This window comes from Euprymna scolopes, chromosome 16, assembly GCF_053919585.1.
Source record: "Euprymna scolopes isolate OS-2025 chromosome 16, ASM5391958v1, whole genome shotgun sequence".
Taxonomy (NCBI): Eukaryota; Metazoa; Mollusca; class Cephalopoda; order Sepiida; family Sepiolidae; genus Euprymna; species Euprymna scolopes.
Window position 1 is genome coordinate 61,439,280 of NC_136497.1, and position 72,089 is coordinate 61,511,368.

Genomic DNA, 72,089 nt, shown 5'->3' on the forward strand with positions numbered 1-72,089 from the left:
ACAGGGTAACATGTTCTCGTTTTGTCAGCTATAAATAGGTGGAAGTCTTAAATAATAAGCAATTGTATTCTTAGTATGCATTGCACTTAGGATTTAACTTTCAACTTCCAGAAAAAAAGTTAATTGTAACTAAACGTTTACTTAACACTTTATCGCGTCAGGGGTCTTTGCGAACGATTGTAAATTATATACGTAATATTTTCCATCTACCATTCCATTCACTTACATGTTCTAAATATTTTGATTATCTAATGCAAATAATATTTTTAGCAATGGCTGCATTTTATTGATTTAAAATAAGTTAGTAAATGTGGAATATTATTTTAAACACTAAAAGAAATGTATCTGTACACACAATTTCATTTCACGAAATTAATATTAACTCACAGTATGATATAATTATGTTCATCAGTTTTTATGCATATGTGCATAATATTTACTATACTCTATATCAACTGGTTGGTTGTTTCATTTTTACGGCATATCAACCCTTTTCAGGTTATTTAATGCCGAATCTAGTGATCTGAAGAATTTGTTAATAGAATATATGTGTGTGTGTTTTTTTAAGTCGGTTTCTATTTAACCCATAGTTGAGACCCTAACAGGTACTACCACTCTTGTCAAAGTGGACCTGAAAGCAATAGTAATTAAAGGGTGGCTCCACACTCTGCAAAGCCCGCAAGTTGGGATCTCACAATCGAATAAAGTTTAAGGTCATATCCAGGACCATTTACTACTATATATATATATATATATATATATATATATATATATATATATATATATATATATATATATATATATATGTGTTCAGGCAAACATTATTAAAAACAACAGAGATACCTTTCTTAATGATTCTTTTTTTTCATTTTTTCGATCTTTCGTAAGTTTTTTTAAAAAAATCTTACGAAAGATCAAAAAAATGAAAAAAAGAATCATTAAGCACGGTATCTCTGTTGTTTTTAATAATGTTTGCCTGAATGAAGGGATGCTGCCTAACTACACTAATATATATATATATATATATATGTGTGTGTGTATATATATATATATATATATATATAATACATCTGATAAATGCTAATTGCGAAGCAAAAAAAAAAAAACTTACACGCGTTTTGTAGAACATTTATGCCATTTTCTTTTTCAGAAAATTTACAGTCGATTGTTTCACAGTAGTCTGCCTCCTCAACAAGATCCTAAAAAGCGACTGCATTCTCAGCAATATCTGCACATGAATATTGGCAATGATATATACTTTTGCTACAAATGTATCACCCATTGAGCTCCACCAGTTATAGTCCATGACAAATAGGGGCAAGATAAATAGTAACTGTATTAGCCGCAGGTGTGGATATCATGTCACTAACACTAGATGAGTTGCCAGCCAAGATTTAGAGAAGCTCTTCTACTCTCACCAAGAAAAGTCTATCGCGCGTCAAATTTCAATCTGTTATTCGACCTCGTATTTCTAGTTCCCCCTGTACGGTTACATTTAGAAAATCAAAGGGAGGCTAACAGATGGTGTACCTTGAACAAAATAACCAGAAAATGTGCGGGCAGAGGTGATCTTCTCCATGAGATATTACGCATACATGCAAGCCCATATATGTACACACATATGCACGTAGACTGGTATAAATTGCTTGTTATCCGCCGCATTTTCAAGTAAAAAAACACACCCTGCTCACATACAAATTTTTCTAACTGAAAATGCGACAAAATCCACGACTGTACCGATTTGTTGCTTATTTGTTTATATTTACATGAATAGTTTGGATTGTTTTTTTTACTGTGGTATTTTCAAAGTAATTAAAAAACCTGTCATACTCACATAAGAATTTCTCTCAATTGAAAAACAACGCAAGCTACGGCTGGACCGATTTAAAAATATAATGTTTTTTGTTTGTTTTAATTTTCAAGAATTATTTTGGAATTTTTCTCTGCGACATTTTCAAAGTAATTGCGAGTCAAAAATACTACTAGTACTACATTTGCACACCAGGCAGTGCTCTCGCCAAGCGCAATGGATAAAGAAAAACAAACCGACGCGTTTACTTATATTCTGGCGACCTCATGAGATAACGAAACTATGCGTATAAAAGACAGACAGTTTCATTAAAAAGCCTGTTGATTAGAGTAAAGTATTCCTTTTGGCAGAACTGAGATTTGTTAGACGTGTATTGAATTTTGAGACTGGGAATTGTGAAAAGGAGAAGAATACTTTGCATGAATTGTTGAGAAACTGCAGACTATTTTTACAGGACTAATGAAATGAACATATGTTACTTATATAAGCTTCCTCTCAACACACACACACACACACACACACACACACACACACACACACACACACACACATATATATATATATATATATATATATATATATATTCCCGAAAGGATGAAACACTAGTGTCTGTAGGTATTTAATTATTACAGTAAAAAAATAATTATGACAGCCCCTTTAAGAAATTCGTTTCTTATCGTTGAGCACTTTCAGTTGAATTAAAGTCGGTCAATTTAGCGCTTATGCATAGATCATCGTATAGCGATTAGATAACTGTCTGACTGACCTAAATGAACATGTAAAATTGAAATGTTTAAATTCAACGTTATTTCACGCGGTTAATTGTAGCCGAATTGATACGGTCTCCGCTAATCGAGCCAGAGATGTCTCGTGTTGCGGGGTTCGAATCGTTCGACTGGCGTTGATCGTGACACCCTGCACTGAAGATTCACGAAAGGATGAAACACTAGTGTCTGTAGGTATTTAATTATTATAGTAAAAAAATTATTATATATATATATATATATATATTATAATTATAAAACTCAAATGACCTTGTAACGAGTGTTGTAACCCAACATCCGGTTTACGACTTCCGGTTGCGCATGTGTACATAAACCTATAACAGCGTAAACAAATAAACAAAAATCGCTACTTTTGCAGAATTTGACCCGCGCACTGAAATATTAACGTTATTATTTAAAAATTATTATTTAATATGGGAAGGGTGAGGATGTTTTGCAACTATTCTGTATTACAACTATACTGTTGCAATTTTCTTACAAATAAATCAAATTTGACCCGTTGACAATGTATTGTTTTACTGTGTACGTTTTCACCGTCCCAATTGTTTTTTCGCGTTTAAATTAAACGATATATAAAAATTTAAATAGTGCAGATTTACCTATAAGTATGGCAAACCACGTATAATTCAATGGCTGTAAGTTTTTTTTCAAAAATAAACAATTATAAACAGAACGACTCATAAAAATCTATCTATATTCTTTTTTTCATTTTTAATATACTTTCATAGAAATATATCTGTTATGTCACAAAAACTATTTTCTTTACGTCACAAGTGTCACGCTCATACATTAATTCCATAGATGATATAACATACTGACCCAACGGGTCACTGGTAGTCAAATATATATATATATATATAAAATAGACACATTCATAGATATTTTTACATAGGCATCACCACTTATCAAGGCCCAGAGGCCATTCGAGAATAAGGGTATATATATATATATATATATATATGTATATATATATATATATATATATATATATATATATAATAGACATTTATCGGATTATTTGCGGGCACAACTCCCGTGGGTTGATGTGTAGAACTGTCAACGCGATGGTTCTAGGTTCAATCCTCGGCTTGGGAGAGGTTCTCGTCTAGCAGCACTGATGAGTTGTGATACAACGAAACAGTACTGTATGTCGATGACTACAAATATATTTTAAGCCCCCTTCTTTAGGTAGAGAACTGTCGTAAATAATCTCACCCGCTACTTAATTGGCTGAAAAATGCGATGCTCGCTATTTGTTTGTAACGGTTTGAGCACTATATATATATATATATATATATATATATATATATATATATAGAGAGAGAGAGAGAGAGAGAGAAAGAGAGAGATTTTAGAAAAACAAATTTATGTAGTCATAAATACTTGGATGTGTCAGAGTGTGGTATACTTTTAGAATTGGCTAGCTAAGATGTATTGTGAGCACATCCTTGCTATATAATATTCGTTATTGTTTGAAATAGAAATAAATAAACAGTCTTCTCCCAGAAATGTGTGCCTTTTGCTTACCGAATATTAGTAAATGACCACATTTGTTTATCTAGGTAAGTAAGTTAAGCGTTTGTCTACATTGTCTAGAAATTTAACATTTATTGAAGAATATATGCGTATCTCACATCGAAAATGGCAGCCTGGAAGCTTTCATATAGAAAAGTGCAACATTAAAATTATTAGCCAACAGTTCGTAAAGTAATTTCAAGAGACCAATATACTAATAGGTGTATGTAAGAAAAGAAATATTTTCATTTGACAGTGAAAATAGATTGAAAAATGGCGAAACAGTGTGTGTCATCAGAAAAGACATTAATTTCATAAAATATTTTCTTCTTATGTTTATTTAGAAATATGTACATATTAACAACATAGAAGCCAAAACCGCCGTACAACAAGAACAATAAAAAACTATCTAATCTGAACCTGTTTTATTTTGAGGTTTCTAAAAATCCGAGCGACTATGCGTAATTTAATATATACGTTTTTCTTTCTCTCTCTCTCTATCTTTATCGCTCTCTCTCAAACACACACCCACACTCTTTCTGTATATATATATATATATATATATATATATATATATATATATATATATATATATATATATATATACTAGCTGTACTCGGCCACGCGTTGCTGTGTCTCAGTTTGTTTAAATGGAACACAAAAACGAAAATGACAAAATATATGTCTTATGTTTATGTTTTCAATATTTTTGGATACAGAATGCTTTGAGGTGTCCCTATTTCTGTGCAGGTGTAGAGATTGTCTTATTTTTCGACTGTAGTGTATGTAAAATATACTTGGCCATGTGAGAAGTGATCATGGTGTACATGTAAGTCACACAAATATAAAAATTGTCCCTGAACCGTGTTAATAGTTATTGCAAACGCCAAGCGAATTGTGAAGCGCAATATTTTGAATTAAAATGGTATATCCGTTTTAATCATAAAATGTACGTTCACTGCCTGTTCTTCTTTACGATTGACAGAAGGGAAAATAGGTGCGTTTAATATTACTATAGACATGTGTGAGAACACGTACTGGAAAATCTCGAAATGTATAAAAATTTAGCCGATTTTGTTTTTGGATGTAAATACAGTGTTTTATCAAAGATAAACCGATGGAAAAATTGAAAGGAAAACTGTTTAAAAAATAAACCAACAAAGTGGGAGACCATTGATAATTCAGAATAAAGAAAGAAAAATGAAAAGAATGTAAAAATGTTGTAGGATAAGTTTTCAAAGAAAATGAATAGTTTGGTAAACCGTTATTTTTACTTTATTCAAAGGAAATCTAATATATTGCTTTCAAGTATAATTAATGATTGATGCGTAAACATTTTGGTGCTATTTCTTTTATGTTGCTAATTGACAAATCGAAAAATTGATTTTTAAGTGAAACCAATATTATCTCCTGAATTGCCATGTCACAGTAATGAAAATAGCCAAAACTTACGAAAAACGATGAGGGGGAAATTAATGATTAAATGGAATAGTTTTACGTCACAGGTCACGTGACCAAACAAACAGAGCCGCAATCATTTGTTCGTGTAATAAGATCGAAATAATTGTGACACGACAATTAGATATATTACATTGGTTATTGTTGTGATTGACAATGTTAGGAGTTATCATGTTTTTTTTTTGTTTTTTTAAATTAAATATCAACTTTTCAATCCTCGGCATTTTTCGTCAATTATGATTCGGGCGTGACTGCCAGTCACCAGAGAAACCGAGCAAAGTAACAAATTCAGACGAATTTCAAAACAAACAAAACTGGAAAAAATAGAAATACAATTATTATAAAATAACAAAAACATACTTCTAAATTTATTGAATATATATTTTTTCCAGAAATGTCGCATTTTGTATTGTTTACTTACATTTTTTTCGCAATTGTTTTATAAACAAATTGAGTTTTTGTATCCTTAAATTGTTAGATGAAAGTTTTTCGTAGAAAACTTAAATTTTTTATAGAAAATTGTCATAAAGGTTTCTCTTTGCAAATATAATTTTTATTATAAGAAAAGATGAATGCTTTTTATAAAAACTGTACATTGTTAGGTGAAAGTACAGTTTTTTTTTTATTCTCAAGAAAATGTACACATTATTTTTTGTCACACCCCCTTTAATTCTACAAAAAAAAATGCCGATTTAGTATTTCAACATTTGAAGAACGCTCGGCTTAATCCGGTAATTGCTGATCTGGCCCTTACCATAAATGGACCCGAGGATTCAGGTCAAATTCTGGAAGAGTAGCATTCTTCCTAATTTCGTCTTTTTTTTACAATTTTTTGAGTAGATTATCAGCGATTGCAAACTAGCAAAGTTAACCTAAATGCAAAAACTTCAATAATTAAATATTTTTTTAGGAATGCTCAGTTTCTAATACAAAGTTCTAGTAAATCTATTCCCTTTATTGGAAGCACGAAATCGAATTATTACCCGTGTGGTTGAGAGAGGTTCATTTCGATTATTTGGGGGGGGGGCGTTGGCGAGATCCGCCCCCCTAAATTCCACAGTTTTCACGTTTTTTAACTTTTCTTTCCTGTTGTTACAGACTTAAGTTACAGATCATCAAAAAATCTGAAAGAACATTCTTTATAACTTCACGTGAGGGTTCAGTATTTAATAAATTTCCTATTCAAATTAGTACAATGTTATAATTGAAAAATGAACCTCCACGTGAAAAGTTATAAAAATGTTTTTCGATTTTTTTTTCTTATAGTCTAAAACTTTAGTATGTAATCGATTATATTAACGGGAAAAAAAGTTTAAAAAGTGAAACTTGTGGAATTTAGCAGAGGTGCAATCTCGCTAACGTCCGCCTTTTTTTTTTCGTTCAGTTTTGATGTTGTTTTTTTTTAAATTGTACCCCTAAAAAAGGAATTTGATCCAAAGAATAACACTCAACAATCGTGCTTTATTTTTATTCATAAAATAAGAGTGTATTAACAAAAGTGAAATAATTTAATTTTAAATGAAAAAATCAATTTTGTATATCTTTTTAGTATTTTTTTTTTTACATAAGTCAAACTCACCGTTCACATTGCATATGTCGACATTTTCGATGAATATTTGACAGGAAAGCGACCACATTTGGTTAATTTAAATCAAATTTTAATCACATTATTACGTTTGCAATAATCACATGATTAAATGATATCCATTTAAAATTTACCCATATTGTAAACACATTAAGAAGCGAGACGAAAAGTTCGTTTTAGTGATGTCACGTAACGGTGGGCGGTGATGTGATTTTTTCCCCCAAATAAACAAATGGCCAGATCGTAACAAATAAAACTAATTTATTAAATAAAAATTAAGTATAATGTTATAATTAAAAAGAAATATATAAAAACACGCATGAGTAAACTGAAAATACTATACCAAAAAGTCGAAGCAATCGGTTAGGTGGTTTTTTAATTGTTCGAAAAGTAACAAACCTGACGTTTCATTTAAATTAGTACAACGTTGTAATTGAAAAATGAACCTCCACGTGAAAAGTTATAAAAAATGTTTTTCGATTTTTTTTCTTATAGTCTAAAACTTTAGTATGTAATCGATGATATTAACAGGAAAAAAAGTTAAAAAAAGTGAAACTTGTGGAATTTAGCAGAGGGGCAATCTCGCTAACGTCCGCCTTTTTTTTCGTTCAGTTTTGATGTTGTTTTTTTTAAATTGTACCCCTAAAAAAGGAATTTGATCCAAAGAATAACACTCAACAATCGTGCTTTATTTTTATTCATAAAATAAAAGTGTATTAACAAAAGTGAAATAATTTAATTTTAAATGAAAAAATCAATTTTGTATATCTTTTTAGTATTTCTTTTTTTTACATAAGTCAAACTCACCGTTCACATTGCATATGTCGACATTTTCGATGAATATTTGACAGGAAAACGACCACATTTGGTTAATTTAAATCAAATTTTAATCATATATATATATATATATATACATTTTTTTTTATAACTTTTCACGTGGAGGTTCATTTTTCAATTATAACGTTGTACTAATTTGAATAGGAAATTTATTGAATACTGAACCCTCACGTGAAGTTATAAAGAATGTTCTTTCAGATTTTTTGATGATCTGTAACTTAAGTCTGTAACAACAGGAAAGAAAAGTTTAAAAAAAAAACGTGAAATTGAAATAGTATTCTGACAAAATAGAGATATAAAAAAGGAGCAAACCGAGTTGTGTGTTCAGTAATGTTTCGTCTTTATTTAATCCAGGGAGAGTTTCGAAATAAAGACGAAACGTTGATGAATACATAACTCGGTTTGTTCCTATTTATCTCTCTCTCTCTCTCTCTCTCTCTCTCACTATATATATATATATATATATATATATATATCTTTCTGTGTATATATATATATATATATCTTTCTGTATATATATATATATATATATATATATATATATATATATATATATCTTTCTGTATATATATATATATATATATATATGTATATATATATATATATTTATGATTAGTATTTTTGGAAAAAGAAATCCAGTAGAGTGCTCAATTAAAAGGAAAATCCGAAATATAAGAACCTATTTATATTTTGTGTACAGAAAGTTGTTAAATCAGACAAGTCATTGGTACCATCGGTTTCAAGCCCGATAATTAGGACCGTTTAAGATATCCTTATCAAGCTCTCTTCAGTCAATATTCGTCTATTTTATAACCGAAAGTGTGAAATATATATACCTCGCGAGTTCACGTTTAACTCTCGTTTTCTTAAATCCCCCCCCCCGTATTTTTATCGGATGGTGATGATTTCATTAACTTTAAAATTTGAATTATTTAAATTTAAAATCTAATTTCGATTGAAATTTTTTTTATATATATATAAAAAAAATTCCAATATATACATCGATTTTAATTTGAAACCAATTTAATTAAAAAATCTATTTTTTTAAATATATAAAAACCTTAAAATTTATAATGAAATCTGTTAAAAACTTACATTTCGTTTAATTATATCGAATTACGTTTAAAAATGTCGAAAATATGTTTAAAGATTTTTTATTTTAATTTCAAATCTTTCGTAATTAAACGTTCGAATAACGTTTAAAAATTTCGAAATACGTTTTAAAATTTATTTAAAAAATTCCCGAATCTTTCAAGGTTTGGGGAAGTGAACTAGACTGGAAAACAGTTAAAATATATATAAGGATATATAAGGTCTTAGCTCTTATTTGAAGTCTTTTACTATAAATGTCTGTAAATATGTTAGGAGAGTTATACTTGTTGACTACATTTGCTCACCCATTTTCTGCCAAAACACAGATCCAGGGGAAGAAAGGAGTTCTATGTAAATTTGTGCTCCTCTCGTTTTTATTTCGTAGGTTTTTTTGGTGTGTGTCCTCTTTTCTAAAATAATAAACTTTGGGGAAAAAACTGTAGTGTTCAAAGGGATGAAATTGGACGATTGGAAATTCTTTGTGATCTAATATTGAATCAGCATTCCAGGCGACCAGCTCACGAAGTAACACAGACGTAATTTCTGAAACTGATTTACTATGCATGTTCCATTTCGCACCTTTTCTAACACGAAATGTACCTACTATTGACAAAGCAGCTAAAAAGTAATACGTCGTAGAAACTCATTTTTTCTACCCGTCCGCTATTTAACCTTCATGGATCCTATAGACATTAAATCAATCTTTTTTTGTGTTAAAAGTGATTTCTATACTGACCCTTTTAGTCATCCCTTCCTTTGTCAATAACTGCGGGCATACTGTGCGATTTAAGGCTTCGACAACACTCTGGATCACCACGTCAGTAATTGGTGACTACTTGCTTGCTAATCAGACAAAGAAAACCTCACCAGATGTCGATTATCTCTTGAATACCCTAAAGCATCCCCAATTATCAACCAGTTAGAAGCATTAATTGAATTGATGATAAAACTAATAAACTTGTTACTGAAGAATAAACATAGGTATACTAAACATTACATATGGAAAAACAATTTCAATATATTTTTTACTTGAAAATGATTTTAGTTATCAAGTAAATATAGAAGAACAATAAAAATTGTATATTTTTCAGTACTCGAATATTCTTTTATGCCACAAAACCTTTAGATCGTGCTGTGCAATCGTTGTTAAGGGAGAGAATAAATTAAGGCAAAGAATGAATCTAAAATTTCATTTGAAAAAAAAAACAAAGTCGCATGTGTATATTAGAAGTAAACGTTCATCACTGCAAGACAAAAAGAAAACAATGGAAATACAATGGAAATAAAAAATATAGACATAAAACAATGAAGATTTCGCGAGTCTCTAAAGAAAATACAACCATTCCTTAATACAGAAAAGCGTCATAAGACAATAAAAATATAGTGTACGGTTCAAAATTAATGGCGCAAATAAGAAACCCATTACACAAGCCTTAATCTGTTATAACAAAATCCATCCATTCAGAAACTAATGCACACAGTTTAAAATAATTCCACTGTTTATCATATACTATCGTTTATAAGTACACACAAAATAAGGACGAAAATACCGACGCCTGCCGAACGCCAGAAGCTATATTGTGTGATTTAGAGTAATTGTCACTAAATTTTACAGTCATTTGGTTTTCATGTATGCATGTATAAACAATTCTATTCATGTACATTCAACGGTATATCTGACTGTCGAGTTCAATCAGGCATTTATTTCCCACCCACCTGCCATCGTATATACGGACCATTTCTCAGGATTCACTAACGCTTGATCGGCACTTCTAGATTTAACGAAATACTGAGATTTGTTGTGATCGCATTGGTTGTGCCGTCAGGTCCTGTTTGATTGTTATCTAAAGGAAACGGCCAGCTCGACAAGAAATACGGGTCCTTATATTCCATAGACCTGCCCGCGTCACCAGTGGAGCGATGGCCTATTGTCAATCGTGCAGCCAATAGAGAATGCGATGTTTAAACAATGCTGAATGTGTGAAGCAATAAAGAATGAAGGAGGAAAGCCATAAAATCTAAACGTTTGTCATTTACAGAGAGCTTTACTGAATGAAACTTGCGACAGCCATTATTCATTTCTCTATTTACTTCCTTATCTTCCGCGTAGTACTGCAAATATCAAATATATTCTACTAGTTGGAATTAATGTATCACGACAGGGTCATAATGAGATTTACTTTGAGCAGTTAAGAGATTTACTTAAGTAGTTAACGAATACAAAAATCAGAATTCAATCTAACAAAAAAAAGTGAGTCACTACTTATCAAGGCCTAGAATGCACTCGAGAATAACGGGTAATACGTGTTAGGTGGTTATTACATACGGTATAATCCGACAATCACGTTGACCTGAAAGGTGCGTCATACAAGGTGCGAAAATATTGAGTTATTTCCTTTGAACTAAACTACTAATACTAGACAGGATTAGATTTACACACACACTTTATTTATACATTTATATTTATTTTAGCCCAACACACGTACGTTCCAATTAGGCAAGCGGTTCAATTAAAATGAGCAAATTTGATAGTATTAGTCAAGAAAAAGCTCAGGTAACTGTTATTAATCGTGATGAACATTTCATTAATACGTTCCTTTAAATGCGTGTTTTACGGTTTCTATATGACTTCGATCAATTTATTCTCCAAATATTTTATCATTCCATATATTAAACTTTCTAGTAGTATTAATGGATATCCTTCGTCTCTAATGAATTTGATGTGGACCGAAGGTTGGGACCACGGAAGTAAAACACAGAACACGGATTAGGTTTAAGGAGTATATATTAACGAAAGGTTACAAGAATAGGATAAAAGGTAAGGGGAGCTTACTATCCGGCGTATCTAATATAGATAGTCGTACACACAGCTCCCTACTATAGTAGTACTCCTGCTTATTTTACGGTATTGCGATAGTGATCCTCGAGAATTTTATCTTATATCGTACTATAGTACGGGAAGTGCCCAGGATGCAGATAAGTTTCGGTCATACAACACCTTCGTCCCAAGAGAGAAAAAAATAAGACCGTTAATACTTCTTCGTGAGATTTACGTCGAGTTGTTCCTTAAATTTTCTTTTGTTTTCCCCGTGCGTCGCACTTCCGGAGAGACTTGGGGCGTGTCAAGATTGAAGTAATCGAATATTACGTCGGCCAGCTCTTTGCATGTATTTTGTGATGACCTCTTATTCATTCAAACGACATTTCCTGAGCTGGTTCATATGATGCTTGTGGCTCTTTTTCGGTCCCTGGACGATCAAAACCAGTTTGCCAATTCTTTGCTTGATGGTGCCTACTTTCCAGAATGTAATGTTGTTTTTATAGGCCCTGATAAGGACTTATCACTAAGACAGATATATTTCTTATATGCCGAGACGGTTTTCTTGAACTTCGCTTGCCGTAGAATAAATTTCTCGAACACAGACTTGATTTTTCTTGTGAGCATTGTTTCTGCAGGCGAGCATCCCATAGGCAACTTCGGGTTTAGGGCTATATTATACACCTGCAAAAACTGCGCAATGCTCTTTCCGTCGGTATAATTAGTTCTTTTTAAAGCTTTTTTAAAAGTATCCAGGAACCTCTCGGCCTGACTATTACGTCAAGGATGATGCCGAGGATTTGTAATGTAGTCCACTTGATGCGAATTGTCTCTGAACTCACTTGATGTGAATTGAGTTCTGTTATATCTCACTACACAATCTACGACGCCAAAAAGAACGCGCGGATAGTTTGTGTAAAGATCCGATCGTACAGTTGGTGGTCAGTATTACAGTCTAGGACCTAAGGTCATTTTAAGTGGCTATCCACAACAATGAAATAGTACATTTTGTCTAAGATTATTGCTAAATTCACATAAATTCTTTGCTATGACTGATCTGTGTTTTGCCATATTTTGCACTATATTTTGCTGCAATCACTCATCCCTTGCATAATTCTGTCATGTCTGCTGGCTGTGTTTTTCTATCATGTCTGCTAGCTGTGTTTATATTTAGCCAATAAACATAGTAGATCATGAGGCTTTTCGTACAGTTCTTTCCTAGATTCTCGTGTGAAAATCTTTTACGATTTATTTTTTAGGCTGTTTGGATTCACTACGCATTCATGATACAAAGGGAAAATCATCAGGTTCATTCGAGTTTCTATTGTGAATTTTGTTTTTAATAGATCGTATGAATTCGTTCTTTCTAAACTTCCTTTCAATGTCGGCCAAAGCCACAGGGAGCTCTTTGTATTATCGATCATGTTTTTGATTTCGCAATTCGTCCTTAGTGTAGCAATGATGGAGTCTTCAAAAACGTCCGTATTTTGGGGAATGAGTTGCGATGAATATTTTTAGATGTTAGGAACTTTAAGAAAACCGTTCCTCAGCGAGTTAATCTGTTTGCAGTATAGACTGATAGATCTTTCTTGGATCCAAACGTTGTGTTTTGGTGTTTATAGTCTATTTATAGTATCAGCCGTTTTCAAAGTAGGTATCTGTGGAACTTCGTAAAAGCGAATATTATTCATAGAACATCTTTAATTTAGGATATTGCTTCGCAGCTCGTAGTAGGGATGTAGAAGCCGGTGTTACAGATTTTCGCGAACTATCTGGCAGTTTATGGAGAATACAAGCACCGATGCCGTATGAGTTTGCATCACTTCGACTATCGGGAATAGTATCGTAGAATGTGACGAAGAAATTAAAAGTAAAAGCTTAGCATATAGAGGACAATAAGCATGTTTGTCCTTTGCTAAAGACTCGTTGACAAACCTCAAATTCTTCCTGTTCTGCATGAACCCTTAGTACAAGTTTGTTTAGCCGAGAATTCTTTCCAAGGCATTATCTGAGGTTAACATGTTTCTTATCGCGTTGGCTTTTTTTCTGGGTCCGGCCAACGCACGTCCCTATTAATGATGTTACTTGATTTGATATCTGGTAAGAAATGACACTTTGCCTCTGTAACCATAAAATATTATCTTTTAAGTTCTCGAATAAGTTTATTATATAATTCTTTTTATAATTTGTAGTATTACTGGTCACCAGTACATTATCCAAATGTTGCTTTATGAAAGTCGCACAACGTGGTATCCATGATTTGTTGGAAAATGTCAGGTATAACCATGACCCTAAAAGCCAATATGTTAAAAAAATTAACAAAACTTGTCAAATACGAGAATAAAATAATTTTTTCTTTATTTTCATCTCCAATATTTCGTTGATAAATAGCCTCATTACGGTAAGAAATCCGATCCGTAAGTGTTTTTTCCTTGTTCTCTTTTCTTCATTTTGGTGTGTCGGCGAGGGCAATGCATACGAGGAGAAGAGATGAGTCTATTCGTTAGCGAAATATTAGACAAAATTAAAAATAATAATGATTTTATCATTATATTCAACACGTAAAGGTTTTTCAATTTTTTTCATTTAAATTTTATTTAAAAATATGTGTCTTCAAAAGTGTGTGACTTTCTCTCTCTCTCTCACTCTCTCTCTCTCTCTCTATATATATATATATATATATATATATATGTGGTGTGTGTGTGTGTGTGTTTAGTGGCGCTGGAAAGACAGTCCGCACTTGTCATTGTTTTAAAAACCGCAAATTTGAGGTAAATTGAATGTAACTGTTTAAAAAACCTAAATCGCATTTGATCTGTCTTTTGTTCCTCTATAATCTTACCCGTTCACATATATAATATAATGCTGTTCTTATATATATATATATATATATATATATATATATATATATATATATATATCGAGAGTTCAATAAATCTTTCGTAGACATATTTAAATAGCAATCCGTCTAACAATGTAATACTTCGTTCAAAATAGCCTAAGCTTTTGTTTCTATGTTATTGATACGAATAAATTTTTATTTCATTCCGATTTGTTCTAAAAAGAATAATCTCCATGTTGAGAATCTTTTTATCACAGGATATTTTTACAGCAGAATTATTTTTCCATAACTATCAAAATAGAAGTATGAGCATTGCTCCGTCTAATACTAGAAGATTTATTTTAATTAAGTTGTCATAATACTAGGAAAATACTTTCCGTCTTAAATGTCGCTTTCACGTATGGCTAAAATATTGTTAAAGATATAGGAACAAACAATATTTTACACATGGCTACGATATAACTCACGCAATATTAATACTTTATAAACACGAACCGGCAAGTTTAATCTTGTAATCTACATTTATTCACTGTATTCGTTGCATCTCATGGTGCTTCGTATTCATTGATTTGAAGTGTGTGTGTGTGTGTGTGTGTGTGTGTACGGATATATATATATATATATGCATTTACATATATATATTCATATATAAATATATATATATATAGAGAGATTAGGAAAAAAATTTTTTTCTCCTTTACCTGCTTTTTGAAGCGTTGTGTTAGTTGAAAATTAAAAATAATTACGTATATAAATGAATACGTTTTGAAAACAACGTATTTTATTAATACATAAACGAATTTATATCAAATATGTTGCATTGATAAGGATGTTTAGCATCGGAATATATCTGATATAAGCCAATAAATTCGTTTATAAATTTAAAAATGCGTTGTTTTCAGCTTTCAAAACGTATTCATGTACATACGTAATTATTTTCAATTTTTAACTTACACAACGCTTCAACAGCAGGTAAAAAAAAAAAAATATTTCCAAATTTCAATTTTGCGCGGCTGGCGCTCACCCTGCTGATGACTGTTTTTATTTTTATTCAAATATCGAGCCGTTACCAAGACCATCGGGCTACTACCATTACCTTCGCACGCAGAATTCCGCCATGCGGTCAAGTAAAAGAAAAAGAAGCAGACTCTACATTCATAAGGATGTATAGCATAGAAATATATCTGATATAAGCAAATAAATTTGTTTATATATTAAAAAAAATGCGTTGTTTTCAGCTTTCAAAACGTATTCATTTATATACGTAATTAAATATATATATATATATATATATATATATATATATATATATTTATGACATTTTCACCCCAAACAAGGCAAATTGCCACATTGGTGTAGGGGGCTACTATCAGGGGCAACAGCTACTGGGGTACTATCTAGGGATTTGGGCAGAAAGATGTCGGTTCACGTTATACTTGAACTTCTGCACGCCAGTATTGTTGGGGAAGCAGGGACCTGGAATGGAATTCCAAAGTCTAGCGGTTCTGGGGAAGAAACTATTGGAGTAGAAAGATCTTTTACATCTAGGGATCTCTACAGTGTAGGGGTGGGATTTAGCAGCCTGTCGGGTTTGTCGAGAGTACTCACGTTGTGGGGGTACAAGTGATTGCAGTTCGTCAGAGCATTCACCACTAAAATACTTGTAGAGCAGACAGAGGGATGCAACATTTCGTCGATGGGACAGAGGCTGAAGCTTAGATTCCTGTTCAGGGCCTATTAGGTTTTCGACTCTCTTTTGAACCTTGTCAAGGAGCGAGAGACTAGTAGCAGATAAACCAGCCCAAATGTGACAGCAATACTCCATATATGGGCTAATGGTGGCCTTATAGAGGTACAGGATACTTTCGGGTGTAAGTAGTTGTCTCGCACGGAAGAGAGAGCCTACCTTTCTTGCAGCGGCCCTGGCAATGCCTTCAATGTAATTGTTCCAACTCATGTTTCCTGTGAACGTTAGGCCAAGGAGTTTGAAAGATGTACTCTCAGATAAAGAGTCGTTGGCTATTGCTATAGGTGGTAGAGAGGGTTTCTTGTAATTATTGAATGAAACCAGTTTAGTCTTGGCGGCATTGAACGTGACCAACCATTTTTGTCCCCATTCCACTACATATTGAAGGTTTTCCTCTAGTGTTTCTGCCATTTCTTTAAAAATGTGTTCATTCGTCTTCCTGTCGTGCCTGCCATAGTGTCATCAGCATATTTACATAGTGTCATCAGCATATTTACCCATCTCAGAGGGAATTTTGTCGGGGAGGTCATTTATGAATATCAGGAACAATAGAGGTCCAAGGATAGACCCCTGGGACACTCCCGCATTTATATCATGTTGTTTAGATGTACGACTGTCGAGGACAACCTGGATTTTTCTCTTATCTAAGAAGGATCTAATTATATTAAGTATTCTACTAGTGATACCGTATGATCTAATTTTCCTGAGGAGACCCTCATGCCATACCCTGTCCAAAGCCTTAGATATATCCAGAGCTACCGCTCTGCCCTCACCCGCTTTGTCCAGTGAATGGTATATACGTTCAGAGATTACAGTGAGGATGTCTGCTGTGGAACGGGCTTGTCTGAATCCATATTGTTGGTCAGTCAGAAGTTTAGCATCTGCAAGGTGATGGACTAGAGCATGGTTAATTAAGGTCTCAAATATTTTGGAAAAAGTGGGAGGAGGCTAATGGGGCGATAATTTGATGGGTCAGTTCTTTCGCCAGAATTCTTGAATACTAGTACCAGAGAAGCAGTTTTCCAACAGCCCGGAAAGCAAGCTTCATTAAGGCATTTGACGAGAACTGGAGCTACTTCGGCTGAGCATTTTTTTAATAGCACAGCTGAGATGAGATCGGGTCCACATGCTTTTGAAGTGTCAAGGTTTTTTATGATGGCATGCATCTGAGCAGGGGGTGATTATCAGATCATCTAGCATAGCGTCTGTCCGCATAGGAAAGTCAGGTAGGGGGTGGTTGGAAGACTCCAGTGTGGAGTTTGAGGCAAAGCGACTGGCAAGCATGTTAGCCTTCTCGGTTGCTGAGGAGACAATCTCGTGATTGTTGGATAGTGGGGGAATTGTTGATTGCCCATTATTTACTACACTGTTGTAGATTTTCCAGAAGTCTCGAGTTCCTAGTTTTTATGCTTCGATGCGTTTTTTAGTGGTTTTTCTGTCAATTCTCTCTTAGCTGTCGCTATTTCTTTCTTTACGTTATTTCTAGCTTCTATATACTTCAGTCTGTTTGAACTGGACTTATGTCGGTTAAATCTGCGGTATACATGCTGCTTTTGAGCAATGGCAGTTGCGCAAGTCGAAGTAAACCATTGGGGAGAGTGGGGGTTACTATAAAATTTCCGCATGGGAACATGCGCTTCGATTGCAGTTTTGAACCAGTCAGTGGTCTCGTTTGCACACTGTTCAGCAGGGAGAGAAAAAATATTTCCCCATGGGGCATCTCTGAGTAGTTTCTTGATGGCTTCCCTGTCAGCCTTTTTATAATATCTCGTTGTTTTGAGCACTGGCTCTTCAGTTTTGGCTCTACAGTTTAGGGCGATTTCAACCATTATCACTGCATGATCAGCGTTCCCGAGTGGGCTGTGGGACTTCGTTATGCAATCATCAGGAACTGTGGTAAAAAATCGATCTAGAAGTGATGCGTGTTGTTCTTCCTGGCCAGGGAAACGGGTTGGAAACGTAACCATTTGTGATAGGGAGTGAGATATAATGAAGCTATGAGTTGTGCTGCCCATTGCATCTGTGTAAGTAGAGAATCCAAGCCAGTTTTTGTGGTGGACATTAAAGTCACCAAATACATGTACTTGTGCGCTAGTGTCGAGGGAGAGTGTCATGTCTATGCTGTCAGAGACTTTGTTTATTATGGTGCAGTCTTGAGTCGAGGGAGAGCGGTAGAGAAAATAAAAGTAGCTAATGTTGTGTTGCGTATTTAGTCACATAAAGGCTTGATCATCCGTTTCTAGGTTTGATTCTCTAGTCAGGGGGAGGGTATTACGAATGTAAAGTCCAAGTCCGTGCATGTGTCTGTCAGAGTACTTACGGCAGAGTGGGAGATATCCAGGCAAGTTAAAGTGGTTAGAGGGGATGGAGGAGTGTAGGTTAGTCTCACTTAGTGCTAAGATATCCGGGGTATTTGTTAAGAGAAATGCTTCAACATCAGCTAAATTAGTTCTAAGCCCACGGATATTTGTGAATGCAAGCCTCAAGTTGAATTTGTTTGGTTTGAGTGCCAATATATATATATATATATATATATATATATATATATATATATATATATACACGTAAAACTAAGTAATCCTTTACTTTCTGTACTGTATTACTATAGATTCCTTCAACTAAACAATCACAATAGAGCCTATATTTTCTTTGAAATTAATCCAAAGTTATATAAAATTCCAAAGATCCCAAAAATCAATATCTGACTTCTATGCAAAAAAATGTTTTTATTTTTTAAATATATATTCATATATTTGTCGCCAGTGACTACAAGGAAATAGACAGAATATTATTGGCACTCAAACCAATTTATTTAATTTTTCTATTTTTAATTCAAACCGGAAATATCAAATTATATTTTCGATCGAAAATTGTCCAGCAAAATTTAATTATGTTTCTGTCTGCAAATTATTTGATGTAGTGTCAATAACATTTTAATAATGAACCAATCTCTTTCGTTCTTCCCACACCTGTTTATCGCGCTTTGCCTGGAACTAGAAGTATAAATTTATGCGTAAACTTTAAGTATTTACTGCAACAGTGCTCAATACGTAGGTAGAGCTAGTTAGTAAGTTATAAAATATATATGGCGATTAAACTAAACTGAATATTCCGCGGAATATTCAGTGTAGCTTAATCGCCATATATATTTTATAACTTACTATATATATATATATATATATATATATATATATGTGTGTGTGTGTGTGTGTGTGTGTGTGTGTGTACATGTGTGTGTATGTGTGTGTATTACAGTAAGTATTTATTCATTTTTCATGTGATTTTAAAATTAATAAACCGTAATATATATTTGGATACTTTATTCTTGAAAAACTAAAAAAAACTGTGTTTTCACTTATATATTGTACTTCGTCCTACGTTTATATAATAAATATTATTATTATTATTATTATTATTATTATTATTATTATTATTATTATTATTATTATTATTATTATTATATTGAACGTTTATTAGAGTTTGTTGATCTTGTACAGAATTAAAAAGATATACCATTTTTCTATTTAGTTTATATATGTTTTTTGGTGTTTACATATAAATTTCTGTTTATTCGATGGATACATAAAAAAGTGTCCCTCTTTTTCTCAAAACGTTAAGAGACCTAAAATAATTAAACAGTTTGAGATGCAATTATAGTCGAATGATGCAGTAGAAATACATAGTGCTTTCTTGAGATAATTATAATGTACGGCTGAATAGAACATATAAACAATAATTTCTTATGGATAAATTAACCCGGAACACAGATATATTTAGCAAGTGTCTATCTTTAGCGTATATAGGAATCATTCAAACACATATAAATCGACATTAATAATAGATATATGATTAATTTAAGGTATTATTTAAAACACAGCAATGAGTATATTTTCTTTTGAAGTTTTGTTTTTATAAATTTCACATCAAAACTTTGTTCAGATTTTGTAAGTACTTTTTACTATTCACACAACATGTATTGAAGTTAAGATAAAACTTACTTATTTATTATAAATAATATAAACATAAATATCAATTAAAGAAAATCAGCAATCGATTAACAGTTACAATAAAAAAATAGTGATAAGTATTGGAATATTTACTAAAAACCTCTCCCCATAATAGCAAGGTAATTATGACATTGTTCATTTTGTTTATTTGTCAGGTTTTGCCATAATCGCTTCATTAAATTACGACGGAGTTACAACGAAGGAAATAGTGTCGAGATCAAAAGAGACCCATATCGATTTTTATATAAAAATGAGAAAGTTCCCGTCAAAAACTGGTTAATGCAGAAGCTTAACCTGTAGTATGTGAAGAAATGTTGCACCAAAAAGCACGCAGTAAGTTTATAACTGTTGACATTACATCGGGATCGATCTTCGTGCATTACTACAACAAGATGCGAAATTGTCTCACTGTTCGTTCGATCCATCTGAAATGTTACAACAAAAGTCTCCCTTTTCTTGTAATTAAGAAACACATTAAATAAGTAAAAATGAGATTAGATAGACCGAAATTCGAACCTTGCAACCAAGGTCAGAAACGGAATTTTCGCATTGTTCAGTTTTCACATAAAATAGTTTAGATATGTTGTTTGGAAAGGAATTTGATTGTTCAATTCTTTTTTTATGAAAACTGAATTAAAATAAGGTCAGTTAGAAGAATGAACAATAGAAAATTAAAAGTCGAAAAATAGGTTAGGAGAATTCTTTATAGGCAGAAGTGTGTTTTGGAAATGTATATTTAAGCCACGTAAGTTTCCCACGCGTGTGTGGCATGTGTTTGAAGCCATAGATGCCGTCATAGCAGAAAATGAATTCTCAACATAGTTTGTTAGTTTTTAGGAGATTAGAGAGAGTTGGACAGACGAGAGACAGGGCTGACATCATCAGAGAAGCAGGGCCCCCCTTTGGAAGCGAAGGGTTAGAAAGTTTTAATCATGTAGTCATCTTTGAATTCCTGGAACCAATCATCATTGCAAGCGGCTGAATGTAATAAAAGAACACATCATATTTTGTAACTGCGTCTTCGTGTTGTGTAATTCTTCAACAATTAAAGGTAATGTGAAACATCCTTTATATCAACATTGTGTCCACTCATCGTTATAATGAACTTTGCGTATAACAACATCTAAGTAATGTGTCGCTCTCTCTACCATAAGTAATGACAGTCCCCTCCTGTGTTATAAGAACTGACGATCCTTCCTCTCCAAATATGTGTTAAGAAGAAATAAGAAACATTCACAGAACAGTATAAATGTATCTTTCCCTCGTCAAATCGTATATGTACCCATTGTCTCTAAATATAGCCCCCGTCTATACAACAGAAATAACGGCAGTCAACGCGAAACCGTGAGAAACTATATGAACATTAGCACACTTAGTGTAAGATGCTGAGAACGTTAAATAAAAATAAAATAAATAGTAACCAGTAACTATTTACACGTTGTCCGAAGACGTCAATAAAGATCACGAACTATAGTCGAATAACTATGTTGTCTGCAACTCTCAAAGGAAAAACAACAGAAATAGAAAGAAGAAGAAAAGGGGAAAAGAATCAAGACCATAGAGCAGAAATATCACCTCTCGAGATATAATTTTTTCCCAGTCAATCGTACATAGAGTATGGAATTATTAATCTTGTTAACCCATTTTTGTTAGAAAAGATGAAGAATATATTTCGGGTGAATTTATCGCTGTTTTACAAAAATAAGAAGAAAAAAGATGAAAGAGAAGGAAAACGAAATTCATAAATATACAGCTATATAGTTCAAGGATCGGAATGGTAATTAAATTATTCATAAAATCCAATACGTCCTTACTAAAAGTATTAATACAATATGGTCCTATCTTAAATGAAACGTCTATCAATTCCGTTGACATGCTGGCGAATTAGAGAAAAATTCCAATAATTATAGGGCCGTTTCAACCTCGATAAGAAAGGAATAAGTGCTAAAATAGACGCTCATTGCCACCTACATTCGGGAAACAAAACCAGCGATTGTTACAAATACGAAAGTTAAAGTTAACAGCTAAGTAGATGTTGCGATAATAAGCACATGTAATTATACAAACTATGCGAAACGTGCTGATTATCAATTTGAATTACTTTTTTACAGTATCTTATGTTTATTGAATCGTAAATTAAAGTATACAGAAGTTACAACCCCCCCCATGTCAAGAATGGGTTCCAAATAGAAACCTTATTATGTCAGCACGATTCGTAATGTGCATATGTACCGAAAAATGATATAAACGCTTATGGAAAACAGCGGAGATCGCCAGGACTCTGAAAAGTTAGAGTACAGCGGACGCAACTGATCACGGAAAGCAATCATTAATTAGATCCTGTGAACATTGTAGTAATTAAGAAAAGAAAAGAAAATGTAAGCAGGAAGGTTAACATAGAGAAAGAGAAGTAGAGACGTGCAAAGCCAATGAAGTGAGGGGCGTGTAATAGATGAACAAATGCATATACTGGACTAATGAAAGCATTAATCCAACCTGTTTCTATCTTCAAAGACGCGTTTATCAACCCAATCCCAGTATATCACTCGGTGACCTGATGGAAAAATATGATGAAAATTCCAATAATTGCAAAGCCGCTTTAACATCAACTGGTTACCACGTGATAAGAAGGACGAAGCGGTCGAACTGACGCCTGTTGCCAGTCGGGTTAAATCGGAATTCCATTCGGTGAACCGGCGGGAAAATTATGTTTACAGTGGGCGTCGCTCCGCGAAAATGAACTACAGTTTCGTTTTGCACAGAGGCGTTAGAAACATTTCAATTATTGGATTAACGAGATGGATTAATTAACAGATAATACGTAGCTAGAAATTGTCTGAAGTAGATAGAAAATGTGGTGTATAGCGTACATAGATGAAATGTACAAGAAAATGGGAAGCAAAACAAAGAGAGGAATAGAAACAGCAAGATAGAGAGAGAAGGACAGAATGAGAGAGCGAGGAAGATGGAGAAAGAAATAATGGCGTTGAGATTAGGTGCTGAGTAAGAGGGGCAGTAATGGAAAGAGGGGGCGAGGATAACGATAAAAATAAAAAAAAGAGATTAGAAGAGGATAAAACAAAAGAAAATCAAAGCGGGAGAATAGGCGAGAGAAGGGGACCAAGAAAATAGACGATGAAAACAAAGAAACTTGAAAGGAAAAGAGATCGGGGTGGAGGGGATAAGTGAAAATGAGGATAACAGAAAATGAGGGGACACATGCTTAGAGGACACTAAAAGTAAAAAAGTGAGATAAAGATGAGGAAGAACAAAGAGATAGATATAAATAGAAATTTACTATTCAAAGAGCAAGAGAGAGAGAGATGAAAGAAAGAGAGAGAGAGAGAGAGAGAGAGAGAGAGCAATCGACAGGAAAAAGAGGGAACACATAATAAGATGGAGAGGAGATAACGGTAGGAGAATTATAAAGTGATATCTCCGGAAGGTTGAAGGTTCAATCCACAGTGCGGACGACCTAAAAATACAATTGCGATTTATTTAGGGCCTCTATCAAGTCATAGCTGACGGAACGAGAGTATACTACCTTTGTGAATTAAATAAGGGGTTGCGTTCGAAATTCCGTGCAAGTTCCCGTGTTTGACAGAAACATTTCCGTGTCTGACAAAGTACACCTGAAGAATGCCAGATTACATCGACCGAAACGTAAAAATCGCACTACAGCAAAGAAAAGCAGTCCGAAAAATCTAAATAATACGAATAATCAATTTTCATTAAAAAAATTCAGAAACGTAATAATAAAAAGAGATAGATGATATGGTACATGAGACGACGTATGTAAATATATTGGAAGAGAAGGTGAGAGAGAATGAAATAATGAGGCCGAATGTAGACATGCAGAATGAGAAATAGGGGAAAAACTCAGACTAAGGAAAGAGACATAATCTAAATTGAAAAAGGAGAGATTTTTAGTTTCTATGTTTATCACAATAAAACAATTTTTTTTTTCATTTTTCGACCATTATCTTAAAGATCTTATGTTGGAAGACTACGAAAACTCTGAATATCCTAGGCATTTATTTTGTTTTGCAAACTATATTATGCAGAAGTGCTGTTTATGACGTACACTTATTTTTTTTCTATGCAGCAATCAGCTGAAGATCTTCGTAGGTGGACTCTACGTTAAAATGATCACCTAAAGCGTGGTTAAAATATCTTGTTATCCCGACCTAAAACAATAATAATAATAATAAAAGAAGAAGAAGAAGAGGAAGAACTAACCACACCAAAGCAAAGATCGACAAAACACAAACAAAACAGCAAATGCAGACTCTGTGTACAAAGAGACGAGACGATAAAAGATATAGTAACTGAATGCGGAAAACTAGCCCAAAAGAAAGACAAGAACAGACACGAACAAATGGAAAGGGTAGTACATTGGGAATTATGCAAACAACTGCATCTCGAACACACAGACAAGTGGTACAAACATAAGCCGGCAACAGTACTTGAAAACGAGAATCACAAAGTCCTATTGGATATGAACGTACAAACTGATAAACCCATCCGAGCAAGAAGACCGGGTGTTATAATAATTAACAAGAAAGAAAAATCCTGTAAAATCGTAGACTTTTCTGCTCCAACTGACTACAGAGTGAATATCAAAGAAAAGCAGAAACGGAGCAAATGCACAGAACTAGCCAGAAAGTTGAAAGGGATATGGAAGATGTAGGAAATCAAAATTATATGTATAATAGTAGGAGCACTAAGAACAATCTCGAAAAACTGTGAAAAAAGAATGGGAGAAATTGGAATCAAAGGAATACTTGGAAACATACATCGAATAACAATAATGAAAACAGATGAAATTTTAAGGAAAATCCTTGAATGTGGAGACTAACACACAGGAGCAACAAGCGCGCGCCAGACAAACTGTAGCAGAGACAGAACATGAAGCTCTACGTGGAACCAAGAACGCTGAAGCCGCATATCTACATGTTTTCTAACCCCATCCCGATCCCCCTATTACAACATCACTGCCCCCTCTCCCCCCCCAAAAAAAAAGAGCGAGACCAAATAACCAAGAAGAGTCAAAAAGAAAGGAAAGACCGAGGAACTGACCAGATCTCCGTCGGATAAGTGCGAAGAGAACTGGGACATTGGGGAAGCTTATTGCCACTCAAATTCCAGTGAAGACCAATAGCTGCTGCCAACGAGAAACCAACTTGTTGTCACTCAGCTTCCAGAGAACACCACAAGCTGTTGTCAAGGAGAGATCTTTGATGATAAAAGATGAGCCAATAATAATATAGAACACACCATTAATACGACAATACGCTAGATTTAATTGATTAAATAACCCCAAAATAAGATGATTAGAAGAATAGAATTTAAACTAATATCGTAATAGAAAAATTATGTAAAGGATTTGGTTTATTCACGCTTATTGACACAGTCATACATAAAATTTAACAATGTACAGTCAGGTTTGTTAGGCGGATAATATATGCCACATGCGTGATTCCAGATTCTCCAAACAGTTTCTTTACGGTGAAAAAAAAAATACCGTAGGAATATAGTGGAAACGGCTACAGGGCCAGATTAAAAATGTCTTTCAGACAGTTCGGCTTGTATTTCGATTCATAGGAAATCGTAACCGAAAACAAGTATTCATGACGTAATTTACATCGCAAAAGGGCCACGATTGCTTACTCCATACGCAATGAATCATGCAAGAGGAAACATACAATTAAAAATGATGGAGAAGTCAGCACAATTGCCACAGAATTATCTCACACGTTTTAAATGTGCACGAGATAGCTCTGAGCTCGGATCAACCATCTATGAACCCACAGAACACTTCAAGCGATGGACGAACATCATCATTGCGTAAAGTAAGTCTATGAGCGCCGCCATTTTCGTTAGATTAACTGATTCATCAACATGATCTATGTGATATTTTACGAAGCTGTTTTGTTTCTCTACTATTATTAACTATTCTGCAGTTTAATAACTTGATTGTTAACTATTCTGCCAATTCAACTAGCAATGAAATCTGACACAATGTTGTGAAAGCTCGCTTTAAAATCCAAATTAACATACTTTTTTTCATTCAAACCAGCAGCATCCAATCGCATATGATTGACGAAAAAATATCATTACTTCACAAAATCATCAGCATATAAATAGCGATAGTATTAATTTTTAATTTATAATTTTTTATCTTTTATCGGACCCTACAATTCAAACAAAGTTTAGTTTGTAGCATTTTAAAGGTGACATGTTGTTTGATTTTGTTAGGGCGTATAAGATATTTATAAACATGCATAATATATGAATAGATGACTCATAGAATTTGTAGGAAATGCATGCTCACATTTTATAACTTGACCTTCCGACCACTTTGTTCCTAGCAACTGACCATTTTAACCATTTTCCATAAATATAGCTCGACTGATCAGAACTTTCGTATTCCCCCCCACCCCCCGGCTTATTTGCTTCATTCATTTGTATGCAGACAAGAAACATCAAGATCGAAAATTAGATTGTGGCTTTAATTATATTTTCGTCTACAAATTATTTGATAAAATGATGTGCAAATATCGGTTGCAGTGAAAACAAATTACAATAATATGAAAATCTACCTATCGGACGTGGAAAAGAGCTGCTGTTCAAAACAGATCATTCTCAGATAAAAGGTTTGACGTTACTTCAAATAGAACGTCACACGAATAATAAATAGTAGTTGAAATCATTTTTAATGAAACGTTTTTAAATAGATATCTCAACATTATATTTTTCCAGAGACATTTCTATAGCAGTAAGATAAAAAAAAAATGAATCACTTCATAGGAAAAATAAATGGTAGATAAGCGATTTAGTTATTTATTGTTATGTATTATATACACTTATATTTTGTTAAATCTATCAATGATTAGATTTCTCTTTATCTCAATGTGCGTGTGTGTGTGCATGTGTGTGTATGTGTGTGTGTCTGTGTGTGTGTGCTTTGCTGACTGTATCGCTTTTTCTATTCATCCGATCTATCATCGTTCTCCCAACCTTTCTTTATATTTAAATTCATACACTAAATCTGATTTAATTAACGTTTGTTTTGCTAAGGCTTTTTATATATATATTTTAAACCCACAAATACGCATTTCAATATTCCTGGTTACTTGGAAAGACATATGGTCAGAATTTTTTTTCTTGTGAGTCTTAGTTTGAAACTTACTCTTGAAGCCATACCTATCTTATTATGTTCCTGCCTATTACTCTAACCGTTTCTTGCTGTATGTTGTGTGAAATGCTGCTGATATTAAACTTTTCTATCAAATAATAATACAAAGAAGAAAACTGAAATATAAGCAATAAAGTATATAACTTCAACATAAACAATAAAGTATATAACTTCAACATAAACAATAAAGTATATAACGCCAATTATTCAAATTACTTAACGCAGCTGAAAAAAAAACCGAGATAGAAACTATTATTTATAACCAGCAAACAAGGACAATGATTTGGTTCTATGCTTTTATTTTGTAAAGAAAACTGTTTTTGTGATCTCATATTTTCATACTCAAACTCCATACATATATATATATATATATATATATATATACACACACACACACACATATATATATATATATATATATATATATATATATATATATATATATATATATATTAGCAAAAGTACCCGTCGTTGACTGGGTTAAAAAACAGCCTACAGAAAATGGACTCTGATTTATGAAAGTATGATAGGTTATGAAAAGGAAGGGTTGTGAAGAGATAACTTCGAATTTGTGGGTATCAATACCAAAGCAAAATATGATGAAAGTAAAAATAAAATAGATAAACCCCATAATTTATTATACCATACTTGTTCACACTGAAACACTTATCACAATATTCTGTGGCTCTATATTAAATAACCTTGTAAAAGTTTGTGACATATTTCCATTCTATGGAGCTCAGGCGCGAACGAACCCCCTATAATTTTATTATACCATATTTCTTCAAACTGAAACATAATTATCAAAGTATACTTACGCAGATAGATATGAAAAGTATTTATCAAAATGTGTCCCTCTGTCCATTTTATGAAGGGCAGGCGCGAACGCAGACCCTACAATTTTATTATACCATCTCTATTTAAGTTAAAACATACTTATCAAAGTATTATTATGTACATCTATATCAAAAACACTTGTAAACGTTTTTTTTTAATAATTTTTAACTTTTTTTTATTTCTATACTTTGTGGACCAGGCGCGTACGCAGACTCCACAATTTTAATGAATCATCATTATGCCAGATCAAACATACCCATTCATGTGTCTCGATTCATCTTCTATCATTATATGTGATCAGTTTTCTATAACAGTCACCCATATATAAGCCCATTCGTGACCAGACACACACACACAGACGTTCAGCTATATATATATATATATATATATATATATATATATATATATATATATATATATATATATACAGGTTTAAACATAAGCTGAACTTCCTCTAGAACTCTTTCAGCTACCATCCCATCAGGAGAGAGTCGATAGCATAATATTAAAAAAATTATTGGCGAAAATAAAGAACAATGGAGGATTTTTTTTTATATAGAGAGGGTGCCAAAAGACGATTAAAATAAATAATTTAATTCAATAAACCAGTATAAGACGATTAAAACGGCGACGCGTGGGAGAAAAAAAAACAGAAGCGAGGGAGTCAAAATTCCCCAAAGAGATTTAACGCTATTATCTATTCCTTCTGCTGACACCAAGAAGGTTTTCGAAATTTCCAAATTTTTCAAATGATTTTTAGAATGCGCTCTATGTAATATATCAAACAATTCTATTTTATACTTATCGGCACAACAAGGATTTTCAATGAAAGGCTGGCCAATAGCAGAATGCAAAGTTGCAGAGGAAGGGAAACTCACAGATTACCCTTTCTAACATTGGGTGCAACTTGATTGTTTATACGAGTCTGCAAATGGAAAGAAGTCCACCCCACATAACCAGCATGACATTGGCATTTAAACTGATGAATAATATTATTCCTATGGATGTAAGGCAAACTATCCTTGCAAAAAGAAGTGAATGGACGTCCTATAATATATACAAAACGCAAGAAAACAGTGTAGAAGCAATTAGTAATGCTTTTAACAATCGTTTGAGTAAATTTATCACCTTTATCCCCTATTCATGTTAATTTTAAATAAACGGGACATTTTAAAGGCCCAACTATTTTAGAGGAATTGAAATCTACTACCTTACTGGTAATACAGTCATTAATGAAGTCTTCTTGATAACCATTATTAAGGAAAATTTCCCTGGTCTGATGCCATCCGAAGTCAAGTCTGCTTAGTGAACAAATCATAAGGTCCATATGTGCCAACGTATGAATTAAGTCGATTTTCTGCGATTTAGACACAAAAGAGGCCAAGTTGACATACAGCTTTCTGTAAATAGTACTGAGAAAGTAACCTTTTGGACCTTTAACAAGATCATCCGAGAAGGGAAGAGTGTTATCCTTTTAAGTATTTATGAACTGTAAACACCATGAAGAGAGTTCAACCTATTAAGGAATACCGACATTTCATTTTGAGATGCAAACATAGCAAAAGTGTCGACAATATATGTAACATACGTAGTAGCTTCAGTCCATAACTGAATTCATCTGCAAAAGTCCCCATTTAAACTCGGTTGACCTGACTGTACATAATATCAGCGGTTAAACTTCATTGATTTAATACTCATTAATATGAGTCTGTAAATATCTTCTTAGAAATAGAAGGTGCGGTCAGGGGACCACCATAGTATTTGTCGGTGAAAATACGCATTGTCTCATCCAATTCCACATTTGTAAAGAGACTAGAAACATAAAAAATATACATAAAAGATGTCTAGGGTCTACGTAGACATTAAAAACACGTAGGCATTTAAAAAACCGTAAAGAATCGGGTATGCAGTGCGTATTATGTAACTTCTGCACAGATTGCAAAATATCTAAAAGCCACTGAGTCAAGAATGTTGTCGCTTTGTAATTTGGGGAGACTATAAAGTCTAGGACGTAATGACTCAGAAAGTCTAATCCTATCATCAAAGTCCTTTAAAAATATTATTTTTAAATAATGCAAGTAGACGTTTTTGCATTTTGATTTCTTCTTTGCAAACCTTCCCTGACTTTGCATGTAATCGCTTAGTCTTGCTTTTCCAGGTGCCATATTGTAATACTGCAACCAACTCGGATACATTTTTTTTGCAGACCAGATGACCCAAATACACAATCTTCGTAAGTTTAATGTAGAAGCCTATTCCCAGAAAAGTGCACATAATATCAGAATATTGCAAGGAAATTTGATACCGACGAAAAATGAAACGAGTGAGAAAGCCATATTATGCTGTTGAATATATATATATATATATATATATATATATATATATATATATATATATATATACATATATATACATATATATATATATATATATATATATTAGTCGATTTCGGAAAAGAAAATTACCATTAGTCGCGACAATAAATCTACTATTTCAGTCTAAAAGACTACACCAAGCGACAGAAAGTCTCGTGTCTTAGTCTTAGTAATTTTACTACGTTTGCCTAAATTGAATGGAATAGATTGCTTCATTTATTGAACACTATCAACAACCTTGTGAAATTGAATAGTTTTTATTTTTATATATTTTTACTCTTGACCAATATATATATGCATATATAAATATGTATATACATATATGTATATATACAATAACATGTCATTGAATATATATATATGTGTGTGTGTGTGTGTGTTTGTGAGTGTTTGTGTGAGTGTTTGTGAGTATTTGTGTGATTTATCCTTAGCGACAACATTATCATATTTGTTCTGTATAAAATGAGGTAGAGTAATGCATAACTGTATGTAGACACTCAACTATCCACAAATACACATGCTTGCAAAATTCTACACGTATTTACACACTTGTGATAAACGTATATGCAGCGTGTTCGTCCATCCTGCTGTTCTGCTGATATTAGCATTTCATAAATAATTTACTTTATCATCAGGTAGCTTGCAATATCATTTATGACGTCAGCGCGATCCCAGTTACGATATCCACTTTTCACGCCATTGTAGTGTTCATCGGCTCGTTTAAGCACTCGTGTCAGTAAAGGCAAAGTAGGCGCTGTCGACTGACCGGCACCCGACGCCATTATGAACCCATTCATCGAGAACGAGCCTCTGAATACTGATTCGGCGCTGGTTTCTAAAGAATCCACCGAGATCATGAGAATGTCCGTTTTACTAGAGATGACTAATTTTTCTCTTTGAATTATGCCGCCATGCGATCGATTCAATAGCCGGACCGATTGAGGTAGAAGGGGTTTCTGGTAATCCTCAGATCCTGTCAACAGTTGATTTGAATTTCTAATCTTGACATTTGGCAAAGAATAAGGATTTGTCAATGAAGTAGTAGTTAACGTGGGTTGAATGAAATTTTCTCAATAAAAGATTAGTGTTAGTAATTCTATTATATTAAGCATTTAATATTAAAATTGATTATTTTTACGCGAGTAACGTTTTAAATCCTCCTACGTTAGAAAATACTGGTGAATAAACCAATTTTTTAACGTCATGGATGAGAATTCATATAGAAACGTTGTTTTAATTTGAATGAAATAAACACGCATCAAGTGCGATTGAAAGCCAAATCACAACGTAATATTACAACTTCTCGTGTTGCCTACGCACAGTTCAAACATTTCAAAATACAACCGCTAGATACAACGCGCGGCTCTTTAAAAACAGACTTCTGTCTCCAACTTTACAACAGGGCAAGGAAGAAGAAAAGGAAAAAAAGAAACAAAACAACACACTGAAGATGGAGTATACCTGTGAATTATATTTGTGATAAATTAAAACCAGTAAAATATTTGTTTATTTGCCTAATATTACGCTATGATTTGTCTTTTAAGCGCACTTGATGCGTATTTTATTTGAATTTTATTAACGTTTTCGGGTGTCTCAATTTTGAACGTGACTCAGAAGATTTCTGTTTATAAATGTATCATTTTAGGTTTAGTCTGATTGAACGTTTGATGTATGGATTGAGCAAGAAGAATATATTTCTTGGTAGTAAAATTTAGAAACAATTGAATCAAGGGTTAGGGTACAAGAAATAAAGATGGGATACGTGTCGAATTGAAAGCTTGACCAGTTTTCTTGTGTTTTCAAGGGGGAATAAAACAGGAGTTTTTCTATGATCTTTTTATCTCTCCTTTTCAAAGGATGTTAGACAATAAGATAAACACTGCTAATTCTAAAGAAACTACAAGAAAATAATTTTTAAAATGTAAAACTTAAAATGCATATGTGCTATTGTTATTACATGTCTGCTGCTAATAACTACACCAAGAGACAACGTCCTATTATACAGATTGATAAAACTTTACTGATCTTATTGCAATTTCAGCTTAATCATTGCTACTACTAACGGGTCCATAATTCCTACTGTTATGTATTGGATCGTTTGTCTTTTGTAAAAACCAGTTGTTTCACTCATATCGTGAAGGTGCTCCTTAAAACTATAATTATGAATTTTCTTAGTATTTCCTAAAGAATTTTTTTTTCAGTTTACAAGTTCACCATCAATTTCTACCTAGCTGTTGCCATTATGCTTCTCTAAGATTTGAATGGTAATGAACCCCCTAACGAACATAGTAATCACTGGAACTTAGACTCCTCAATTATTTTATACTCATCCGTGATAGTTTTTTTTACTTCCATCAGGGGTGCTAAAATTGCATGTTTTTTTTAAAGAAGTCATATTGTTAGACTTTAGGTTTCTTTGACCTCGTGCGAAATTTCTATGTGTCAGTTTTGTTTTTAATTGAATTAAGCTTTCGCCGGCTAACTATCTGTGGATGTGTTATTTTGTTCCGCGCTTGTGGATTTTCATCGTTGCTCTGCGTATAATATTCCATTCAATTTCCAGAATGTTTCTGTTCTCTTATGCTTATTTGCATTTTAGTCGTCTTTTTCATGTTCCTTATCATTTTTTTTTTGGTTCATTGGAAAGTTTCGCGTATTCGCTTCTTTTTGCTGTCCTTTTAATCTCCGCCTTCCGACATTCCAGGACAGAAAAATATAATATTTGGCATAATCATTTTCATATTCATCTGTATCCATTATTTGGATCAGTATATCTGTTTGTAATTTTATATTGCATATTTTGTGCTTTTTGTGTTCCAGTATTGGCCCTATTTTCTATCTGTATTATCTGTTTGCGTATTCTGGTGTAGATGTTTTAATAGTTTTCAGTGTATGGCATCTTCACTAAGTAATTTCTTTATATTGTTTGGACTTCCGTGCTGCATTCACTTATGATGTGATTCACTGCTTCGCCTCTTTGTCTACACAGTTTTACATTTATTCTTATTTCTTTTGTGTCTAGTTCAATTTTATTATTATGATAGCATTTTTCCGTGCGTTTTTCAATAGCAAATTCATTCTTCTACTGAAGCAGTCTCTTTTTTGCCATACTCAGGGTCTTTTAATGCCCATCGTTTGTTAATCCTACATAGTTTACTATAATATTATTTTCCTTTTTATACTTATTGTTTCCACACTTGCTAGTTGCTTCTTATTTGTTTTATGATTGGAAGTAGATATTTGTCTAGTTCTTTTTGTGCATAGTTTTTATACTAACAAGTAATGTTTCGTTCTTTTCTCATTTATATGTTGAGTCAATCAGTATAAACTTTCGAGTGTAGTTCAATATGCATGATTAGTAATTTCCTGGTCTGCTGGTAATGTGCCTGAGTTTTTCTTTTACCTCTCATATGAGGGTCTCAAATATATTAGTAAATATGTTTCTCTTGCATTTATTTCTTTACTAAGTTTCTACTATATCAATTTCTTTCTAAACCTTTTTGAGATTTTCTCAGATACACTTTCCAATCTTCTCTTAAATTGATTTGGAAATGCCTGTAATCAGAACCTCTAGATATTTAAAGGCTACGTGCAACAAGTGCTCCTATCTCATCTTTATTGTGTAGATTAGTGTCTTTTACTCTCGGAGCTTCCTAAATCCATAATAGTGCCTAAAGCATTATTTCTGAGTTAATTCGGATGTGCCAGATACATATTCTCATTGCATTTATCATATTTTCTCTTTCCTTTATTTTAAACTAGCTTTGGTGCCCGGCGTTGCCCGGGTGGTTTGCGGTGTGTGTGGAGCAAAAAAACAAAGTGGTAGTAGGCAGGCAGACTCGAAGCCGTACAGTGATGAAGGAAAAGAACGTAAACAAACGTGACGTCTTTGCCGTTGCGTCCATCGCCAAACAGGAAAAGGCGAAGGTTTAAATTTAGGCTAGTCAATCGAAAAGAGGGAGTGACTTTCGAAAATATAGGCGAAATAATAACGACCCCTCCTTGTAGAAATGTACCCAGTAGAGGGTGAAGGGATTAATGTTTTGGGCCAATTCTTCGATATATGTCGTCCGAAGGGTCGAGCCTCAAAAGGATAAAAATCTCGTGAAAATCCTCTCCTCTGATGAAAGTTTTAGACAGACATAAAAACATACATACATTTAAAAAGACAGGTGAGATTTATATTATAAATTAATTAACAATTTAAAGTAAAATATATATATGTTCGGATTGTTTATTCTTTTATCGTACGGCACATAAATTTAAAACATATAAATTGTGCAATGACTATTTATTTTTTTATTCGATTATTAATGTTTTGTTAATCCTGTTTGTGTATTTACCTTTTAAAACAACGTAAATCTTACTTTTTAGAATTTAGTCATTAATTGTATTCGTTTAGTCAGCATTACCATCTCATCTCACTGCTTTATGTTTTTTTTTATTCATTTACGTTTTTCTATGTGTCCGTTCTTCATCATTTGGAATCTGTCTTTTAATTATTTCCTAATATTGTTTCATTTGAATTCATTATTGGGATGAGTATTATTTATTAATTTATTTATTGCGGACTATTATCTTCAGCTTTCTTATATTTTGTTTCACGACGTTTCGGCCAACTATTTACCACGTGGTGAGACGACAACAACTATGGATGGCAGTAAGTGCTGTGAATGCAGTTAGGAGATATGGAGTTACTATCCCGTTGCGGTTACCACCTGACGAAGGGCAGAGGAATAGTTGGCCGAAACGTCGTGAAGCAAAATCTAAGAAAGATAAATAAATTATTTCCTTATTCAAAATCTTTCAGAAATACGTAATTTTCATTATTTTGTTCTGTCATTTTAAACATAAACATCTTTCAGTAGTTTTGTTACTACGTTCTAAACATAGTGTCTTATATGATTTTAAATATTTGCTTATTTTAGAGCATCTGTTAAACTATTACCTTTTATCTACTTGTGATTTCATCAAGTATTTATACGCTGTGTTGCAACCGTATTTTAGTGGATGCTTACTTTTTGTAAGGTAATGCCGTTGAAACGTTAGACACTTTCTACGGAGATAATTAAGAAAACAAAATAATAAATACAATCTATATGGTTTTAGCATTATATTAATAGATATACAGATATGTTAGCGTAACGTTAAATTCCTTTTAAAAAATGAAGTAAGAAAAAATAAAGGGAAAGAAACTGAGACGTGCATGCAAGTATTATGTTTTTTTTTTCTAAGCAGTTCACTTCTTGCAAGTTAAAAAATACTCGAGCTGAGATTGAAACCAAAACCTTACGTTTGCTCTTACTTTTGTTGATATAGTAAACGAATTATTCGGCGTTGCAAGATATTAAACGTAACGTTTAATACATTACAAAAATAAGTAAAAGAAAAAACGAAAAGAAACTGAAACATTTGCATGCAAGTATTGTTTTTTTTTTAAACGATTCACTTCTTTCAAGTTAAAAAATACTCGAGCTGAGATCGAAACCAAAAATCTAAGATAGTAAGTCAAGTACGATATCCATTAGGTCAGCTAAGTACGATATTTATAAAGTTTTTTCAAACTTACAAATTCAAGCATAAATTATCTCTCATGTGAACCATTCAAGCATGCGCATTCGTGGAACAGTTAGCAAACAAAAAACATTCGCCGACTCCCACGCACCAATTTTGATTCCTTAGCAGCCTATTGTTCCGGATGAAAACAGATTAAAAAGTTTTCCACATGTCTGAATATCCTATATACCAAATTTACAGTTTGTAGATAAAAATCTATGAGTATTAAGGTTGAGAAGTCTCCTCACACACACACATTTCCACAGTGATAAATAACATCACAGTGCGGTGGAGGTTAATGGCAGAATGTGGGTCGCAAATCTCTGTCAACCTGTATTTTCGCTATGTATCTCTTTTCCTCTGTTTTCTCTCTGATTTTCATTATATCGCTTTGACCTGTTGGCCTTTTTTCTCTCTAGCTTGCTTATTGTTTTGCAACTCTCTGGGTCATAGTTCCTGTTGATTGACATATTTACCTTATTTTTGCCAGCTTTTGTTTATTATATTTTTTGCTGGTTTCGTCTAGCCCATTTCCTGGCCGATTGACATAATATTGACGCATCCCCAGGCATATGTATGTAGGTCGTTTTAAATCCCGGGATTTCTAATTGTGTGCTTTTGATTACCCGGACACACCTCTGTAACACTATTATAGGCCACTTTTCATGGGATTGATTATTGTGTTCTTTGATTGGCCGGGCTGTTCTCCCTAACACACGTTCTACTTTTTTTCCAATTTTGATTCCTTAGAAGCTCTTTTCTCGCATGAAAACCAATTAAAACAATTTCCACATGTCTGAATAACTAATATACGAAATTTCAAGTCTGTGGGTTAAATATTCGTTGTGTATATAGGTTGAGAAGTGTTCTTAGACACAAAATCTCACTTTAATAGATAAATAAACTAGCAGGCCAACAATAGTATTTGTAAACTACTTGCATCAAATGGCTACGTGCTTTGAGTGGAGCGATTTACATAAAAAATGACTAATGTTTTACAAAAGAATGACTAAAGATTTACATAAGTATGACTAATATTTTACATAAGAATGACTAATATTTTACATATGAATGACTAATATTTTACATAAGAATGACTAATATTTTACATAAGAATGACTAATATTTTACATAAGAATGACTAATATTTTACATAAGATTGACTAATATTTTACATATGAATGACTAATATTTTACATATGAATGACTAATATTTTACATATGAATGACTAATATTTTACATATGAATGACTAATATTTTACATAAGAATGACTAATATTTTACATATGAATGACTAATATTTTACATATGAATGACTAATATTTTACATATGAATGACTAATATTTTACATATGAATGACTAATATTTTACATAAGAATGACTAATATTTTACATATGAATGACTAATATTTTACATAAGATTGACAAATATTTTACCTATAAATGACTATTTTACATATGAATGACTAATATTTTACATAAGAATGACTAATATTTTACATAAGAATGACTAATATTTTACATATGAATGACTAATATTTTACATATGAATGACTAATATTTTACATATGAATGACTAATATTTTACATAAGAATGACTAATATTTTACATATGAATGACTAATATTTTACATAAGATTGACCAATATTTTACCTATAAATGACTAATATTTTACATATGAATGACTAATATTTTACATAAGGATGACCATTATTTTACATATGAATGACTAATATTTTACATATGAATGACTAATATTTTACATAAGAATGACTAATATTTTACCTATAAATGACTAATATTTTACATAAGAATGACTATTATTTTACATAAGAATGACTAATATTTTACATATGAATGACTAATATTTTACATAAGAATGACTATTATTTTACATAAGAATGACTAATATTTTACATATGAATGACTAATATTTTATATAAGAATGACTAATATTTTACATATGAATGACTAATATTTTACATAAGAACGACTAATACTTTACATATAGACGACTAATATTTTCCATATAAATGACTAATATTTTACATAAAATGACTAATATTTTACATATAAATGACTAATATTTTACATAAGAATGACTAATATTTTACATATAAATGACTAATATTTTACATATAAATGACTAATATTTTACATAAGAATGACCATTATTTTACATAAGAATGACTAATAGTTTACATATGAATGACTAATATTTTACATAAGAATGACTAATATTTTACGTATGAATGACTAATATTTTACATATGAATGGCTAATATTTTACATAAAAATGACTAATATTTTAGATATGAATGACTAATATTTTACATAAGAATGACTAATATTTTACATAAGAATGACTAATATTTTACATAAAATTACTAATATTTTACATATGAATGACTAATATTTTAGATATGAATGACTAATATTTTACATAAGAACGACTAATACTTTACATATAGATGACTAATATTTTCCATATAAATGACTAATATTTTACATAAAATGACTAATATTTTACATATGAATGACTAATATTTTCCATATAAATGACTAATAATTTACATAAGAATGACTAATATTTTACATATAAATGACTAATACTTTCCATATAAATGACTAATATTTTACATAAGAATGACTAATATTTTACATATAAATGACTAATAGTTTACATATGAATTACTAATATTTTACATATAAATGACTAATATTTTCCATATAAATGACTAATATTTTACATAAAAATGACTAATATTTTACATATGAATGACTAATATTTTATATAAGAATGACTAATATTTTACATAAGAATGACTAATATTTTACATATGAATGACTAATATTTTACATAAGAATGACTAATATTTTACATAAGAATGACTAATATTTTACATATGAATGACTAATATTGTCCATATAAATGACTATTTTACATATGAATGACTAATATTTTACATAAAATGACTAATATTTTATGTAAGAATGACTAATATTTTACATATGAATGACTAATATTTTCCATATAAATGACTAATATTTTATATATAAATGACTAATATTTTACATAAGAATGACTAATATTTTACATAAGAATGACTAACATTTTACATATGAATGACTAATATTTTACATAAGAATGACTAATATTTTACATAAGAATGACTAATATTTTCCATACAAATGACTAATATTTTATATATAAATGACTAATATTTTACATAAGAATGACTAATATTTTACATATGAATGACTAATATTTTACATATGAATGACTTATATTTTACATAAGAATGACTAATATTTTACATATGAATGACTAATATTTTACATAAGAATGACTAATATTTTACATAAGAATGACTAATATTTTACATATGAATGACTAATATTTTACATATAAATGACTATTTTACATATGAATGACTAATATTTTACATAAAATGACTAATATTGTATGTAAGAATGACTAATATTTTACATATGAATGACTAATATTTTACATATGAATGACTAATATTTTACATAAGAATGACTAATATTTTACATATGAATGACTAATATTTTACATAAGAATGACTAATATTTTACATAAGAATGACTAATATTTTACATAAGAATGACCAATATTTTACCTATGAATGACTAATATTTTACATAAGAATGACTAATATTTTACATAAGAATGACCATTATTTTACATATGAATGACTAATATTTTACATAAGAATGACTAATATTTTACATAAGAATGACTTATATTCGCATTTTCTTCAAATATTTAAAAGTAGCCACAATTATGTTTCTCGGAAAAATAGTCCTGATTTAATTAATGTTTAATAAATGTTCATTCATATTAGTAAATAGTAAATAGATATGCGAAACGAGCGAATGTAAAAAGATGTTATATAATATATATATGTTGTATAAGCTATTCTCTCAGTCTCCTATTACTTCGATTTAATCATTCTTTTTCTATCCCTTTTTACTTGTTCACCTTTCTGCAGTGAATAAAAATGGGACTACCCTTAATAGATAGATCTATTTGACGTGTAGATAATCAAAGCGTGACGCTTCAAAATAAATTTAAAAAATTAGCACCTATGCAGGTGGAAATTTGAAAATTCTAAACTAATGAGAAACATTAGCACGTTTTTTTTTTAGTTTTTTTTATTACATTTTCACCCCAAACAAGGAAGATTGCCACTTTGGTGTAGGGGGCTACTATCAGGGGAAACATCTACTGGGGTACTATGTAGGGATTAGGGCAGCGAGATGTTGGTTCACGTTGCACTTGAACTTATGCATGTCAGTACAGTTGGGGAAGCAGTGACCTGGAATGGAATTCCAAAGTCTAGCAGTTCTGGGGAAGAAACTACTGGAGTAGAAAGCTCTTTTACATCTAGGGATCTCTACAGTGTGGGGGTGGGATTTTTCAGCTTGTCGGGTCTGTCGAGGGTGTTCACGTCGTGGGGGCACAAGTGCTTGCAGTTCTTCAGAGCATTCACCATTATAATACTTGTAGAACAGGCAGAGGGATGCAACGTTTCGACGATGGGACAGAGGCTGATGTTTTGATGCCAGTTTAGGGCATATCAGATTTGCGACTCTCTTTTGAACCCTGTCAAGGAGCGAGAGACTAGTAGCCGATGCACTGGCCCAAATATGACAGCAATACTCCATACATGGGCGAATAGTGGTCTTATAGAGGTACATGATACTTTCGGGTGTTAGAAGTTTTCTAGCACGGTAGAGAGAGCCCACCTTCCTCGCAGCGGCCCTGGCAATGCCCTCGATGTAATTGTTCCCACTCATGTTTCCTGTGAACGTTAGGCCAAGGAGCTTGAAAGACGTACTCTCAGCTAAAGAGTTGTTGGCCATTGCTATAGGTGGTAGAGAAGGTTTCTTGTAATTATTGAAGGAAACCAGTTTTGTCTTGGTGGCATTGAACGTTACCATCCATTTTTGTCCCCATTCCACTACTGATTTGAGGTCATCCTCTAGTGTTTCTGCCATTACTTTAGATATATGTTCATTTGTTTTCCTGTCGTGCCTGCTATAGAGTGTGGTGTCATCAGCATATATACCCATCTCAGAGGCAATTTTGTCGGGGAGGTCATTTATGAATATCAGGAACAGCAGAGGACCAAGGATAGATCCCTGGGGCACTCCCGCATTTATATTATATTGTTTAGACGTACGACCGTCGAGGACAACCTGGATTTTTCTCTTATCTAAGAAGGATTTAATTATGTTAAGTATTCTACCAGTGATACCGTATAATCAAATCTTCCTGAGGAGACCCTCATGCCATACCCTGTCAAAAGTCTTAGATATATCTAGAGCTACTGCTCTGCCCTCTCCCGCTTTGTCCAGTGAATGGTATATGCGTTCAGAGATTACAGTGAGGATGTCTGCCGTGGAACGGGCTTGTCTAAATCCATATTGATGGTCGGTCAGAAGTTTAGCATCTGTAAGGTGCTGGACTAGAGCATGGTTAATTAAGGTCTCAAATATTTTGGCAAAAAGTGGGAGGAGGCTAATATGGCGATAATTTAATGGGTCAGTTCTTTCGCCAGAATTCTTAAATACTGGTACCACAGAAGCAGTTTTCCAACAGCTCGGAAAGTAAGATTCATTAAGGCATTTGTTGTAGAGTTTGGAGAGAACTGGAGCTACTTCGGCTGAGCATTTTTTTAATAGCACAGCTGGGATGAGGTCGGGTCCACATGCTTTGGAAGTGTCAAGGTTTTTTATGATAGCATGCACCTGAGCAGGGGTGATTATCAGATCGTCTAGCGTGGCGTCTGTCCGCATAGGAAAGTCAGGTAGGGGGTGGTTTAGAGGGTCCAGTGTAGAGTTGGAGGCAAACCGACTGGCAAGCATGTTAGCCTTCTCGGTTGCCGAGCAAAGAACCTTGTGATTGTTGGTTAGTGGGGGAATTGTTGATTGCCCATTATTTACTACACTGTTGTAGATTTTCCAGAAGTCACGAGTTCCTAATTTTTATGCTTCGATGCGTTTTTTAGTGGTTTCCGTAAATTCCCTCTTAGCTGTCGCTATTTCTTTCTTAACGTTACTTCTAGCTTCTATGTACTTTTGTCTGTTTGAACTGGACTTATGTCGGTAAAACCTGCGGAATGCATGCTGCCTTTGAGCAATGGCAGTTGCGCAAGTCGAAGTAAACCATTGGGGAGAGTGGGGCTTGCTATAGAATTTCCGCATGGGAACATGCGCTTCGATATCAGTTTTGAACCATTCAGTGGTCTCAGTTGCACACTGTTCAGCAGGAAGAGAAAAAATATTTCCCCATGGGGCGTCTCTGATAAGATCTCTGATAGCTTCCCAGTCAGCCTTTTTATAATATCTCGTTGTTTTGAGCACTGGCTCTTCAGTTTTGGGTCTAGAGTTTAGGGCGATTTCAACCATTATTACCGCATGATCAGCGTTCCCAAGTGGGCTGTCGGCTTTCGTTACACAATCATCAGGAACTGTGGTCAAAAACAGATCTAATAGTGATGCGTGTTGTTCTTCCTGATCAGGGAAGCGGGTTGGAAAAGTAACAATTTGCGATAGGGAGTGAGATACAGAGAAGCTATGAGTTGCGCTGCCTGCTGCATCTGTATAAGTAGAGAATCCAAGCCAGTTTTTGTGATGGACATTAAAGTCACCAAATACATGTACTTGGGCGCTAGTGTCGAAGAAGAGTGCTGTGTCTATGCTGTCAGATACTTTGTTTATTATGGTGCAGTCTTGGGTCGAGGGAGAGCGGTAGAGAAAATAAAAGTAGCTAATGTTGTGTTGCATGATTAGTCTAAAGCACATAAAGGCTGTATCATCCGTTTCTAGGTTTGTTTCTCTAGTCAAGGGAAGGGTATTACGAATGTAAAATGCAAGTCCGTGCATATGTCTGTCAGAGTCCTTACGGCAGAGTGGGAGATATCCAGGCATGTTAAAGTAGTTAGAGGGGATGGAGGAGTGTAGGTTAGTCTCACTTAGTGCTAAGATATCCGGGGTATTTGTTAGGAGAAATGCTTCAACATCAGCTAAATTAGTTCTAAGCCCACGGATATTTGTGAATGCAAGCCTCAAGGGAGGAGGCAAGTTGGATTTGTTTGACCCTAAGCCTGGTTTAAGCTTATTTTTTAGATTGTACTGTCATCATGTTTTTTAACGAGTTTCAATTGGGTTAGGGGAAGCCGAACAGGAGGTTATGCAGAATATCACACATGCATCACAAGTAGACCATCAGCTGACCCTCCATCAACTAGGACTGTGGCCTCAGGAAAGCCCACCGGGGATGAGTGCAGGGTCCCTTTCCATGAGCGCCATGGCACTGCAAACATCCCGATATTATTCAACTGTTGATGGAGCAGCCGCTCTAAGCGCTACCAAAGAGTTAGGGCTCCTGTACTACCAGTCGGAAACAGCAGCCAGTAACTGTCAATCCGGTACCCTCAACCCATCAGAGGAAGGTCAACCCAATCTAATTGCTCAGGCATATGTGGTACTCAAGCATTCTCAAGTGCCCAGCTTTAGGGGTGGGGTGTGTCGGGAGTGGGGAAACGGCGTTCATTGCCCTAGACAAGAAACAAGATCTACCAATGGGTGTTTCTGTCGAATCACTGTGATAGTATCTCTGCGCCTGACTAATAGGCAAAGAAGGAGTATGGAAGCCGGGCGATAGGCAGGACCTATCTACTACTTAAGCAATTTAGGTATTGCAAACCGGCAATTTGTTTGAGTCACCAGCTCTAGGAAGGTTGTCATCCAAGACTGAAGAGGCCTCCCTCCTCTTTGGTTTAGTTTCAGAGTTTTCCTTCTCCTAGACGGATGATCTGGAAAGATCTACTGGATCCGTCACCACTGAGAGGGTTTGCTCCACGCCTGGGTTCTAATCCAGGTATTTCTGCGACCCCGCGTGGTTAGTTAATGTTATTGGGTTTGTTTGTAGAGGTTATATCTGCTAAATAGTTACACTCCTCAAAGTGGATTAGGGATATTGTTATTTCATTGTTACTGGATAAAGGGGTTGAGTAGAGTTCATGCAGTGTAAGCAACTATGATTGTAAGGAGGCTTGTTAGGAGATAATGTGGTTTGAGGCTTTCACTTTTGTTTATATAAATTTTTTATTATTTTTTTCCTTTTTTATTTTTATTTTTATTTATTTATTTTTTATTCATGTGAGTTTGGGTCTAGTATAATATTAAAGTGTGAGTAGGTGTTAAGAATTGAACTACGAGTTGTGCCAAAACTATATTTTAGATGATAGCAGGGCATGAGATGCGAGTGCAATATAGTACGGGTAAAACAGTAAGTTTTGAGTCATGTGTAATTTGGTAAATAGATATATGGGCTGGTTTTAGTAGGTGCGAATAAAGTTGGAGGTACAAGGTGAGTTTCTATTATTGAGAGAAGATGTTTTCAGCTTTCAAGTAAAAGTTATGGACATTTAGCATAGCAAGGAGCATTGGTTCAGTTTCGTATTAGCGTTGCAAAGCTATCTAAGAGGAGACAGTTGTGTGATGCAGTGCGGTGTGCTTTGCTTCCGAGTACATACTTTGGCTGTTTAATACCAACTGGAATAGGAATGAACTCCAATGCATGTCTAGAGGGTAGAATTGTATAGATGTTTAGTGATGACTAAGCAGTTAGCATGTGAGAGTCAGGGGCTGGAAGTTAAAGATTCCAGTACAAAACGGAGTGAAATGTAGGAGTTAAGTGGCGGTTTGGTGGGAAGGAGCAGATTGTTAGCCTTCAAGGGATAGGGGTTATTAATTTACAAGAAACAGATCTACATTAGGATTTAGAGTGGCAGGTAAGTTTTTTTTTTTGCGCATGCAGGCTAGACAGAGGTAATCGTCTTGGAGGTAAAATGTATATTGGGATTTCGTAGCTAGCAGTTAGGTGTTTGTTCCAGTTACAAGAACTAGTTCATGGCGGATCGGAATTCCGTATTTTGTATTTATAGGAAGACATTAAAGTAACGCACGGAGCATAGCATCCACTCAGGAAGAATAGCTCTAGTATCACAGCTAAGATACTGCATATTTAGGTAACGAATAGTGAAAGTTAAATTAGGTGGCACTTTTTTTTTTGCACCTTACCATGGCTGTTACTATTAAGTATTGTACTTAAATAAAGTTCTTCTGTCATCTAAATAAGCTAAATAGGGATTCCCCCTCCGCATAACTACGTCGATGTGACATGGTAAAAAAGAAATTAGTCAGGAAATTGTTTTTAAAATAAGTGAATCAAGAATGGTCAAGATGTCTGAGAAATAAGATAAAATTACATCGAAAAAAAATAAATAAATAAATAAAATAAAATAAAATAAAATAAAAGGGTTAGATTTGTTTGGTTTAAAAAGAGGATAGAATAAAATATAAAATAAGATAAAGTGTGCAAAGAAAATACAAAAAAAAATGTACTTAGCTAAAAATTAGATCTTCGGTGTGGTGGCAAATGGCTCTCTTCGACCACCATGCAAGTGACGCTAAGGAAATTCTAACCTTACTATGCCAGGTCATTGGAGTAGGGGGGCACACCTTACATTTGTCGTCGTTAGTGAGAGCTTTCCCTTCTTTAAGGAGAAGGAAAGGAAAGAAAACCAATATTCTGCTTATATATTTTGAATAGATCCTGAACTTCGTCACATTTAGATTTTACAACAGTAACTTGGCCAGGCATGAATTAAATTAAAAACTGGGCAATTAGGCTGAAAAGAAATATAGAAGCAAATACGCAATCTGAAATCAAGACAATTTCTTGTCTGAGATATTTACCAGTAAAGAAAGTCCGTGCGTCTTTTTTTTTCGCTTACGACTCATTTTTAGGCTAAGTTAATAATTCGGGTGTTTATATGTCAAGCGGTCGACTTCATATTTAAATTATTCGACAGCATCACTTGCCCTCTTCCCATCCGAGAATGAGTTTATTCTCATATATACGGCTGCTTTATAAGCAGAAATTGAATTTTTAGGCTTCCGCACAATGTTGTCCTAGTTTCGTACTTTACCATTATTATTATTATTATTATTATTATTATTATTATTATTATTATTATTATTATTGTGATTATTATTATTATTATCATTATTGTTATTATCATAATTATTATTATTATCATTATTATTATTAATATTATTATTATTATTATTATCATTATTATTATTATCATTATTATTATTATTAATATTATTATTATTGATATTGTTATTATTATTAATATTATTATTATTAATATTATTATTATTATTAATATTATTATTATCATTATTATTATTATTATTATTAATATTATTATTATTATTATTACTATTATTATTATTATTAATATTATTCTACTTTTTCCACAAGTAGGTTTATTTTTATTCTTCCCCACTTCCCTCACCTTTTCTTGCTCCACAAATCTATTTTTATTCTCCTGATGGAAGGTGACAGAATATAAATGTTTTACGATGCAGACGAACGGACTGAATGTGCCAAGTTTGAATTCATTTTGTTTCACAGAAACGCATTAATTTAGAGATGTTGGCAACCTTCACGCGGTCCATCTAGCAATTACCCAATGCCCTTCTAGAAATAATTCTACTCTAAAAGATATCGGTCAATTAATATCAACAATAGAATAATATAACCTATACGAAATGGATGAATGGGTTCTATTTCTTTTTATTTTTTTACCATGTTTCGCTGGTTTATTATTCTCCTTCTTCCTTATCATCGTATTCTTGTTCTAATAATACTATTAGTTTTATTTTTAGTTTCTTTTGACCACAACTATTTATTTCTTTGTTATTTTCTCAGTGTATTTTCCTCTTATTTTCTATATGCATGACTACTACTAGTACTACTGAGCTGTCTCCCTCCGCTTTATTGCTACTAATAATACCAATATTATTATTGCTGCTGATACTGCTCCTCCTGCTCCTCCTCCTCCTCCTCCTCCTCCATCTACTACTACTACTATTTTCATTCCCTTGTATTACATATGCCAACATTTTATATATATATATTTTTTGTTTTGTTATCTTATTGTTTATAATAATTTTTCTTACTTTCTTTAGCCCGTCTTTCTGGTTTTGTTTCAGTTTTATTTTCTGTCACATTATCATTTATTTTCTTCCTTTTATCGCTCATCGTTTAGTCCTCGCCCGAATAGCTTCTTCTTCCTATTTTTACCTGTCCTTTTGTCCCCTTTCTTTTCATTCCTTGAATAATAATTTCATATTTTCATAATCCTAGAACGTCGTTTTTACCTTCTTTCTCCCAAGTTTTATAATTAGCATATTTATTATCCCCATACTCCAAACATCTCTATCAAGTTACACATGTCAAAAGTTTCAACTTAGCCGCAATGCTTCTGAAAGAGCGTAAAATATCCATAAATGACCAAACGAGGGCACAAATTAAAATTCACAATCTATCGTCGATTTTGTTTGCCAATTTTGAAATGTTAATATAGAACTCACTAGAGGGTGCGCCGTTTCAGTTGGAAATAATTGATTAAGAGTGCCAGTAAAAGCGGCTTCACACCGAGCAGTTGAAAATGGATTCAAAATTAAACTGTCAATTTTAATATCTTCAGAATATCTGTAACAATGTTAGTAAAGGACAGAAATCGCTAAAATATTTACCGCTAAAATTTAAACAATAATGAAGTTATATTCTTAAGATCTGTCCATACAATTACCATTTTTTCACGATGGAAATGAGCGACAGAACGGAGCATACCGCGTTTGTTAGGTACTGATGCAAGGAATGCCCAATTCTTTCGTGATTGTTGCACCGGCATATTCTAAAAGCTTATATAAGTCACTGGAATATGGCGAAACGCTCAGCTAATGCTGCAGACGACAATAAATAAATTGGAAGAAAAACACCATATTCTTTTTATTGTTTTGACTCTCGAGTATATATCAGACAGTTAGACAAAGTTAATCAAAAGATGACAACATCACTCTATATAATAGCATATAAGATATCAACGGATACATACCCGAGTGTCAAAACAATAGAAGGAAACGTTAAGTATTTTTTAAACTAATCCTAAATGTTTTTTTATGTTTCCTTGTTTTAAAACTTGTTTTTCGTGTTTTATTTATGTATTTTGTCTGTATTCTCCTGTCTTGTCTGTATTCTCCTGTATTATCCGTCCCCCCTCATGCTACAAAGTTAAACGATAAAAACAAACAAAATGCCGGCAACTAACGATAAAAGAAAAATGCCGGAAATTATTCTCTAATAGAGTAGATAAACTTAGGATTTATACAAAAAAGGTTAGAACTTTTTTAACAATAAAAAAATGTAAATTAAATATTTTAGACATCTGAACGTAACGCCTTTTATTCTATAAATAGATAGGTACTCGATCAAGTTATCCGGAAGTAGAAATCTTCTTTCGCTCTAGAAAGCATATGCCAGCTACCAGTTGACAAAAAGATGACGGACGGAATCTCTAGTGCAAAAACGTTAAGTATTTTTTAAAACTAATCCTAAATGTTTTTTTATGTTACCTTTTTTTTAAACTTGTCTTTCGTGTTTTATTATGTATTTTGTCTGTATTTTCAAGTCTTGTCTGTATTCTCTTGTATTATCCGCCCCCCCTCATCCTACAAAGTTAAACGATAAAAACAAACAAAATGCCGGCAACTAACGATAAAAGAAAAAAATGCCGGAAATTATTCTCTAATAGAGTAGATAAAGTTAAGACTTTATTTAAGTAGTATACTTAATATATACTATTACTGCAAGCTTGCCCGTATTGAAAATGCTTGCTTCTTGCTGGCAAATCAAACCATCTAATATAGTTAGCCTTATGTTCAAGTACATTCGAAATATAATACAGTGCAAAGAAACAGTTACTCATGAAAACGAACCTCCTAAAGTAAAACCTTGAATAATTATCTGAACTCGAATGTAAATTAATATTAAGCCAACTTTACAAATTGATAATAGTTAATTATTGGATTTTAATTAATTATAAGATGAAACTCTAATGATTTAAACTTGATAGATAACGACAAACTTCCACCCATTAATATGGGAGGGGAGATTATCATCAAAAGTGTCCTGAATTGTTAACTTAGCACCGGACTTAATACTTAGATATAAATAAGTCACTTGTCCCCATTCCCCTCCTCCTCCCGTTTTTTTAATGGAGAGTAGATAATACAGTGGATGTGTTATCCGCAGCTCCAGTAACTCTCGCTTCTCCTATTTTGCCATTCAGTCCTCATTCAATGAGTGAGTGTTCTGACAAAGTGTGAAGAAAAAGCTGCTTAAAGGTCGGTAGTACTTGGTGACCAGTAGTCTGAAATGTCGGAAATTTTTCTGTCTCTCTGTCTGCCCTTGTGGCCATGTCACTAGTAAGGGTGCTGGAGATAAACGTTTTGTCTGGGCTGACGTTATCCGCCTGATAGTCAGGGACCTGAACCTTGGATTAACCACTAAGGAGGTTGTCCTATCAGCAGGCGCAAAGTACTGGGACTGCTGTATTGCCATTTGGTGAGTGGATCTGAACCATGCAGTAGTCTCTGGTGGGGCCTCTCGATGCCATACTAGTGGGTAATTGTTACGGCTTTACCTTTTCGTGTCCTACAAAATAAATTTTTTTCCTGTCTTTTTCTCTCTTACTTTCCCTCTCTGTACTGCTCTAACCAAGTATGCCGACCTATTCCACAAATCCCTAAACCTCAACATGAAATATCTCCAGAATAAAAACTCGATTAAACCTAGAACCCTGTCTTCCAACGTAGACCCCTGCTACCAGGTCTCCTTCTCCAACATCAGGGGTCTACGTTCCAACCTTCCAGAAGTTGAAACCCAATTACAGGAGACGAAACCGGACATAATATTTCTAAGTGAAACTGGAATAGGGCTGACCACTTCCCTAGATGAGTTCATAATTAATGGATACTCTAATTTAACAGCTAAATCTGACACCCAACATCGCCGTGGGCATGGAATATGTGCCTATATTAAGGATGGCTTCCCGTGTGGTAGGGATATCTCTAGAGAAGATCCTAATTTACCCTATATGTGCTTCAGGGTTGCACTTGCTTACACCACTGCATTTATATTTGCCCTCTATAGGCCCCACAACAGCGGAGTTACTATCTTTAAGAGCATATCTGAGAAAATAGACCACGTACTGTCTTCACATCGCTCGGATAACATCCACATCTGTGGTGACTTCAACGTCCATAACGTGGAATGGCTGACCCATTCAAATAAGACAGATGATCAGGGGAGGTTTTGTCATAATTTTGCCATTGCTTATGACCTCACTCAGATTGTTCGCGAATCCACCCGTGTGCCCGATACACCCGGTCAATATGAAAGCCTCTTTGACCTTTTTCTCTCAACTTCCCCTGAGCTATGTTCATGTTTAGTTCATTCTCCTCTAGGATCCTCCGACCACTCCGTCGTATAAGTTAAGATAAGAACGAAATGTAAGAAGCCCCAGACGTACCCCTCCACCGTAGTGTATACCGATACTCTATGGCTGACTGGGATAGATTCCGTACATTCATATCTGATTTACCTTTGCACTCCATTTTTAAAAAGGAAGTGTCCTCTATAGTATCAGATCTGACCGAATGGTTAATTGTAGGCATAGACCAATTCATACCATCTAAAGAATTCCAACAAATACCTAACAGCCAGCCTTGGTTCTCCCCAGAATGTGCTGCTGCTATCGCGCACAGAAATCACTTTTTCCATAGCTACCAACGTAATAGATGCACTGAAACTAAAGCTGCTTTCAGGTCTGCCAGCAACCACTGTAAAAGAGTAATGAAAAATGCAAGAGAGCTATATGCCCAGTTTGTTAAATCCAAAGTAGCTGATCAGCTGCTTGGATCCCACCAGTTTTGGCAAATAACAAATAGGATTCTGAACAGAAGTGTGCGTTCTATCCCAACCATTATCAATGGACCAGAGGTCATCTCGTCAGCGTAAGACAATGCCAAACTATTTGCAAAGAACTTTGGAGCTAATTCTACCCTATGTGACGAAGGCCATCAACTCCCCATATTTCCTCCTATAACACAGAACAAGCAAGGTAACATACAAATATCCGTGCAGGAGGTCGCCAAGCTAATCAGGAACCTAGATTCCAGTAAAGCAACTGGCCCTGATGGCATCGCAATTATAGTGTTAAAAAAGCTTCAACCAGAACTTGCTCCCATACTTACGAAACTATTTAAGCGCTGCCTTAAGGAGAAGTGCTTTCCGACTCCCTGGAAGACCTCATCAGTTTGCCCTGTATTTAAGAATTCAGGTGATAAGTCATCTCCCTCTCAGTACAGACCTATAAGTCACCTGTGTGTTATGAGTAAGTTGCTGGAATCCATATTAAAAAGAGAAATAGTCAACCACCTTAGCAGGAATAACTTTCTTAGTGATACACAATATGGTTTCCGCTCTGCAAGATCTATCGCAGATGTGCTAACAGTAATATCCCACAGGATTAGTGAATCTCTTGACAAAGGCTTCCTTTCTAGGGCAATTGCTCTTGACATATCAAAGGCATTCGACAAGGTATGGCATAAGGGTCTACTTCAGAAGATTTCCAGCTACGGTATAACTGGAAATGTTTTCTCAATCATTAAATCATTTCTCTCCGATAGGCTCATAAGAGTAGTGGTAGATGGACAAAAATCGGAGGCCTGCAATATAAATGCTGGAGTCCCTCAGTGGTCAATCCTGGGCCCAACTCTCTTCCTGATCTACATCAATGACCTCCCTAAACACATACTTAAATCATTCGTTGACATCTATGCTGATGACACAACCATCTACGGCAACATATCAAAGGCTGTAAATGACAAAGTTCTCTCTGATTCTCTCTCCTCTGATCTCGAGCGCGTGGTTCAGTGTGGGAAGATGTGGCTGGTTACCTTTAATGCATCCAAAACCAAACTCCTATCCTTACATTATCAACGCTCTAATCCCCAGCTGGCATCAATTGTGATGGATGGCTCTCGTCTGGGTGAGGCCCCGTGTTTTGACAGGCTTCTGGGTTTGACCTTTACTCCTGATCTGAAATGGAACACGTACATCAAGTCTGTTGCCAAGGTCGCTGGAAAGATGGTGGGATCCTTCTACCGCTCCAGAAGATATCTCACTACTGATGCAATTCTCTATCTATATAAAAGCCAAGTACGTCCAAGGATGGAATACTGTTGCCATATCTGGGCAGGAGCTGCTAAAAACAGCCTATCATGCCTTGACAAACATACAAAATAGACTTCGTGGCTTAGTGGGGGATGCCCTTTTCTCTACCCTGCAACCTCTCTCCCACAGAAAAGACGTTGCGAGCCTATCCTTGTTTTATCGTAATTTCCATGGCAGGTGCTCGTTTGAACTCCAATCTCTGGTCCCCCCTCGCCAATCTTTCACGAAAAACACCCGTCTAGCTGAATCCACTGTGAAAAATTTCCACCACTCTATATCTGTGTCTAAATCAAAACGCGGATTCCATGAACAAAGCTTCTTTCTTAGAACTGCACGCCTGTGGAACTTTGTTCCGGCTACCTGCTTCCCTCCGGACTACAACTTGGATGTCTTCAAGTCCAATGTTTACAAATTCCTAATGAACCGCCCTCTTAATTAAACACTTCATCAAATCTCCACACTAATGTACTGTACTTGCAATAACCCTCATCCCTGAGTGGCTTCCGGGCCTTGATAAGTAGTGATCACTGTGTAAAAAAAATATTCTGTTTACACAGCCCTAGTTTTAATAGTTCAAACATTTAAATCATGTTTGTAAAGCAGTCATGATGAACCTAGTTAGTTTGTTGACTAAGCTGCATTTGCCAGGCAAAATTCTTTCATTGACATATAGTGAGTGGCGGATTCTTCTGGGGATACAGAAAATGTTAATATAGGCAGTGGATTTTCTTGTGACATGGAACTTTTTTCAAGTCGCATCTTGAAATTGGAACAATAATAATGATTATACACATATGGTTCCATGATATTACAACCGTTCGAAATTGTTATCGAGAATGTGTCATCGGTTTTCAACCCACCGTGTCAGATTAGAAAAGAAATCATACGAGATATTTTAAAAGAGTACTTCCTAAGAAATCTCCGGAAGATAACCGAAAATCTTACAAATATATCCTATCCATAACCTTAACAGAAAAAAAACCCACATAGTTATCAATGCTAAATAATCTAGAGTAAACGATCAACACGCAAGAAGATGGTGGAGACACCCAATTAAGACACTGATGCAATAGTGAATTATGAAGATAATGGCTTGTACGTTTGACACTAATTTTGACCAAAAACACGTTTTATTGTAGTAACAAAGTTTGATATAGTTTGAGTTAATATTGGCTTTATTAAATAATGGCCGCCAAAACTTCTGTTAATATTAACGTATTTGATTGATCTTCAATTAAGTTATTCCTTATTTCTTTTACTTTTTTCTTTCTATTAAATAATTTAGCTTTTTTTCTCTCTACTTGACATGATAAGTCTTGAGCTGCGCCGAATGGTGGAAATAACGCACTTCAGCCTGGCGTGTAGTAGGTAGATCTGAAAAATAATAAACGTACACCGAAACGAAAGTATTTATGTGTATTAAGCACATGTGACCGGCGTATTTCGCCATCAATAAATGGCGGTTTTAATATTACTTGTTGCGAGAGTTTTATCACTCGAAGTGCTAAGATCATTGCGCGATAGAGATAAGTTATAGAAAGCGTGTTGTTGAACAAATATATATTAAGTATCGAAGTTGCAGTGGTGAGCACATTATTCAGGAGATCAGTATTAAGAACAATTCTGTTGACGAAAAGTGGCCAATTTAGTGGCAACACACGATTTAATAAAGTATTACACTTATTTTTGTTGGTGTTTCCATAAGTGTTTTTTATTGTAGTCCCATAAGTGTTTTTTTATCTTGTTCCCATAAGTGTTTTTTTATTTTGTTCCCATAAGTGTTTTTATTGTAGTCCCATAAGTGTTTTTTTATCTTGTTCTCATAATAGCGATGTTTATTTTTATAAGGTTTATCTTCAGACTGTAAACTATAATTTTTACAACTTTTTTATTTGACTTTTATTTTTCGCTTTCAATCGATTTTTCGTGATGATCAATTTTTAATATCATACACTTTTTCTCCGTTATCTTCATCCAATTCTAATGAAAATCGTTAAGCGCCATGCAAAATCACTATTCGATCTTGCAAACATAATCGATCTTTAAAACAATCGATCATCTGAACAAAAACGACCGATTATGATAGAAGATTATTCGAACTTTTGTAAATATTTCCAATCAGTAACTTTCCGCCAGACATTTTAATTAGCATTATATATTTGCATAGAAAAAGACAATAGCGCATCGTTAAATCACTTCTTATTAAAGACTGTTTTATAAGTCCATTTTCAAAAGTAATTTCATTAATGGAAAATGTAAATCAACTTATACATGGATACTAATTCAAATATTTTAATCATTTGCATTCATGAAAAGTGTAATTACTGATATTATATTGGACATGAAAGGTGTGTGTCCGAGTTCAAATTCAATAAGCTCTGCCGTTATTATGAAGACTATTGACTCCACAGTAGCTTACGGATGAAATAATACACCTGAAGTTACATCGACAGAGGCGCATAATCTGTATTTAAAATTCGTATTTAATTTAAGATGGTTATAACTTGGGAGAATGCTTATATTAATATCTTATTTGAATCGAACGAGACACAATGCTTTTATTTCTCCGGCATGTACAGACTAGACGTATGTAAGCTCTGGTTCTAGGCACCAGAAACGTATGCCATACTCCACCAAACCAGGGAGCTCCACGTCCTGGACCCCACAGAATGCATCATCATATGTACATGCACGACGTTTGATGAGTATAATATCAGAATTCGTTATCAATGCATTCTAACTATGTCTAAGCTCAAAGTAAAAGCAAAGAATTGTAAGAGACGTAGAACAAGAGGTGTAACGTTTAAAGAACAAGAAAGTTAGAAAAGTATAGGAAAAAAAGTCAGAATCAGTTGATGAAGACGGAAGAGTACACTACCTGCTCAATCGATCAGAAACATTTTTCATAGCCTTCAGTCATCACTTTGGCGGTGGTCGTAACAGTAAAGACGTCACGTTGTTTTCTCGTTCTTTTCCTCCTTCACGGTACGGGTTCGAGCCTGCCTTCATACAACAACTTTTTTTTTATGCTCAACACACACCCCCAAACACCCGGGCAATTATGCTAGTTAGAATATATTTTTATATTGTCATTTTCTTATTTTATTGACACACACACACACACACACACACACACTCTCTCTCTCTCTCTCTCTCTCTCTCTCTCTCTCTCTGTGTATATATATATATATACAATAAAATAAGGGGCGAATCACTCATATAGATCTATATATCTATAAAAGTAAAAGTGTATGTCTGTCTGTGTGTCTGTCTGTGTGTCCGTATGTCTGTGTAAATTCCCTACGCAATAACTCTGTCAATTTTCAGTCTACAGACTCCAAATTTGGTATGCAGGATACTGAGATTTGGAAAAATCTTTGTAAAATCCACTTTCAGCCAGAAGGGGTCAAAGTTCAACGATTTTACTTTTAAGCACTCTATCAAACTTCTCCGCCAATTTGGGTCTAAACACTTGAAATTTTAGATATATGTTTTTTGGACATGGATCTACTTTAATAACTTGATTTGAGGGGAAAATAATAAATGTTAAAAGGTCATAATAGAGGTAAAAGTTTTAAAAATTTGGCCTATGTGGTTTCTACCAAATTACTCATTTGGTAGAAACCGCAGAGGTCAATTGTTTATGACCCCTTAAAATTTATTGTTTTGGGCTCAAATCAAGTTATTAAGGTAGGTCCATGTCCAAGGAACCTACATCTAAAATTTCAAGTGCTTAGACCCAAAATTGTCGAAGGAGTTTGGTAGAGTTCTCAAAGGTCAAATCGTTGAACAGCAAAATTTCTGGCCGAAAATCGATCCCAGAGATTTTCCCAAATCTCAGTACCCTGTATATCCAATTTCGAGTTTTTAGACTAAAAATTGACAGAGTTATTGCGTAGGGAAATGTACACAGACAGACAGACACACACACAGACACTTCACTTTTATAGATATACTAGCATTTCAGCCCTGCGTTGCGCGGGTGTTTGGAGGTGTAACGCTGAGCAAAAAAAATGGCCAATTTTTTAAAATTTCGACCCTATTATGACCCCTTAAAATTCATTGTTTTGGTCTCAAATCAAGTTATTACGTTAAATCCATGTCCAAGGAACCTATATCTAAAATTCCAAGTGTTTAGACCCAAAATTGTCGGAGGTCTAATCTTTGAACTTTGACCCCTTAATAGCCAAATTTCTTGCTGAAAACCGATCACGTAGATTTTCCAAAATCTCAGTACCCTGTACATCAAATTTCGAGTCTGTAGACTAAAAATTGACAGCGTTATTGCGTAGGGAAATGTACGCAGACACACAGACACACAGACAGACACACACACAGGCACACAGACATGTTCACGTACCGCTTCGATACTGTCCGAAACTGAGAGCGTGCCTTTTCCACAGGCGCAGGCGTGAGCTCGGCGAATACTGGCAGATGGCGGCGATCACACTGGTTTTTGTGTTGTGATGGGGCATGCTGTATTACCAAACGAAGTAGTCCAGCAGGTCCAGGTTGGTAGAGGACCGGGGCAGCAAGCGAATGGTACAAAGTCGTAGCAGTCATTCGTAACCAAAGTCTGAGTCTCTCTGGACTTCTAGGCCGGCGTCGAGTTTTGCTACCAAGATAATAAAATTGACCTGGTTGCGTGGCGTAAGATAACTAATAAGGAAACGAGATTATCATGTATTCACGTAACACAGACCAGTCTGAATTAATTTTGAGTTGATCAACGGATGAGGTCCAGTAAAGACTGGAGTTATTGGCACTAAATGATGTTGTCTTTGCGCTCTATGAAAGAAGCTAGAGAGAATGTAGCCGCCTTAAGCCTCAATGCCCACTTTTTTACAAGAGCCGGCGGGAGCTCCGCAAATACCCGGCTTAGCCTGGCGTTGGTGTTATAGCAGTCATATTAGTAATGTTTTCAACGTATGATCAAACGAAGTTGTCCAGCGACTTCAGATCGGGTAAGAAGGAGGGACAAGTGAAAGGGGTAAAAAGTCGTAGCTCTCCTTCTGAAGCCAAGCCCGGGTCTCTTTGGACTTGTTCGTCAGCGTCGATTCCTGCTGCCACACTCAGGATCTGCTAGCGGCCACTTGATTGCACTAGGGGATCACCAAACTCTTCAGCACATTCAGGTACACTTTGCTATTGACTTTCAAACTAACTTCGAAGATGTGATTTCGCATAATGAGACCCTCATTTGAAACAGCACCAAAGACCATATCCGTGGCCAGAAACTTCGTTGAACTATATCCTCAAGCGTCGAACCGTCCGGATTTGCATTTTCATAATGCTTGCAGTGATCCTGTTGTCATAGCTTGGATCGGTAGAGAGCACGGGTTGTATAGCGGCGCATCTCTGATCTTGCTCATTGAACATTGTGTCACTTTCAGACATAATAGAAGGCATCTATCGCTCTTAGTATTTGTACACAACTGCCCAACTAGTATATTGTCTGCAAAAAAAAAAAAAAAAAACCCCAATTTTCATGAAACTTAAATGAAATGATGTCATCTTTTCTAGGGCGACAATTTTATAATTTCACCATATATCAGGTTTACAATTTCTTTATAGAGTGATTATATTTTATGTTCCAAAATAGACAGGTCTATAAAAAAGTATTACATTCCTCCCACCGAAATTAATAAGAAACATGATTATTGCTTTCGGTAGACGTAAAAAGGCAAACTGATCATAGACTGTTGCGATATGACTGAAATGGTTTAGGAAAATAATGATTTCAATGAGAATTATTGAGAGAGAAAACTAACAGACGCTTTAAAATAGTAAATAAAGTGACAAAACATGTTGATATGATTAAAGTGTGACTGTTTAATAAAATGTGAGCGAACCACGTATGTCAAAGCCACAATTGAAACTGTCTAGCGATAAGAGATTAACACAACAAATCTATTTACTTAAATGCGTTACGTAATGTGTGAATCTGATCAATGTGGTACGTAATTTATTCACTAGAACCGAAATTTTGTAGTGTTTATTTTAAAGAACCTAATAAAACGGTGTGTGAATGTTTCGCGTTAAGCAGCCTGGAAGTCTGTGTCGTATTATAGTATTTGTGATAAGCAATGTTTTCTGTGGGTTTTGTCGAAGGGCGAACATCATATTGAATTTTAGGAAATTCATTCTTAAACTGTTAGAAATTACAATCTCTTCAACTAGAGAAGGAATCTGAGCAGCGAATTAAATTGATAGAAAGCAAAAAATATAAAACGAAATGGAAGGAAGCGGTAATTATTTACATACTTGAAGATTATTAGATATTAATAAAACAATTTTGTAACATCATCGCCTTGCTATATCAAAATAGACCAAGAATCCGCCAGTTGAAGTTAAGATTAACGGAGAATTAATCCTGTTTGGTCAGAGATAGCACTTTAGGAGCTATTCTTAATTCAGTGGTATATCTTCAAACAATTTTATTTAATTTTATTGAATTTCTCGCGTACTATCGGTGAGAACCTACAGTTGTTTTGGCTTCGCTAAATTTTTAACCCAAATGCAGATGGAATTATTATTGTAAACACTAGTTGGACTGACAGGTTGATGTCAATGGGCTGTATGAAAAATATCCTTAAGTTGAACCATGTAATCATCCCGTGGAAATCGAGTAATCTCAGGACGAAGGTTAATGTCCCTGTTCGAATTGGGTTGACCAGTGATTGAGAGCCGGAGATGAAGTAGAATTCTCTTATTGGTTATTTCGCCCAAACCACTACATTCAACATAAGTATAAAGGGCGCTACTTAGTAAAAATCAAGAGAGGAAAAGAGAACACAAGAAAAAGACGACGCTTCACGGGCGAAACAGACAGACGCTCGCGGCGTCTAAATGGAACACCCTCCCGAGAAATAGCCAGCACGTCAGAATATTCTCGCCGAGTAACTAATCTCCGCGATTGTATGTCGGAGAGAGTTTCCTCTTGCTAAGATATTTTTTTTTAAAAGAAAGAACTTACTGACGTGATGCCGGCAACCTAATCCGCAACTAAAATATGAGGACACGAACATTACTGCATGCGAACATTAGTCTTTGCTTATCGTTTTTCTCCGTATTCCAACAATAACGACGGTGGAGACTGCTACGAAACAGCTAGCACGCCTACACTCCGAATAAAGACAAATAATTTAAGGGCTTTTCTGCATGACTTCGATAATAATACCTAAATATTTTGTTTTTTTAAATTGTATTTATGTAAATTTTGCCAACGTCTAAAAAAGTACGTTTACTTTGCATACATTAATCTTCTTGTGTTGTGATTTTTGAACGTTTGAAAGGAAATCTATTTCATAGCAACATGCTCGACCTGATCAATACAGATGTGATCCACTCTTTTCTACAACAGAGGCGCGCCGTGGGACACTAGACACTGACAAGATTTCACTCGGATTTATCCGAGTTGTGAACTTTGACTCTTATTATGACTCGGCGATCGGTGAAGATTGCGGGAAACATTATAACGATCTGTACTTGACTAATGAAAGTGGTGGCAGCTTGTTGAGTTTTATATTTGACGCTGTAAAATCAGGATCCACCCGGAGTTATCAGAAAACACAACAGCGGCCCTAGCCAATAAACAATCACGAACTTTATATTTGGTGTCTGTAAAGCAGGATTCGCCCGTTGAGCAGAAATACAGAACTCACGGAAGAGCCGGTAAGTGATCAGTTGCGTGTAGATTTCTTTTGAATAGTCAGTCGTCAGTGATGGTTTCTAGTTACGGTTTGTTATTTAAGTGAGTTAAGAAAAAATGATTGAAATATAGAGGTAATAATGTTTAAAGAAAAATGTTCACTGAGAGAGTGACTTAGTAATTTTGGCTGAGCAGGGGATGACGGAGAGAATGCAAGAGAGCATCAACGTGCCGGGGGTGACAGAGGCTTTCAGACACTGTCGTGAAGCATGACGCTCTCCGGCTTTTTTATGAATTCCGAAAGGACTGAGCGAATAGTCCATAACAAAAAAATAAATAAAAAACGATAGTGCATGGGTTGCAGGACTCGGAGACAATACTGCTCGCCAATGAGGCGCCCAAGGAACAGCTCTCCAGGTTTATTGACGGAAAAGTTCAAGGAATCCTACCTTATTTTTGGTCCAGCTAAAGTCAATGTTGCTGAAGAAATATTCCAAATGAGAAGCGCCGGTGGAACGTAGAAAATGACAAGATTTCATTCAGATTTGCTTGAGTTGTGATCTTTGAGTCTTATTAAGACTCGATGACTCGTGAGGGTTGTCAAGAACATTATAACTATCTGACACAGCATAATAAAAGAGGTCGAAGCTTGGATAGTTTTATAAAATGCTAAAATGAAAGAATCACGGACGCATGTAATAATTGAACCCGATGAAATATTTTGTAACGATAAAAACTGGGAGATGTAGAGAACATTATTATTTGCGAGTAAACATCCCGCCACAACCTGTAAATAGAACTTGTTTTGGGGGTAATTCCTCTAGGAATTATTATACGAATTTACGATATTGAAACTAGTCGATAAATTATAACCGGAAAACATGCCTTAGGTATTGAACTTATATGTGGCGTCTTTGTTTTTATATATGTAGTGTTTTTCTCTAGAGGAAAATCATTTCTATTGTATCAAAATAGAAATAAATTGTTTATTTATATAATAGCTTTTGAAGTGTATTTTTATATATGATACAGGCGGATGAAACCCAATATTGCCGATCATGTTACAAGTTTATGGATTTATCGGGTTTTGGAAAAATCCAGTATGGCGTTTCTCGCGTCTGCAACAAAACCGATTTTCTGAAGCAGAATAAATAAAATATCAAAATCTTCAACAAAAAAAGCGAGAAGAGCTTTTATCGGGTTTAGCATTTGAGCACTTCATATATATATATATATATATATATATATATATATATATATATATATATATATATATATATGTGTGTGTGTGTGTGTGTGTGTGTGTGTGTACACTCACGCACATATATATATATATATATATATACGTACGCACACACACACACACACACATATATATATATATATATATATATATATATATATATATATATAATTAGTGTTGGGACGACTTATCGGAATCGGGAATAGGAAAAATCAGATTTTTAGGGTATCGAAATCCGTAACTGAATCAGAAAAATTTTCCTATGCCAAAACGATTCTTTTGATGATCTTTTTTTAATTGCTTGTTTAAAACAAAATTTTCCATGTGTAATATTACTGATAAAATAAGAAATATTTGTTGATTTTAAACTACTAGTAACGTTAAAATCGAATGATAATCTACAATTATGTTTTTTTGGTTATAGAAAATATATACATATTTATTCGGTGTTTTACGGTAATCTGGAAAACTAACACCTTTATATTTAAGAATTGAGAGATTTATTAAGAATGAAAATAGGTAGTTATATTGGAATCGAAAATTAAACGGAATCTGTAATTGTATCAGAATCGGAAAAATATTAGAATCCTGCCATCACGAATTGTTGATGAAAACACTGTATATATATGAGAAATATAGTAAATAAGTTTATAATATTATATGAAATAGCAATTATACAAACATATATGTGATACATAAGTAAACAATAAAATGAAGATTCAAATTTCATTATCTCTAACTAACACAAAAAGATTTATTTCACAGCTATTTCATCATCTATCCCGATAAAACATGTTTTAAAATACATCATAAATGTTCCAGAATCATGACTAGTTCGAAAATAGAATATATACACAAAAAATAGACAAAGCATACATTTATAAGGATCAGTTTGAGTCTATTTATAAAAAAAAGTTCTTTAGATGCTTCCGTTCAGTCTCGAAAGACAAGGAATACCCCCGCAAGGGCAGCTGCACGTGTAATTGTGTGGCAATGTTTGCGCAATCACCAACCCCACCTCTGCTGAATCGGCACTGCTTGAGTCCAGTGGGAAGGAGAAGTCCAGGATGACTGGAAACAATGCCGAGATAAGCGGAGAGAACATACAGCTCCTGGAATTCCTTAATGGTCACCCATTTAATACTGACCATGTTCAACGTTGCTTAATTTCGATGATCTAACCGCATATTTACCAACCTATATGCTATATATTATTATAGCAGAACCAAACTTGAGCGTTAAATGATTGACAAAACTAATAAATATATACATAGATGTATATGTATAATAAACAATAGATCGATACATTAAGAAATATTAACGACTAAAAAAAGCAGGAAGATTGGAATCGTATTAGTCTCAATATTATAGCGTGTTTGGCTAAAGTACCGGTTCATCTTAAATGTTGATTTTGTCTTTCGACTAAACGACAAAAGATAAAAATAAATCTAAATAGAAAAAAAATCAATAAGTATAAAATAAAAACAGGTTTACGAATAATGATGAAACCGACACCCGACTCCAAACACTTTGACTGAAATAGATAAGAACACCAGCGAGAGTCAGAAAAGGTATTTTAAAAAGATAAAATCAAAATTGATGAAAGAGGAACAAAACAGAATTCGTTTATAAATGACGATCTAAAACATCGAAACTTATTTCTTATTTTTTTTTCTTTCTTTTTTTCTTTCTTTTTTTTCTTTTCACGCCAAACTTTTTGTTCTTTTGTTTTACTATAGTTTGCCTTTACAAATTTCAAAGTTATGGTGTGAAAAACTCATATAAAAAAAAACTAAGTGTACTACTTTATTTAGAAAAAAAAAGACCTTAAATATTATATGTGACACCTTATCTGAACACAGAATCCCCGAGTAAATGCCGGATTAAATTTTGAAGAATATAGCTTATTTCACGGTGAAAGATCATTGAAAATAATATACCAAACCTGACATTTAAATTGTTTTCATGTTTTTTATTGTAAGTGTGCCTAGAATAGTAAGAAGTAAAACGTTTTTCTTTTATGTCGGAATACTTATATGACTGGCGTTTATCCCTATTATATTAGAGTTCAAGGCCAAAGACGTTCTAAACTATTTGCAACTTGAACATATGGTGCGCTGAGTAAAGTGGAGTATGACATTTAATATGTCTGCAATGAAATCTGTCTCATTTCACCGCTAATACTCGGATCATTATTTTGTTCTGGTCGAAATAAATTAAAATGCGTCTTACTTTGATAAGTTCCTTGGGCTAAACTGCTCTGTAGATCTAAAATGGATGATATGTATCCAATCCACAGCTAAGGTAGGTGAGAATATACTTGGCTCATTTTATTGCTCTAGAAACTACCCCACTTATGTATCAATCCTCTATCTATTTAAGAGTCACAAAAGTTTAAAAAATGGAATAGTGCTGATGCATCTGGAGGATAAGCTCTACAGAGCACACTAAATGGCTTTTTTCAAAAACCAAAATCGAAATCTCTCGGTAGTGATGTCTTTCTTTCTCTTAAACCCCTTATACAATGACAAGAGAGTGTCAGTCTCTTTTTACCCGATTGGTATTTGTATGGAAGATGTTAGAATGAGCGTAAATTTCTGGTTTTGTAGTTAAAACACAATAAAAATACCTTTGTCTTCTTCATGTTTCAAGAATAAATCTTTTTCGCAGGGACTTTCCTCCATTAAACAGAGTATTGTCGGATTGCATCCGTGTTGATAACAACATGGTTGCATTGAGATTCTCTGTCATCGAATTCTTGTGAAAAACATCTCCAAAAGCAATAATCGTTTCATACCATTGATCAGTGTTAGTATTCTCATAATGTTCAACATATATCAATTGTTTGAATTTCATTAACGCTTATATTCGAATGGTTCTTGCTCTTGACAAATGATCACTCAATTTTACAAAGTATAAAAAAACGCTACTCTATCGTTCAATTACCCTCGAAGCAAAACCGAAATGCGTGCATACACTTGGATTGGATGTTTGCTTAACTTCCAAACGGATCTACTATGAGAAGCAGACTTAGCGTCATTTAACTTCAATTTCATGCATAATTCTTGATTTTAGCTATGAATTTGTTCGTCTATATAAAAGGAAAAAACACACTAAAAATGTATGCAGCAATCGTTTTATTTTATAATGAATGAGTCAGTACAGCAGAAAATTAATCGGTTAACCATCAATGAAACAGATCGTTATATATATCATATAGTCAACTTTTCGATTAATGTCATCATAGATATTCAGTCACATCATCGCATAATTCCTGGAATCAGTTGTGTCTTTATGAATTTGTCTATGTTCAACATCCGTACATATTATTATACTTGGGTATGTGCCTTTGGACATCACTTGTATCTAAAAGATAACATTTATGCGAAATTATACTATCCGATTTAAAATGTATTATTTGTACAATTGATATATTTCTATATGAATAGGATTATTAAACAATGTACTTGTTCCTATATATATATTATATATATATATTTAAACATATATATATATATATATATATGTGTGTGTGTGTGTGTGTGTGTGTGTGTGTGTGTGTGTGTGTGACGAATATTTCCAGTCTATCATGGAGTCATCATTAACTGAGTCAACGTCATAAACGTTTATGGGACATATATTTACATTTTTGATTTTCACGCGATAAAGATGAGGAAAAACAAAAAAATGTAAAGGTCTAATTAAACATAAACTCTCCATTACCCAGAATAACATGTTTATTGACAAAATGATGCCTAAACAAACTATATATAGGTGTGCATATAGACATCATAATTCCATTTTAAGAAAATATATATATATTAATAGCATGCCAAAGAATAGATGACCTGAACTAATGACAAGCTTTAAAAGCGAGCGGGAAAAAGGTATATATATATATATATATATATATATATATATATATATATATATATATATATATATATTATTAGAAATATTAAAAATACTTTTCTCTAAACCTTATTTTTCTACTCTACTTTATTTTTATTTTATTCTATTTATCAACATAAAAATTATTAACTTCTTTTTCTTTATTTCGTTTTTTTATATTTCCAGGAATATGTACCTTACTACAAAAAATGTTGGCTTAATTTGGTGTCTTCCCCAACCCCCATATTTTTTGCTGATGAGGAGACTTTGTTTAAAGAAAATCTTTTATCAAATTATCGTTCAAGACATATCGTGTATTTGAATAAAAACATCGTTTCCGAAACGATCGTACAATTTATTGATTTTGTTTGTATTCCTTTTGAAACTGATTTTTAATTCAATATTATGAATATTTATACTCAATATATATACACATATATATATGTATGTATATATATATATATATATATATATATATATATATATATATATGCACCGTTCAACCAATCTTGCTCGCACCTTGTCTATCAAAAACATTCTTTTAGTGGAAACCAGTAGTTTGTACTTAATAAAACTTACTCTCCTTTTCACAGTCCAACGATATGAGTACAAATAAGCTTCAGCTATTACTTAACTCGTAAACATAGTTTCTAATCATGAAACTATGATTTGTTATATCTGGGTTTCGGTTTCGATTTTTGCTGATGGCACTCAAATCACATTATTTACTTTTGAATCATTACTAGTGCTGTGAGAAAAGGACCCTGACGGACATATGAGCGGACTTGGAGTCTACATTCGTAATACTCTTCCCTTGACTAGGGAAACAAACCTAGAATCGGACGATCAAGCCTTTATGTGCTTTAGACTAAATATGCAACATAATATTAGCTACTTATATTTTCTCTAGCGCTCTCCTTCGACCCAGGACTGCATCATAATAAACAAAGTCTCTGACAATATAGACACAGTACTCTCCCTCGACACTCGCGCACAAGTACATGTATTTGGTGAATTTAATGCCCACCACAAAAACTGGCTTGGATTCTCTACTTACACAGCCGCAGCGGGCAGCACAACAAATAGCCTCTTTATATCTCATTCCCTATCACAAATGATTACGTTTCCAACCCGTTTCCCTGACCAACAAGAACAACAAGCATCACTTCTAGATCTGTTTCTGACCACAGTTCCCGATGATTGTATAATGGATGCCGATAGCCCACTTGGGAACGCTGATCGGTCAGTGATAATGGTTGAAATCGGCCTAAACACTCGATCCTAAACTGAAGCGACATTGCTCAAGACAAGGAGATATTATAAGAAGGCTGACTGGGAAGCCATCAGATAACTTATCAGAGATGCCCCATGGGGAAATATTTTTCTCTTCAAATGCGACAACTGAATCGTTCATAACTGCAATTAAAGCACATGTTCTCATGCGGAAATTTTATAGCAAGCCCCACTCTCCCCCTTGGTTTACTTCTATTTGCGCAGCTGCCATTGCTCAAAGGCAGCATGCATACCGCATATTTAATCGACATAAGTCCAGTTGAAACAGACAGAAGTATATAGAAGTTAGAAGTGACGTTAAGAAAGAAATAGCGAATGGATAATATTTCGGTTGAGAGTTAGTGTTATTGTTATGGTTAGTGCTAGTATTATGATAGTGTTAGTGTTATGGTTAGTGCTAGTGTTATGGTTAGTGTTCATGTTATGGTTAGTGCTAGTGTTATGGTCAGTGCTAGTGTTATGATTAGTATTAGTGTTATGGTTGGTGTTAGTGATATGGTTAGTGTTAGTGTTATGGTTAGTGCTAGTGTTATGGTAAGTGCTAGTGATATGGTTAGTGCTAGTGTTATGGTTAGTGCTAGTGTTATGGTTAATGTTAGTGTTAAGGTTAGTGCTAGTGTTATGGTTAGTGCTAGTGTTATGGTTAGTGCAAGTGTTATGGTTAAGTTTAGAGTTAGTAATCGGGTTAGAGTTCGAGTTGGTGTTAGGGTTAGTGTAAGATAAGGGTTGATATTAGGGTTAGTGTTATGTTTAGTGTTTGGAATAGGCTTGCAATGCAGATACTTCAGAGAATGAACAATACGTTTTCTTATCAATAAATGAAAACAGACAGTGTGCATTTCTTGTTTTTTTTTCGGCGGATAGATAACATTAAAGAATTTCGATCAATAAATTATTTCTATAAAAAGGTGAAATTATGTTACGGAATGATCAGAACAAAAAGGTGAAATTATTTACGAAATGATCAGAATTCTCGTTTACTAAACTAAGACTATGATATAGCACACTATAAAATAGTTCGATTGTTTGATTAGATTTCTAGTGTTTGCTTAGAGCCACAGATTAAATGAACGATTTAACAAATGCAATGTTTTTCAATATACATTTATAAGTACACATAAATACAGAGGAAAACAACAAATGTCTACTCAAAGAACACTTTTATTTAGTGATATTTTCCTGCCCGTCTCCAAACATATATTATAATGATATATAAAATCAACGTTTATTATTATTTATACGAAAGTGCATTTTACGTAAATATAATATATATATATATATGTATATATATATATATATATATATATATATATATATATATATATATATATATATATCCCTTATAAGGAAAATGGACTCCATACTGTTCATTATTAAAGTGTTTATGTTCAATACGTCTTACGAAGGGCTGTTCTTGTGAAAATTTTCAAACGACATAATGTTCGAATTTGTCCGAATAGTCTTGAAACAAATGTAACTAACGATAAATCACACTATTTGTTGCTATCAATCTATTCCTTGGTGTCTTGATTTTGTTAAAGCAATATATGAATGCTCAATTATGAAATTTGATAATTTTGTAGCTTAAAGTTTAAGTTATCTGATTTTGACTTATAACTTATTGTTACTCGTATATGAACATACCGAATTTTCAATTATATAAACCCAGTAAAATTCTGAATAATCTAAATAAGACTAGGCAAGATGTCTCGTGTTGCGGGGTTCAAATCGTTCGACTGGTATTAATCGTGACACCCTGCACTGAAGATTCCCGAAAGGATGAAACAGTAGTGTCTGTAGGTATTTAATTATTATAGTAAAAAAATAATTATATATATATATATATATTTATTCGTGTACAAAGAAATAAGCACATGTAATCTACGCGTTTAGTAAGGAAAATTCTATTTCAAACAGTTTTCCAATCGAGATCGGAAGGAAAACTCTTTTTTACTATCATTTCACCCCAAACAAGACAGTTCCACTAAGACGTAAAAAGCTACTATTATGAAAAAATCTACAGAAACACTATGGAAAGAGTATACATGCCTTTTTACATTACACTTGAATTCTGCATGCCGGTATATTCAGAGAAGCAAGGGCTTTGAAGGGAATGCCAAAAAGAAGAACTTATTAGATAGAAAAACTTTCCAGCATCTAGAGATCTCTGCAGTGTAGGGTTGGATGTTGATGCTTTCCCCATTAGCCGAAGAAGTAGAAGTACTCTGAATTCGTCCCCAACAATTGACTTTTACTTGTACAGCTTCCACTATTCAAATACATAACCAAGAAACACAAAAACATTATTATATTTTCAAAACTGATCGATTTTTCAATGTAAAAATGAGGAATGAATAAAAAATTATGAAAATTTAAAGGAGAAAAATGGAATAAAATATGATCGGACATTTATTTCTGGTTTCGACTTTCTTACTAACTCGACCCCACGTTACAATTTTAAAGAGAGTCAAAGTGGATTTACTTCCGGCATTCGCATAACTCTAACTTCCCTTATTTTGTTCTTCAGCTCTCACATTCCAGAAACGATGTTTTACATAAACAGGGAAGAATGACAGGTTTCTGACTCATAATCTATTCCATCTAATCCTTATCGTTGGCATGTTTTTGATCTTTAAGTAGTATTTTATCTTTTTATATTAAATGCCTTCATGTTTTGTTTGGGGCTATTTCCACAAAAAAAGTCCAGTACAAATGTACAAAAGTATATAAAGGTAGAAATAATTGTAAGAGTGAAATAAGCAGCTAAGAGAAGGTATAGCGAAATTATACGAAAACGTATTGAGTCGCAGAAATTAGGAACTCTAGATATCTAGAAAATTTTTAACAGTGTAATAAATAATAAGCAATCGGTAATTCCCCCCACTATCAAACAATGTTAAAGTTGTTTATACAGCAGACAAATAGGCTAACCTACTTACCCAGCAATTTTTTTCAACTTTATTTTAGACCCAACAAACCACTTTCTCCCAAATTTGCCTTTGCGGACAGAAGACACACTCGATAACCTGACAATCACCCCATTTCATATTTCATATCATAAAAAACTATACACCACCAATGCGTGTCGGCTTGATCTCATCTCTGTTAGACTATTAAAACATGCTCCGTTGATGTCCCTTCAATGCTCTCCAACATTATGTTACCAATTCTTGTTTTCCTGGCTGCTCTGGTGCCAGTGTTCAAGAATTCTGGTGAAATATCGGATCCACTCAATTATCATCCCATCATCCCTTTTCCTCCTTTTGCCAAAGTCGCTGAGTTCTTAATTAATCAAGCACTAGTTCATCACCTCATAGATATTACACTTCTTTCCGACCGACAATATGGAGGCAAACTCGTTCTACTGACGATATCCTTACTGCAACCTTTTAACGTACATACTATGCAATGGATAAGGTAGGGGTAACTAGGATAGTAGTCCTATATATATCTAAAAATTTCTGACAGAGTCTTATACAGAGGTATTCTCATGAAAATAAAATCATATATTATTACTGGACAGATACTTAATATAATACAAGTCCTTCTCCGGCAGAAAAATGGAAGTTGTCCTCGATATCGTACGTCAAAACAGCACAATAAAAATTTGGATGTGCCACAAGGGTCGATTCTTGGACTTTATTGTTCCTGATATTAATAAATTACCTCCTTGAAAAATTGTCTTTGGGATGATTATATTTGCCGACGACACCACGCTCTATAACAGATAGGAGGGGAAAATAAATGAACATATATCTAAGGCGATGGTTTAAACTTTAGAGGAAGACCTCCAGTCTGTAGGGGAATGCAGAAGTCACTAGTTCGTTACATTCAAAACTGAAAAGATTAAGCTTCTTTCCTGTAACAATTACAGGAAACCTTAGTAATGGTTAATGATACACTACCTTCGTTAAAACTCATAGTCGTAATATTCACAGGCAACATAGATTGGGACAAATATATTAGGAAAATTATCAAAGTTGCTATGAAAAATGTGGGCTAGAAATTTGTTCACAGCTGAGAATATCTTATATATCTACAAAGTCACCATTCGCCAACACATGGCGTTTTACTGCTACACCTGAACTGGTATATCTTCCATTGGTTTTCTACTTTTAGACAGGGTCAAAATATGAGTTTGCAATCCATTAGGTCACACACTATGAACCGACCGCTGAACACTTCCATCGCTGAAATGTTGCATCCCTGTTTCTGTTTTGAAAGTATTTAGATGAAATGTGCTCTAACGAACTAAAAATACTTGTACTCCCTCGACGTAAATTCCTCCGACTAATCTAACAAGCAACAAACCCCAATCCTACACTCTAGAGATTTAAAAATGCTTAAAGTTTAGATGCATATAAATATAAAATGCATCAATTGGACATTATTCAGTTTAAAGTTATTTAATATTATTTTATGCAGAATTGTAAAAGACTGAACGACTGACAAACTGATTGCCAATTGGCCAAGTGCCTTATCGATATAGTAGGACGAATCTAGAGACGTGACAGATTGATTGACAAATCGCCGGACAAAGTGTGGACGTGTGTAAAACCCAATAAGTTTAAGTGAGCTTTCCTTTGCTGCAACAGCTGTCAATTCACATTAGATTTCAGCAAAAGTTTTTGCGTTTCAGCTAAGTTAGTGCTAAATTCCTCATGCAACGTTTATTGAATCAAGAGGGAAAATCATAGTGCCGTGTCCACTGCGTTTCTTGACCTTTGACGCCATAGCAATATATGAGAGATAGATAGATAAATAGATAGAAAAAGTAAGAAAGTGCAAAAAAAAAAAAGTCATGATATCTAATGGCTCGGCAAATTTTCCCTGACCATCAGTATCTCTAGCGACTTTGGTCGATCTTATGACTTGTTGGGTTAAACATTGGCTTTTTTTTTATATATATATTTACATCTGCTTACCTGCTTACTTGCAGACGCCTGCCGAAGAGTGATTGATTGACAGCCCAAATGATCTACATTTATCTGTTAGACAGCATTTTAATCTTAAAATGCACGCATGCGCATACTACCGACATATTTACTCACTAATACTTCTCAAGTGATTTTATCATCACTGATTTTTTTTTTTTTTTTTTGCTAAATAAAATATCAAATTTATCCTGGAATCTGCGTGATTTCCAGTATTCCACAATTATTTCAATCATTTTACGAGCTCGCAATCGCCGATAGTCATTGAATAATAGCCGAGAATAATTGCTGGGTTGCTTTGAATTTTTAGTTATAATAAACTTCCTCGGGATACCTTTAGTTTTGTGCCTTAAAATCAAGCTGTGAATCGTGCTCACTTTTTCTTCGTTTTCTTCACAATTTTAACAACCCTTTTTATTG